The 72,089-nt window shown below is 42.8% G+C and overlaps 1 long non-coding RNA gene across 1 annotated transcript; it reads left to right on the top strand.

The window, feature by feature from the left end:
- Window positions 1–22,125: 22,125 nt before the first annotated feature.
- On the top strand, window positions 22,126–57,542 carry LOC119026452. The gene is made up of 3 exons (XR_005077159.1): window positions 22,126–22,560; window positions 56,878–56,988; window positions 57,412–57,542. It is a non-coding gene; the product is annotated as an uncharacterized LOC119026452 (long non-coding RNA).
- Window positions 57,543–72,089: the final 14,547 nt, after the last annotated feature.

The following is a 72,089-nucleotide window of genomic DNA, read 5'->3' as shown; positions in this document are numbered from 1 at the left end:
ATCATGATCATAGTTAAAATGAATCCAAGGCACAGAGACATCGTTTCCTGTCAGTGTTAATGGAAGGAAGTCATTGATATTCGAGTAGAGGAAGCTGGAGAATCCTCCAGTCCCCTCTGAAGTGGTTATGAATTCAGAGTCGGAGGAGCAATAATTATAATTGCATCTGATTGTTTGTCTCAGTTGCTTATTTGTATGACTTTGACCAAATGTCATTATCTGCCGCGACGCGTATTCACCGAAGGCTGATACTCAAGAAGAGCGAAATCTCTCTGTGCAGAAACAATTATCTTCTTTCCTCAGGAGATGAGGTCATAATAACTGTCGAGACCAGACAATTTAATCTTACTGGTGATCAACACGGCCATGCTTCAGTGTCCTCTACCTCTATTAGCATAAATGAGGCTGTAATAGAAGGTATTACCATGCAAAGAAAATCCCCAACAAAGCAGCGTTGTTAGTATATCTGGCTCTTGCTCGGTGATGTATTTTCCTCTATTAGGTGGACAAATGCAGACTATGTGAAACGTAATGAGATATTTCCACCTGACATGTTCTGTTGGTGTCAAAAACTGGCACAAAATAAAAATTGTTTTGAGCAATTTAACGTGCAGAGCAAATTGGGAGTAAGAGTCTGTGTGACCTGTCTCTGCATCGTCAGTGGTCTATCCATTATAAGCGCTTTAATGTTGTTATTTAGACCTTTAAAATGCATTTATGCTGTCTTCAGGACAATGTTGATGTTTTTATGATTCCCTACCGACGTGTTTCACTTAAAGTTTTGTACAGATGGGTGGATAAATGGACCCAAACAACTGGAAGGGTTGACTGCCGGTCATGACGAGCAGCAGGTGTACCGAACCTTTGCTGTACACTTTGGTTTGGTTTAAGGCAAGATAACGACTTGGTTTGGGGAAGACTGTGGAAAAATGAAACCCAAAAGACATCACGATGGCAACATTAAAGTCATTTTCTCAGCACTTTCAAAGCTTATTTTGCTAAATGTGGTAAAATGTTTGATTTGTCAGGAAAGGCAGGAGACTTCTTCCTCAAATTGCATTTCACCATCAGATATAACTATAACCTACAGCTTTGTGAAGGTGCAAGATCACGGATGTTCTTTCAGGGTTATTGCAGAGACGTCTTGGTTCGTGTAGTGAAACGATACCCGACATAAAAGACAACCAAATGAAATTTCCTCGCTTAATCCAAAAAAAAAAATATCTCCTGGAAAGCACAGAACACCACAGAATGAAGATATATAACTGTGTAAGAGCATCTAAGTGTAGAATTTTCCTTGAAGGGAGACACAAATACAGTTGTCACATCTGGACTTTTAACAGGCTTCTTCCACATTCGCTGCACAGCCCCCAGAGGAAAGAGCCCTCGCACAGGCCTGTGGAAGCTGCTCCGACTTGTTAACTCAGCCGGGGATAAGAGAAGAAGATTCTCTGCAACAGGCCTTCGTGTGATTCACATCTCAGAGCCACAATATATAATGTCTCGCCCCCCCCAATAAACCATCCATCACGTCAGCTGTCATCCTGTGGGAGGATGTGTGCATTTGTGGCTATAATGAGATTTAATGCGTTTAGGTTGGTGTTATTGTTGTGTGGAAGAAGAATATAGAGAGTGACGTTTTTTGTACCATCAGCTATCACGAGGCTGCATGTGTGAGGCACCGGGGGGCCTCTCTATAAGAAACCCTTTGTGTTTGGACGAGTCAGAGATCACAACACGACCTAAACCTCTCTCGAAATGTTCAGCTTTGCTTTTCATCAAAAAGAAAACCGAGTTTCTAAGTCCAGCGCCACATCTACTGTGCAGTTACACACACACACACCTGCACTCCATCATCCAATCAGCTCCTTCCTCACTCATCACCTTCACCTGTGTCCCCTTGTTGTATTTAAGTCTAAGTTTCATTCTGTTGCATACCTGTCCGGCTCTGGTTCTGTTTCCCTTTCCAGCATCAGACCTGCAGAATCTCGTCCATGCAGCGGTCCAAAGCTGCTGGGATAGCTGTGCAACCAACCAACACTCCCCGGCAGAGTTTGGGGCAGAATTTGAGTCAGCTAGCAGGGCTAACTTGCAGCTAGCATTAGCAGGAGTCACAAGCTGCTTTCAGGAAACTCTGTAAATCAGAGAGTTCAGGCAGAGCAGCTGGAGGATTCAAATATGATCCCGTTTTACCAAATTCCCAGAACATTTGTGCAGTAAAGCGTCACACATTGTGATCCCACAGCTCATCGAGGTTTCACAGCTCAGACACGAGCATTAAGGGAGCGGAGTGGCTGAGACAGAAACACAATTCTATCACACGTCACTATAACACTGAAATTTACACTTTCAGGTAAAAACTTGTGTCTTAATGCTTTCAGTTCGCTCATTTTCCTTATTTGTGTGCCAGTTTCTGAAGAGGTTGATTCCTGGCTCGTGTAAAGTTTAGCTGCAAACACAACAGACTGAAAGCTTTTGTATTTAATTATGCACAGCAGCAAGCTACAGACGGCTCTCCAACCAGCATTGCAGGTGTTTTATATCTAATAAATGTTTCATTTCTTTCATTTAGCAGGAATATATGTGTACATAGTCCATTGTGCCTGCTCTGCCACGTCTCTTATTTCACACACAGTAGCAGCTGAATTGCTTTTCTTTGGGTGAGATGTGACAGAGAAGGCTCATTTGGCATGATGTGCTGTTACCAGGCTCATCTTTATCATGTGAAGGTGGTTGGGATTACCGTGCAGATGCCTCATAATGGGGCTCCAGACTGTCGTACCATTCATCTATGTCCGGGCCAATCGGGGATCACACGCTTGTGCACAGTAAACATTCACAGAATTCATTCTGGCATTAAGAATGAGGATTATTTGACTAAATGTGGATTTATTTATTTTCTTTCTTTCTTTCCCTTTGTGTCTGTAATTGTGCTGAAGATAAAGAAGTGTAGCAGAATGGTTGTGTTGTGTGTGCAGTATTACACAGGATTGTTTGTGGATGTAAATATAACGTGCATTTCCACTCGAGCCCTGATAGAAATCTATCCAGGAATGTTTCCTTTTAATATGCTGTAAGAAAAAAAAAAAAAACAATTTCAAGAACTAATGTAGAAGATTTGCAGGTTTTTCACTGATGTAAACTTAATCTTCCCTCAACTAGTTGGTGCTTTGTTAGAGTTTATAAATGAATCACTGTATCTGCTGTAATTAAGGAAGTGCACAGGGACCGAGTGAGGCATGTATGTTTCATTTTTGTTATTGATGCACTTTAATTTGTGCGCAGCATGTGTCTGTGTGCATGCAGTAACATTCGTGCCATATGGGAATCAGTGTGGACTAGACTCTATTTCTGGTGGTTAAAGTGAAATATGCATTGAATGAAGGCTCCCCGCACCACTTTACCGCTTCAAACATGAGCACAGATTGCTTTCAGTGGCCCGCAATAAGTGGATACAACATATCCCCATAAAAAAAAAAAAAAAAAAAAAAAACGTAGAGAAAGCATATCCTGCCTTCACCCCCCAGAGCATCGGAGAGGCAAGGCGAGGATTCAAATTAATGTCCAAGCTATAAAAGGATGTATTTGTTTTTGTCTCAGAGCAATCAGTGCTTCCTGTACTCGTACAGTCCGACAAGACAAACCTCCGGATAGAACAGTGAAAAGCTCAAAGCACATATCTCATTACAGGCTTTTGTTTACGGCTTTGACTCCGCACGATACTGCGAATGGATTTTCTCTCTCTGCTTTCTTTACAATCTTTCATTGCCATTTTTTTTTTTTGTGTACTTCCTCTGATTCATGCCTCCTGTGCGCGACACATTCTGTGAATTATCTGAATTTCATGAGAGTTGTTTAACACTGAAAGGGAAAATCTGAAGTGAGCCTACAGTGCCATCTGCGGTGCCAGGACAAAGCCAATACCAGCTCAGTAATAATACTTATTAATACTGTAATGATGCGAGATAGTCCATCATTAATTGAGCTTTTATTCTTTTACATTTAATCAGTTGTCTAATATGAAATGGTGATCAAGGGAAATCATTTTCCATCATCTCGTCCGACTCATTATTAAACTGTGACCTCAGCCGGTTCTTTAATTATGACCACAGGACCTGCTGCATGACTTGCTATACGATAAGGCCTGTGAGCTGCAGGTTAGATTAGCTAGTTCTGCTGACTGCTGTTGAGACTGGAGTTATAGTTTTGTCAGTTTTTACAGAGGTGGTATCAAAAGCATCCTGACTGGAAACATAATAAATTGTTTGTGCAGCATCCAGGACAGGAAGGCTCTGCAGCAAACTACGGAGCAGCTTCAGAAGTCGTTTTTATCCACAACATCACAACTGTGCAAGCTGAGATCAAATGTATGCCCAGTTCAGTGTGGTCCGAGCATGGACGCATGAAGGTCTTCTAATGTCAGCCTGCCCTTGTCTCAGATACTTACTTCTTGCATGGCAGCCTTTGCAATCAGTGTATGAATTTGATGGTAATGGGGCACGTCTCATGAAGTGCTTTGGATGGTCGGTGCAGATCATTTACCATCTCTTTCCTGGGCCAGTCTACAGCTGTGGAAGGAAAAATATTTGTTACATGTCCAGGAAATCCTGAGGTGCCCTCAGTCTGACATCAGCTCCGATGTGATACACTCATGGGGATAAAAAAAAGATAAATTGTTACGCCCAACCCACATTTTTGTTCCTCCAACCCTACGTAACTCGAGAGAGGCTGACATTGAGGAGTTAGACTTGAAAAGGGCTCCTCAACCTCACCTTCCTGCACTGACACTGGCCCTGGCTCTTATTTTCTCTTCAAAATAAGAGCTTTACATTGCACCCCATTGGAGTTGGGAAATTGGTTCTTAGTGGAGGGCTTTTAATTTGAAAGTAGCGACTGTTAGTAGCTTGCTGCTACAACAACAATTGGACAGTGAAGACAGCTACAGAGACCGAGGAGACGCTGCAGCTCCTGGATCTCAGCACGTCATCAACACCTCTGCCCATCTCACACAATTGCCGGCACAGTGAAGTCTTGGATTTACACAGCAGTGGAGGTGGAAGTAAGTGTACCCTCCGAGGCGTCAAATTGGCGGACCAAAACAGACCCCCAATTTAACACTTTCTTTCTAAATCCACGGACCTAGCTGCAAAAAGGACGGCCACATTTGCGGCTTGCTGCCCAGGATAAAAACGGCTACTGACTGTTGGCTTTGGATGTTGAAAAACACAAACAGTTTAAGATGAAACTAATGACATTAACAGTGAAACCAGATCGCAAGACCAGAGAGAATCAATTATGTTCTTAACAGCAGGTGAGTGCATCGTCGACCAAGCGGGTGTTACAGTTATTAATCCAGAGGGAGACTCTGCAACGCCGAGGTTAATTTGGTTTCACAGCACCTGAACATGCTGACCAGCCATTCTACACAATTAAAGAGATCTTTTCACATGAGTTTTAAAAATTAATCTTTATCACAAACATTCATCATATTCTCCAGGTTCAAATCATCTGTAGTGTTTTCTATCATTACTGTTATTTCCTCATCTCGTACCTCTGCTGCATGAACAGAAACATAACACAGCTGTCATTATGAATAATGTAAAACATGCCGTATGTTACATTTAGCAGCATTTGTGCTGATAGATGTGCTTATAATGATGATATTCTTTCTTTATTGTTTATGAAAGCCAGATATCAGAGCGAGAGGGTCCCAGCTGGACAGCACAGGTGAAGGTTTTGTTTTCGTGTCCCTTTAAGTTGGTGCGAACAGCCTTCATCTCCTGATGAAATCAACATAAACACAAGTTCAGTTCAGTGAACAAGGCTGACTCAGCTATACTGACATGTACAGTGAGTGAGCACAGATTAAGTAAATGGAGAGAAAAGGTTGTCTTCTTCATGTCGCTGCCAAACATCCCAGAATTTAGACTGGGCAGGCTGACATGAGTTCTTTAAAAGCTCTATTTTTTTTTTTTCCTTCCTTCACTGAAGGGCCGGGCCAGCTTTTATAGATGTTCACACTCTGAAAACCATCCATTATAAAAAGTCCTGGATTGGTATGGACAGAGGGCCAAAACAGGAAGAACAAGCAGCGAACACTGTTACCTAAAGAAGAAAATGCTCCAGACTAAACACGTGTTATATTGATATTACATCCTGCAGACAGAACGCAACAGAATGTGAAAGCATGAACATTTTTAATCTTAAGTTTCAGACCTCTGTGTTCTGTGTTGCAGATGTAGCTACAGCAGCTAGCATGCTAATCATCGTCGGCCTGCCTTGTCTTGTAATTCCAAATTGTACCTCAGGAGATAGTGAGTCGCTGTAGTGTCCAATTTAACCTCAGTCCAACATGGGAGAATAAGGAAGTAGCCTGAGGATGAATTTTAGCCAAGAAACAGGAGACAGGCAGTGATAGAAACAGAAGCAGATAAGGAATAAGCATTAGCGTTGTCTGCTGGGACTAGCTCTTGGCTCTTGGATGAAGTTTGATGCTAAACTTGCAAACGTTTATTCTGGACTGGTAAGTAAACAGCTGGTAATGCTAACATGCTAAAAGGTAGATTGTAAAGCATAACTGGCTAAGTTAGCTATTAAATAAAAGAAACAACAATCTGAGGCATGGACTGTGTTTTCCTTGTTTCTGGGTGGACGGTTTGCCTCCAGTTTGTCTGGAATATGAGTTTGACCGATGGCCAAGTCTGACATATAGCACCTTTAACTTAGTCTGTCTGCCACTGGGTGCCAGGGGCTGTGTACAGTGGCTGTTTCAGAGCTTAGATGCTGAAAACAGCTGCCTGCTGCTGTAAATGAGGCTGCTGAGTGAAGAGAAACAGCCAAACTCAAACCACGACAAGTTAACGTGCTAATGTGCTACCAGGAGTGTCGCGGTTTACATTTTACATAGTCACTGGACCCATTGTTGATGTAAAAACAATATTTAATGCAGCTTTAAATATTCTATCTGGTTCGACAACGGTTCACCAAGCAAACAGAATAGCATCCTGCCATCAGTAGTCTTACGATGGGGTAATCTATTCAGACTGTTTATGTGCATGAAAATGTTTATTTCTGCCACGGTTGATGTGAAACAGTACACCACAGCCTCTCAAACTCACTGTGCTCACATCCCCCACGATTCAACCCCTTTCTTTCTTTTGCATCTCTCTGGAGCTTTCCACCCCGTCTCCCTTCTGTGATTGTAAATTCACTTTTTTCGGTGGGGATCACTGAATTGTTTATAGAGACAAAAGAATCCATATAATCAATCTTTAACAATGTGAGAACAGCTCTGGTTTTGTCTCCGAGACAGCGAACGTAAACTCGCTCGTTGAAGAAAAAAAAAAGAGGGAGCGTAGATGTTGGATATGGGCAGAGGCAAACTGCCAAACGCAGCACAGGCGATCACATCGGCCATGACAGGCAGTGGTAACAGATGAATGGAAATCAGAATGCTTCTGTCTGCATGGGAATGATCACAGTTGACTTTTCCTTGATGACTTGTGCAGTTCAAGAGTGTATTATTCCACTCTCTCCCCGACCGAACCACAGGCCCCGGCTGCCGGAGGAACCTTGATGTAGTTTGCCTTCACCAGAGAACAAAGACGGGCTCGGGCGAAAGGAAAACAATCGATTTAAGAGATCATTATTTTATTGTTCTTCACATGATTATGTGCATGTGTTTCTCATTTCAGAAAAGCCTCATTGTATCTGCTTTTTTTTTTTGTGTTACCTCGAAGAAATGTGTGGGTGGATCTGGAGACGAGGAGATTCAGATGGGATTAAAAAGAATGGTGGGGGGAAAAAAGGCTTGATAGTATTCTCCAGTGTTTCTTACTTAGCTGATTTTCCAGGTTTTGTTCCTGAAAGGAAAAAAAAAAAAAAGGACTAATGCTAATCTGCTGGCCAAAAGGTAAACTCCCTTCCCTCAGAGACACATCCACACTCGCCTCATCCCACCACACACTTCGTAGCCACAGCCGAACATGCTCGCCAGGAGGGCTGACATAATTGTATTAATTGTTAACATAATTATGCATTTATGTTTAATGCCTACCTTCTGGTAATTACCAAGCAGGAACCTTAAGGCCTGGATCTTGAGCCTCGTTCTCTCTCTCTCCTCTTGACTCTTTCATGAATATCATTCCCTTTGTTATTACCCCGGCTGGTTCCTCTGCTAGCTTCAAAGACTTTCATCATTTTGTCTCATTTGGTCTCTCTCTCCTCTCTCCTCTCTCTCAGGTGCACCACAGAAACGTATCATTAAGTCATCAAAGCTTAATTTGTCTGGTCTGGCTCCGTGGCACCCTAAGAAGTCCTTTTGACACACAGAATACTAAATGTATTATTTCAATTAAATGTTGAGAAGACAAAAAAAAAAAAAGAAGGAGAAGAAGAAGCAGGGATCTTCCTTAAAGCTCATATTTGCTCTGAGCTGAATCTTGCTGGTTTTACCAAAAGTGAAAAGCAATTAAAGGAACATAATACGCTCACGGATGAAAACCTCTCTAGAAATCTCGCTCGCATCTGTGCAAGTGTGTCACTGGAGTCGGGATGTGATTAGCTTAGCTTAGCATGAAGACCAGATAAGGCAGTCTGATGATGATGGAGACGTTTGTGCTGGATGTTTTGCCTCAAACTGGCATATAGTTGAGATACAGAGCAAAACATGTGTGATAAAAACACATAAACATTGATTTTGACTTCACAGGAGGTCAAAGTGGAAGTTATAAAAGTAAATATTTGATCAAAATGTTGTTTGATAACACAAACTGTGTTATAGAGCAATCTTCCAGGAGAATAACGTCCTTTTGCTTAACCAGAGGAAAAAATCTATTATTTCAAGGGCAAACAGAAATATTCCCTGAAAAAAAGAGGGGCGTTTCCATTCATCTTGCAGCAGCAGCAGCAGCAGCTGAATCAGGTGTTTCTCAGCTTGATGAGAGCTAAATATATAGAACACAAGAGTTACAGACGCTGTCGACTTACAGGAACGTAACTGATGCAAACAGAATCTCCCTGCTGAACGACTGCACCGCTCAAACATATTTCACTAAAATGAGACTTCCTTTGTGATTCTCTTAAAGAAAAGACTGAAGAATATCTTTATTTTCCAGCTGGTGAGAACATAGAAGCTGAGAGAATGTGTTGATGAATGCATATTACTGTATAGCCACCGGCTGTCCAACTTGCATATTGTACCGGGTCAGAACAGTTCTGTTTAATTAGACACTTTTCATCATCAGCAGAGCTCTCACATACAGACTTATGGCAGAATCTCTTTTGTGTATGGATCACAAGCGTCTCGCCACATATTGACTCGATCCCGTTTCTGCCCGGGAGCCATCATGAAGGCAACAATGAGGGCTCGCCGCAGCATGTTAGACATTATTACTGTTATTGATGACTCATCGATCCAACAGGCGGGCCGCAGTAATCAAGCACAACGTCTCCGGGGACGGCAAGGATCAAGGCCTAAATCACGACTCCCCTGGCAGAGAGGCTGCTGCAGGAGATAAGAGAGAGGACAGTGTTTGTGTGCAGGCATGTATCCGAGTGTGTGTGTGTGTGTGTGTGTTGGTTTTATAATTAGATCAGGACATTTTGCTGCTCTGTGTTAGCGTGTGTGTGCGTCCACGTGAACAGATTTGTTCATATGAAGGGTTTGTGATATACTGTGTGTTTCACCAGTACATTATCCCTTTGTTTTGTTTTGTTTTTTTTTACTACACCAAGAAAAATCAATTATCCCAAGGGCGGACAGGAATATTCATGTCAGCATCGTGCTGCTGCGTTGGCACATCGGACGACGTGTGTTGGGGGTGGCAGAATATTGCACATGATAGATTTTCAAACGTTATTGATTTGTGATGGCGACTTCTCCACGGATGAATGTGCTATTGATGCACTGCTGCCAGCCTTATAATGGAACAATGCTTGAAAGATGAAGACGACGGGTCAAGTCCAGGACCTGCCCTTGTACTGAGTGACTGAAGAGTGTGTGTGTGTGTGTGTGTGTGTGTGTGTGTGTGTGTGTGTGTGTGTGTGTGTGTGTTTTGCAGGCGTACAGTGCGAGGACGTAATCTCTCCAGTGAAGGGCGAGATAATCACGTTTCTCCCTCCGCGTGTCATCAGAAGTTTGTCACCTGGCAGTCACACTTCACATCTGAGATACTCATGTTACACTTCAGGTTATTAATGTATTCACTGATGGTAACACTCTGATCAGTAATCTCTCTTTGCTATGCATGTCGACAACAAAGGCCCTGGTAAAGCAAAAACGTATGGCTGTTTATCCCGGCCAGCGTTCATTAGACTAACAGCCATATCAGTGTAGCTACTGTAGAAGAAGCTTATTACAACTCATACTGATGTTTGTTGTGTCGTCGGGCTGCTGCAGTAATTACAGCAGTAAAAGCAGAAGGTTGGGCGACGACCGGATCTGCAAAATAAATGTCAGCCAAGAATGTTTCTGCTAAAGAACACGGCGAGGTAACAACTTTCAATTTGCTTAGTTTGACTTTCGATTTTGTCACAAACAACACTCGGTGAGGGTGAGAAAAACATCATGATTTGGTTTAAAATACCAGTTTCAGTCACCGCGGTCACCTCCCGTCAAAGATAGCTGGTTCAGGTGGCTGCAAAATCAGCTGGAGACGTCTGAGGGTCTCCTTAAAAATACCCGGTTGTCTGATTTAAGCGGCGAAAATCAACATATTCATATTCTGAACCGCTCAGTTATCATCCAAACTTTCCATCATCACCACCATCACTGCAACTGATTTTGGATGAATCCACTGAGTCAAGACATTCATATCTTTGGACCAAATAAACAGTTGTTATTATTGCATTTTCAGCTACAGATCATTCAGCTTCCTGTTCATTCACTTGTACACCGAGTAAAGCAGACACACACACACACACACACACACACACACACACACACACACACACACACACACCCTAGCAACCACCTGTTGCTGCCCTTTTACCAGAAGCGACCCGATCAGTTTCACTTTAAAATCCAAACTCTTACCTGATACCTCGTAAGTATTTCATAAACTCTGCTTTAATTTAACTTTCAGCATTTTGACGTAAACCAATATTTCACTCCTCTTTCATTTGATTTAAGACTTTTCCCTATTATTTCATTTCAGAGGAGCCCTGAAACTTCCTCCCACTGATTTGTTAGTTTTTGACAGACGGGATGGCTTAAAACCATAATCCAACGTATTATTACTTTAATATAAGTCTAACTATAGCTCTACGATCTTCTCGCTCCTCCACAACTATACATGTTACTTCTCGTCACCTCGATCATGAAGGTGACACCACTGTAGAGTATATCAGCTACAATATACTCTGGAATTGATTTTTTTTTATAGGAGAATATCAGAGACCCTGGACAGGAGGACTAAAAGCAAAGTAGGAGTACAGAACGATCTGCTGTTTTAGCATCACAGACAGCATCATGGATTTATCAATACGCAGCGCAGTTAGTCTGCTGATATTTCAGATCGATGGTCGGGACCATAGATCCTGTCAGTCACAGATGTTGGTCGGATGAAGGATCAATGAGGCAGACAGACGAGTCGAACATATTCCCTTTAATAACCCCTCTGACCTGCAGTCTTTCTCACACTGCCCCCCCGTCACCACCTTTCCTCCTTCCACTGCTTCAACTTTATATTTCTTTTATTCACATACCTTGAATCATGTTAACTGTATTCTAACGTTCTCATAACAGTTGCAATATTCCTGCCATTTGTTCTATTTTATGCTCAATTCATCCTCTGAACTCACTTTTCCAGCACACAATTTGGTTCACAGCTTCCCCAGCATTTGGTTTGGCTCCCAGGTATTCATCAAGCTTTGCAATTCAGCTCTCCGCCATTTATTCATTCAGGCTCTGTAATTCAGCAGCCAGCAATCTCACCTCATTTTCCAACTCTCGTTCCCCCCCCCGAAAGAAAAAGAAAATCTTTTTCTAGTTGGTTTTGCACTTTTGATGACAATACACAGAATACACGCCGGCTCCATCCTGTAGCTGTACACTCCAGTCAGAGGCGACATCACTCCTGTTAACGGCGCCGATTCTTCCTGCTTTGCATCCGGCAGCCACAACAGCTTCGAATGCACCCGCTGCATTAACCTTCCTGCCAGCCGATCGATGCCATGTCACTGTTAATCTCCATTGCACATATGTGACCTTTTACAAACTTCACTGCCCTTGTGCCCAGGTGATTAATACTGGTCGGGGTAATTGGATGTTAATTGGGGAGACTATTGACCAAAAGCCCTGAGAAAACAGTGAGGAGCGATTTGATGATCCATCTCATATTGATAAGCAGACGCGTAGGAAGAGGCAGACAATCGCCGCGTGACAGTAAACATTCATCATCGTTATGACCGGTTGTTTGTGAACGCAGAGGGTCCTGTCATCCCGGGTGAATGTCCTTCTGTGATGCGTCTTGGGAATAGAATCCATTTGTCTTTTCTTTTTTTTTTCTCAGACGGTAGACGAGCTCACAATCATTTTTTATAGATTGTGTAAGGACTGAGTGACATTTCAAATTGTTCTTCAGCGGTGTTTGTGTCAGGATTAGCTGTATCGTGTACAACAATCTATTGTCTGTATTTCAAATACTACTACTCATTGTGAACTTGGTGATCATTTAGCTCTTTTGAATCTGAGCTGCGGCACAGATTCATAATAAGGACTATGGAAACATGTCTTTCATAGATAACAATAAAGACCCTGACCTGTTTTTACTACCGTCTTGGAGGCAAAATAAATCCAGACAAATGTTTCCTGTAATGTTCAATTTTGACAGTGAAATGCACACCTCACCAAACACAATGTCTCCGGGGTGTAAATACAGAAAGTTTCTGTATAGCTAGTTAGCTGTGTTCACCATTCACAGCAGGCAAGTTTTCTTACAGCCCATTAGCAATCTTGATAGCTAAAAAAAAAAAAGAGACTAATTCTAGCTCGCTATATTTTTAAGGGGTTACTTCAAATAATGTCTTAAATACAGACTAGCACTGAGCATAACAATTTCATATTTCCTCTCAATGCACGTTGGACCCGACTGGCCCGTTAACGGTTGACCGTGCTAGCTGTAGCAACTGAATTTTCCATCTCCAAAAATGAAGACGTCTCATGTCAATATTTAAGGGTTTTTTGCTTTTTCAGCATCTCAAAAGCACACTGATGACATCAGACAGAACATTGATTTTCATATGAATCTCTGTAATTCAGCTCGCTGTCAAGCTGGAGCAAATGTGAAACTGGTGTCAGACCAATCAATGGCGCCCTGGCTCACTCCTAATAACTGTGAGCAGAATGTTTGTTTTGTATATCAATAAAATGCCCAGCAACAAGAGGCTTGGCTCCGGCGTGGACTCAGAGAGAACAGACAACAGGAACAGAGAGATGGACGTGGTCTTGGCAGAACACAACCCGGGCAGAAGATCTGTGCCGTCTCTGGTTTTGTCTTTAATCCATTGTCAGATAACTGATGAAAAAAGGGAGGGTGACAAAAAAGTAAAAAAAAAAATCAATCTGACACACATACGAGTGGGCAAGTAAGATGCTTAAACTTGACAGGAGGGATTGAAGAGGATACAAAAAAGGGGGAAACCACAATAGACAAGTGTGGAAATGCTTTGGAAACATTTTTCTTTAGTGCTTCATGAATAAACTCTGTGGAGATCAGTCAGATGAAGCTGCACTGAAGCTCAGTGCAAAAGCAAACACAGCTTGAAATAAACTCCCAAGAAACTATCGTCTGAAATAAATGATCCAGAATAAAAACCCATGTTAACACAAAGCATCAGTGCACGTAGACTGCTTTGTAATCATTTGCAACAATAATTGACCACCTCACAGCGTGATACGATCTCAGACAGTGAAAATTAAATTCAAGTTCAGAAAAAACATCCCTGTAAAAAGTTGCAGGGTTGCTAAATTATCTCAGAGCTGCTCAAGAAAACATGTTCCCGGCGATAAGGAAAATAACAACAAGGCCTGGACAGATTGTGTACATTAATCTTCAGTAATCCCGTATGTGAAGTTTTAATCTGGAACATGTAGATGAGCTCCATCATGGAGGCATGATGTTATTGCAGCTCCAGTTTAAAGCGGTCGCTATCCGAGGACCTTGTGATGTCCAACCTTGCCCTGAGCTGCTGTGGAGAATTTCCACAGACAGCTCAGGGAGGGAAAAAGTCTCACTCACATTTTCAAGATAAACAGAAATACAGTTGAGCACTTTTCTCTACTATAAACACTCGGTCACTGAATACCTAGTCGTGCATGAAGCAAGTTCTTGGCAGGAGTCGGTGCTGAGAGTCAAAACCATGAGGTCACTGGTCAGCCGTCTCACAAATCAGTCTTTGTCTTCAGTGACCTCTTTTATTGGGAAACAATATCGCTTCGAGAAGCAATAAAAAAAAAAAAAAAAAAGCCCCACCGGTGTTTTTGATGGAGAGCCGCCATCTTGTGCTCGCGGAGACAGGAAATTCAGGGTGACACGGCTCAAGTAGCACACCTGTGACGCCAGCACCACCTGCTCCACCACTGCAGGCACAAACGAGCCCCATTTACATTATACCAACACACACGAGGCACATGAACTGAAGCAGGACTCAGTTTCTCATGCCGCTCAATGAAGCGCCGGCCGTTGGAGCTGTAAGGCTAATTAGAACACGAACCTGTACATATCACTTCCATAACTGCACACCGTGCTCTTTATGTAGGGTGACATTCAAGGAGCTGCTCATTAGACTTGTTGGCCAGAATTCTGAACTTATTACTACTTAATTTCCAGTTACCTGTGGAAAAGTTAGTTATTAATGACATCAGTCCGACAGCCCAGACATATCACAGGTTAAACTCCAAAGCACTGCAGCTTATATCTGACGAAATCTGGAAAAATCAGGTTGTTGTATTCATAAAACTGCTGGGCACTGTAGTGGAATAAAAGACATCAGGTTCTCTGGTGAGTGTTTGAGGCAGCAGGACAATGTAGACGAGACTCAGACATAATAATAGTAACAATAATAATGTTGATAAAGAAACAGTGTGGCTCTATGGCACAGAGGAAGATCATATAGCCACGGATACACACAATACTTGGTCATTAGTAATAACTAACTAACTTAGATAATCAGCTTAGTGTTAAGGTACCTGGGCTTGAGTGTTTTCATGTTAAACTACTTAATACCTCTAATCCACAATCTAGCTAAAGGACATTTTATTTGTTATTCAGTTACATGACAGCTCACATTTTTTGATGATATTAGAAGGTCGATATTGACACTGACAATCAATGATGTAAACACTGAGTCCTCCTCTCCGCATCCCGCTGAAGTCCTGCGCTCCATCAGCTGGTAACACAATCTGCCCTATGACTGCAGCAGCTTGAATTTAGGTCCTGTTTCATCAATTTAATTTTCCTTTATGATAACATAATATAGCAAAATCCGATGAGCTCTCAGCCGCTGCATGTTGTCTGTCTTAAGTGTAAAAATGTTCTTACTTCTTTTGGTACAACTTTGGAAATCATCCTGAAAGCGTGCATCTGATGTGAGCGACAGACAGATATTCACCGCTGCATGTGTTGTGCTGCAGTAATTCAACATATCCACAGCCCGAGCTGAACCTGCTCACTGGAGGGAGAAAGACCGAGAGCCTCTTTGGGGACGCCGTGCTGGCCGACAAGGACGCTGCCCTCCAAACATGCATGGAGCAGGAGGGCAGATTGGGTTTTTTGGCAGAGTTACAGTGCCAGGAAAAAACAGAGGGAGATAATGAAAGATGGGAGGAAAATAAGCAGCATGGGGCAACCTGCTGTGTCAAGACAGAGCCGGGAGATTATGAGAGGAACGGGTGCATCTGTAGAGGCGTCATGTGGAGGGGAGGTTGTCGTCATGTACCTGCTGGCATGCTCAAGGTTGTGCTATTAAAAGAAGAAAAAGTGTGCAGTAATAATTTAGTTTACAGTCTGAATAAAAGTGCACTCATGAAAGTATTCAGTTTGCACAACATTAGCAATTTACAGCAACTGAATATCTGATATAACAGTACAAAGAAAACACATTTAGGTTATGCAACATTGGAATTAACGTGTTTGATCCATTCTGTTGTGGTCCAAATACATCAGATCCACGTAATTGCTGTATTTTAGGATTAATGGAAATTGGTTAATTATGTAATAAGGAGCTTATGTGTCTGACTGGAGCTAATTAAGCCTGTTGGAGTGATAAAAAAAAAACAAAAAAAAAAAAAACAACTGAATTTTGAAAATATACCACAGCAGATGATCATGATGACGACGACTGATCAGCATCAGAGACAAGCAGACGCTGTCAGACTGTAACAGCACTGATTCAAAGAAGGTGGGATAGCTGTTATCTGTAATTGAATAATATAACTTATGTGTTGGTGGTTGAGTTTGTTATCCCAGGTTTTAATCCAATCACAAGAACCTCCATCAGAACAGTCCTGCTGAAAGAAAACTGCCGTACCTTGACAGAGAAATAACTGCCATCGCCTCCCGTCTCAGCTCCTCAAGTGAAAAATAGATGACATCCCTCCCGAAGATGTAAAGGTGGTAGTAATGATAATATACCACTGGCTTTTATAACCCAGTAAGTGTTTACATTGATAGTTACTGAAATTGTTTAACCTTTGCCTGAACCGAATGATTTTTCATTTCCACAGCGATGACATGCAGCTACGCAGAAATGATTCCTTTGACCTCTTTCACATGCGCTTTTATTCTGTCAAGCTTAACTTGTCAATTGATGGCACCATTTTGATGAAGAAACAACCAAGAAAAATACCCTGGCAGGAAGTCTAAAGGCGGACTATAATTGCTGCTGTAGTGTGCTGAAAAGGCTATTCAAATGCCATTCTGCACACAGTGATTGGCTTTCCTCTCCTCCTCCCATTTGCCCTCTCTCAATGCTTTCCCTGTCATTCAAAACATGAGGAGGCCTTTTCACAAGCTTGGAATAGTTTGCATGGCAGAATAACAAGCTAATTAGAGCTCCTCCAGTGATGGATGGTTGAGAGAGGGTACGAGATGTGGGCATGAGGGCAGCGCGGCACCCCGATAGCGTCACAACCATCTGCCCCACTTTGACGGCTTAATTGGAAGAGCGATGGGGGATATTTGGGACGCAGCCTAATGACTGGGCTGACCCTGTGTGGACGGCTAATGCCATTTTGCCCCTATTTGTGACCCATATGTTTGGCACTCCGCAGCCTTTTGTTTTGGTTCTCAGGTTGTGATTGTGTTGTTGGGGTCAATAGGGGTCACTAAGTTGCCTTAAGCGGCCATCTTAGTGTCATACTCAGGATGAAGGATGAGGGCGGCTGAAAGTGGGCGCTTTTAAATAAACCACTTGAAAATAATCTGGGGATCTGTCGTACTTGTGATGCCTGGGTTAAATTAGTCAAGTGAGCGATGCTTTGTCCCGTCATGTGTCTTTCAGAAAACATTTGGATCCGACCGTGCCTCTAAGTTGCTTAATGGTTTTGCTAATACATATTTAATGAACGTTAATTGCTGCATAGATGTTGTTCACTGGAAAGGCTTTTCTAAGGAAACATGGAGGAAGTTTTTGTACCAAACAAAAGTTGAAATTGTGTATAAATAAAGAATATATAAATATATAAAGATATAAATTAACTTTTATTTGTATCACTCATTTACCCATTGACACACACTCACACACTCACACACACTGATGGCAGCGAGCTACCACACAATTCCTGACCACTGGGAACAATTTGGGGTTTGGTGTCTTGCTCAAGGACACTTTGACATGTGCAGAAGAGGAGGTGGGGATCAAAACACCAACCCTGTGATTAGAGCTGGCCCTGCTCCACCTCCGTAAGCCACAGACCAGTATCAAACCAATGCGATGCTATTTCCCAAACCTTACCTTGCCTTCTTTCTTTTTAATCATAACCAACCTGACCTGATGAGATGTCACCAATGAAAGGCTCGAGGATGAACCAAAACAGTGACGCTGCCGGCTTGAAAACCAAAAACAAGCAGCTGAAAGACATTATAAAAAGCTTGGATGACTATTCTTTGTGGGTTTGTCATCATATGACGCCTCTACAGCTCGGTCAGCTTCAAACTATGACCTTCTACCCACCCATCGAGCATCAGTTTTGCACATGAAGGGCAAGTTAGCAATAATACATATGCAGACTTTATGTTTTTTTTAGAAGTATGTGACGCTATTTTTTCCAGGACCAGTGTCGACAGATCCGATGCTGCATGTGTGAAATGTGAAAGAAAAACAAAGTGACCGGTGGAGATTCAGGAGGTTGCTTTCTTCTTTACTTCTGAACAAATGCAGTGTCCACACTTTTGCCTGTTTTTTTTTGTTTTGTTTTTTTTTCTCTAGTCCAGGATGGATCTAATTTTGCTGAGCCATAACTCTTCCCCGCCATCATTCCTCACTAAGACCTCTTAAAAGCTATTTGTCTGGCCCACTCTTCTTTGCCCATTTAGAGTATACAGGCTTGCCCTGAGAGGTGAGTTGCTGATGAGGCGAATATATTATTAAAAACGCATTAGACATCACTGCAAGGGAGATAATTTGTCCTGCAGCAAGCTCTGCATCAGATATAAGGTTACAACTGTTGGATCTATCACTGTAGGAACCAACACGGTCCGGGTGCAGTGAGTTTGTACTCACAGACGAATACCTGACTCCGGTTCTGACCTGTGTTACCCTCCCTGTCAACCTCATCCACCCAAACACAATTTTCATGCCGCTGTGGTTGAATGGCATGAGTTTGATGTGGAGCTGGACGGCGGGATGGGAAGTGAACTCCACGCTCGTGAATTTTTACTCTCTTATTCTATTACTACCTCTCTGGCCCTTTATTCGTGTGGACATTCGTGCTCGTAATGCTAGCGAGGCTCGAGCTCAGATATCATTGGCTGTGGAAACATTCCTGACTCTCGTGTGTACTTCCCCTCCCATTCCTCCAGTTAAAGGAGGAAAAAAAAAAAAGATCTTTGAGAAGAAGCAGATGTCAAACATCAGGTTTGGTTGCCATTGTATAACACATAACAAATTACTACGGATCACCATCCTATCGTTTTCAAAAGCCGCAGGATCAATAGCACGGTAACGTTAGATGCTGCTAATTCTCGACATCACTTCCCGATTGCATCACTGCTCCCTGAAGCCTTATTGCACTGACAACAGGGTCACCACATGCTCGTGGCAGTGAATGATCCAGTAACCCCCTCAGAGTGCCCTAATCCAAATTACTCTCCTGTTGACCACTGGGAGAGAAGAAAATGTAAAAAAAGAAAGAAAAAGAAAGAGTGACCCAGCAAACACAGGCTATTTCTGTCAGGTATTGTGAGTCTGATTCACTGTGTCACATTTAAAGAGGCGAGGGAGACCAGCCTGGCCTGGTCCTCATTAGTGCTTGTTTAGCTTCAGGTTAGAGTCGGACCCAGGCCTATTGTCACACTGGATCAGATGACCAGTATAAACACCTTTAATCAAAGTAGGGTGTCTGCTCAGCGCTGCTCGCAAACGCAAACTGGCAGCCCGACCCGGCCTTACAGTAACCATAGACCCGCTGTAACATTCCCTCCTAATGTAGCCGTCACACTCGCTCGCTCCGACATCTGCCGGGCAACCAACAGCACGCGGGCAGCGTATTAAAGCATCTGCATATTTTCCTTCAGTTCTTTCCCCCTCCTGTAATCCAGAGGGTTGTTGGTTATCCTCATTAAGATGGAGGTCAGTTTAAACAGGGCAGACCACCCATGGAGATCAAATTGCCTCCGCCATCCTCGATCCCTCCCTCCTCCGTCCACCATCTCATGAATTCATCACCAGACATTCGCCAAACACATCTCACATCTAACTAAGCTGCCATGTCCTGGAGATCAAACGGGGGAGTGAAACATTTGGTCCTTTGTCACAGTGCCGTTATCATGGGAGGTTGTGTTATAAAAAGATGGAAAAGGACTCGATGCAGAGGATGAAAGGCATTGTGGGGGATTGGAATAGATTAGTGCAGGAAAGCTGTTATTCAGAGTGCACTGTGGTAGTTTTGGGGTGATAAGTGAACAGAGGGCCGCGGGGGCGTGGTGCGTCTGCAAGTGGATTGATGAGTTGGCGAATTGGGTCTGCTATGGCGGCGAGGGGAGACAGAACCCTGCCATTATCTGGAAATGAGTTACACGTCCTCCCCCGCGACCCGGCCGCTGTCACATGCCCCTGACTGAATGATAAGAGCCGTCCAGATGTGCCGCCGGGGAACGTTTGCACACACGAGTGGGCACAAATATGAGATATATCGTGGAGAGGGGTTACATGGGTGATTTATTGGAATTTCATCGACATTTGTTCCTAAAAAAACGTATTTCTGGAAAAAATGAGGCTGGCTGAGAAGCTTTTATTAATGTCTGCCAGACTCCTCTGAGAAGACACCATTACACCATGTATGGATAACCAAAAACAACAACTAATCGGATATGAATTTATACATTTATTTATTTATTTTTTGTAAAAAAAAACAAAAAAAAACAAAAAAAAAAACAAAAAAACAAAACAGAAAAACTGTGAAGCTGCATTTTTCTTGTTTAGTTTTCTTGGTCATTTCATGCGTCAACATGCTCCAAAAACTCCAGTATGGGTTTATTTTGTGTTTAGACAATTTGAATGATATGATATTGTGAAAATCAGATCAGGGATTTTTAAAATTACTAACACATGAGATTCAATGTAACTGTAAATCAGTCAACAACTGTGGAGCTGCTTTGAAAACAGCTCCCAGACAAGTTTTATCACTAATACATATGTGTTTATTAGTTAAGCAGTTTCAAGTCACATCTCACCCTCATCATTTTAGCTTTTAATCACATTTAAGTCACATCCAGGATCAGCACAGATTCTGTTTTTAATGGTAAGACTGACGATGTTCAAATCAAACCCAGCAGCCGTGACGTACAGAAACACTCGCTGCAATGTGCCAAACAGACGGAAGCTTTTTGTTTTGAATGTTGTGATTGGCACATGCAGATGTTTTGACAGTTTTTTTGTTACTTGATGTAAAAGGCACTTGGTGTGATTTTGTCCTATTGTAGTTTTAATACTGAGCATGTAGACTGGAAAAAAAAACAACTGCTTTTTTTTACTTGCAAGTGACATTTTCAAGACTGAAGACGTGTCGTGTATTATTCAAAAGACTTCAAAAACAGCTCTGCTGATTACAACGTTGTTAGACTTTTGGAGAGTTTGGTAACTGGTGCAGATAATTGTGATGTTCAGTAAAAAAAAAAAAAACTAAGATGCATGTGAATGTGTATCGCTGCTGTCTCCCACCTCCTTCTCTCCCACTGGAATAATGAGTATTACCAGAATTCAGTCAGATTATGTAGAGCTCAAGAAGTTGACTAGTCTGCTGCTGAATGTACTTTTCACTGTGCTGATGGGTGTCACACATAGCTGATACCATGTTAATAGAGGTCAGTTCATATTTCATTCGATCTAACAAATAATAAAAAAAAAAACTGTCTGTCTTGTGCCAGACTTGAATCATCTTGTCCACCTTGAACAATGTTATCGTTGTGTACAGTTAGGATACTGTGGACATGTTGTGTCTGAGATGTTTCTGACTAAAATGAAAGAATCTGTTGTCTGCAACACCAATTTGTTGATTAAAGAGTGTTGTAGGAGACATTACTACCACTATATGTTCAGTCACTGTACCAACAGATCTCATTAATTCCTCCTCCTCCAATGATATTTAAACACATACTGAGTAATATTGTTGTGAAGCGACACAACTCAAACACCAAGGTCAAAAAAAGGGCAGGTTTAATTAAAGGAGACTTAGACAGAAATACCTACAGCAGCTGCTAGAAGCAGACAAACCAAACCTTGGTAAACAGCTGAGAAAAGAAGAAACACAACATGTAGGCAGACTGCTAAACAGCATCGGCCCCCATTCTTCATTGTGTGTGAGACACTTTGGGTTGTCTGACAAACAAGGGAAACTTCACAGTCTAATTAAATAATTGAATGCACCTGGGGGCATTGGAGACAGGCAGCAGGGCTGATGAGGGAACAAGCAACAGGTGTGCAGAGCAGCACAGCACTGCAGACCAGGTAAAGAACAGTGGATCTGATATATAGTGGAGACCATCCACCTTTCAAGAGGTTACCCAATGATTTCCACAGTTAATACACCAAATCTCCCAGTAACTCCATGATGTACGAACCCAACCTCCAGGAAACACATTAGTCTGGAGCCAAAGCTACAGGTGTGTGCTGGTCAGTGGAGGAGTCATCTGATCCTCCGATCTGGATTAGACTGTGTCGTTCAATCTGCGTTACTGTAGCTGCTCGAGGTGATCAGGGGCCTTTATCCGAACAGCAGAAGGAATAACCCGGGGAGTGTTGTGTTTCCCTGCTGGAGTTTTCCAGAAGATGTCACAGAGGAGCTCATGGTGATGCTGCTAACCTGACTGACGACTGATGGGCCGACTGAACAACAGAACTGTAAGTACCTATCTTAAATGTTTTAAAGCTTCCTTGTGGTTGAATTGGATTACAAACTCTGCTTTGTCTAGCTTGATTTCCTGTTTTGATCTGGTTTGTGGGGATCAATGTAAAAACCCTGAATGGACTTTTGAGTTACTGTTTTCTTTCTGGTTGTTTGGGAACTGGATTGAACTGAGCTGTTTGGGCTGTGGGTAAAACCAATCGGACTCCTTGAGTGGGTTGGACTCTGAGACTGTGGGCCTCAGATGTACACATGCACTTGCTTGGTTTGCTTGTTTTATTAGTTAAGTTTTGAAAATCATGTTGTGGTGTGGTCTTTGTGCTTTTCTGCGCTGACTGTATATTTGAATATTATGCGCTATTTGCTGAATGCTTTTGTATGGTTTGACTGAATTATCGGACTCTACTCTGACTGTCACCCAACTTTTTCTTACTTCAAAGTATCAACCTTTATCCCAAAAAGTGGCACCCCAGATTCATGGAACCAACCATGGCACGGCAGCTCTTGGATATTATCCCTCTGTACATAAGCACAATACTCTGTTTTATATATGGAAATGGCTACGGCCAAAAATGAAGCTGTGAGAAATCATTTGGAGGATTTGGAGGATTCCTGGATGGGATGCCCCCTCACTGGACACAGATATGAGGAGCTGAATGTAAAGGAAGCCAGCTGGTGCAAAAAGCACATTGTATTCTTTACTGGATATGGATTTGTTTGTTCTGTTCTGTCCCAGCCACTCATCTCACCTAACAACTGTCAGTGATTGACTGAACCACATACATCTATACCATGCCTCCTTTGTCTGAATGAACTGGCCGAAAAAGTGCAAGCTGATGGAGAAAGCATCAGTGATTCTGACTATATATACTGCCCCTTTTCAGGGGTAAGCCTGCTATTCTGGAGGCTGCAGTGCTCAAGCTGATCTTCAGAAACATCAATCCTCACATGACGACCAAGCTCCGGGGCAGAATCACTGATGCGGATGAACTGGTGGGACTGGTACAGCAACTGTAAAAAGACAACGCAAGTCAATCTCAATATGAGCTGCTGAAAATACAAGTTGTGAGGCAGAAGGAAAAAGACAAGGAGGATGGCAGTCCCCAGCACTCCCAGTTCCCCACCATGAAAGAACAATAACCCCCCTGTGGTCTACCACTGGTGACACAAAGGCAGTCATGCTTCATATTCCTGTCAATATTTCAATCAGTCGAAGAAACCCACGCCAACCTATCAATACCACCTGCAGGAATCCCACCTATAGCAGCTGAACATACCCGCCCCTCAGTTAACACTTAATCCTTACAGCACAGTCGTCATCGTGTGTCACCTTACATTGTTTCAGGCATTGACTGAGGAAATGGGAAGCAGAGTCCATAATGATCTAGATAAGGCTGAGACTGTGTAAAACTTCCAGGTACCCACCAACCTGAGGGCTCTACAGAGGTTCCTGGGCATGGCAGGGTGGTATCCATGCACAAGGCCATGTGGTAAGCCCACCTGCTCTAGTTCGCCCAAATTCTTCTCATCGTCTATACCGACAGGAAAGGATGAGTGGTCGTACTGGTCCAAAAATAAGACCAAGGAACAGACGAGGTGTTTGCATTTGCCTCCCTCACCCTGAATCCAGCTGAGAAGACCTGTGCTGCCCACGAGTTTAATGCTTGGCTGTGACGAAGGTCTGAGAGAAGTGAAAGACTCATCTGGAGGGTTTTATTTTCACCTTGCTCATGGATCATGCCTCTCATCTGAGAGGTGTTAAAACCAATCAAACCCAGCACTCGGCTCATCAGGTGGGCACTCTGGCTCCAGGAATTCACTTCCAATGTAGAATACAGTGCCAGATGCCCCAACAGTCGATCAGCCATCTTTCCTTGTGTGCGCCACCATCATGTCTTCCTCCTCAGGGTCATTCAGTGAGCCTCCCATCTTCACCGAGGCAGGCATAGCAAAGGGCTGCTGATTGTCAGGTTCTATATCAAAAGACCAGCTTACCCTTTACATTAGATCGTGTGAAGTCTGCATTGTTGTAGCCACTTTTTGAGGAGCCATGTTGTGAGCCATGACATGCTAACACTGCTGTCCTGACGGACGACTGACTGAACGGGTGTAAATAGTCCTTGTGGTTCAACTGCAGTTACAAACCTTGTCTAGTTTGATCCCTTGAGTTGTTGTTTTTTGTTGTTTGTGAACTTGATTCAACTGAACTGTTTGGGACCCAAGTCGGACCCGTTTGTTAAAATCTCACACTGTGTGACTCTCACATACACATGCACTTGGTTTGTTGTCTGGTTTTGTTGTCGTGGTTTGTTGGCTTGGTTTGCTCATTTTGAAGTGTTGAAACTTTCATTGTGGTGTGGTCTCTGTTCTCTGCAGTGTTTTTATATTTGAATGCTGGTCACTGTTCGCTGTATGCTTTTTGTGCGGCTTGACTCAAATTTTCTGCACCCTATTCTCACTTTAATGTGTCAAACCCACTACGATATAAACTGTTTTTGTCTTTTAAGAGGGCTTTGCCTTGACTTGTAGACTTGCATTCATGTTCTGTTTTTCCCTAAACTCAAAGCAAAATAATACAACCATTTTATCTCACAGTAACAGCTTCAGAGTGATTTTGATGGTGACTTGTAATGGAATGAGTGCTGTGTCTGTCTCAGCCAATCCGTCCCCCAATCATTTGTTTCTGCACTGAACTTCAGTGAGTGAGTAGGATCAGTGGGTGCAGCAGTACATCACACACAGAACCAACTGTCATCATATTTTGTGAAGAAAATGTTTTTTCCCTCTGATGTCCACAGGCTGCCCTGCCTCAGCTCTCTGCGATTTACAGAGTTTCCTGAAAGGAACATTTGACTGCTGCTAATGCTAGCTGCTAGTTGGCTCTGCTGGCTGGTTCTGCTTTGCCAGGAGGGGGAGGGTTTTTTATTTATTTCTTTTTTTTTAAAATTATTTTGTGGTCTGTGGACCAGGGTGAGAACTGCTGCTACGGACATCCTGCTTTTGATTGGGATCCAAGTCAGCCCTCTTTGACAGATGTCAAACACAGGTGTTATTGTCTTTGGTTCAAGTTTTGTTAGCTTGGTGTGTTGTAATGTTCTGAGTTGTGCACAGAATATTTTTGTGAGATATTCTTTGTGTCTCATCCCCCTTCAAATAAAGAAACATGTGCTGATACCCTAAAAAGCAAGTCTTAAACCTAAAATGTAAAGGTTTGATGGTGGAGGTCAGATCCTGTACAGTGAATATTCTTCACTTTAATAGGTGTTGCAGACATCCACCCTACACTGTTCACGTTCTCAACAGATGTAGATGGCAAATTGATATGTTTACCATCATGAATTTTAAAAACTGCACTTAATCTTTTATTTTTACTATCACAAAATCCTCATAGTGACATTTAGTTACTGGTAATAATTGCCGTTTCCCCCCCTCATAAGCTAACGGCTGTGTTTACAGCCTCGCAACCTTTGGGCTTGTTAAATTTAACAGGCTCAATTAAAAGTGTTAACAACCCAAACCACAGTATAGAAACTTTAAGGGAAGAAAACACATTTGGTTTCAAGTAGCACAGCCTCAACATGTACAATACCTCTTTTTTTTTCCCCCTCATTTTGATGGACATTGTTTCCTTCATTCTTCCATCGCTGCAGTGAAGTGCAGTCTGAGCATCAATAACAGCAAACTTTGGACAGCTCTCATGATCAATAAAGCTGCACTCTAGAGTTGGATTCCTGTAAGCAGGAAATCCCACCTCAATTATTCACGTAACGATCATTTATATTTTGTACGAAAAAAGGAAAGGGTTACCTTCTGTCAATACTGGATTTATTTATTTATTTTGAAATGTTAGTTTGACATGCACCGAAAACACAAGATACAATGGGGTCCAATGAAAATCCTTTGTGCCTGTGTTTGTTCTCCGTTACACCCTGTGGTGGCCGTCGTGTGTCTGTTGTCCAGAAACAGACACGTCATTCTGTTTCCACTGCCACAACAAACACCACTGTTTGCTTTACCAAGGTATATATAGAGGCAGGAAGTTTTTATAGCCCGCTTATTATCAGCAGAACGACTGGAGGAAAAGTGATTTACCTTCTGCTTAACATCCCCTTAAAAGCTGTGTGGGGATTTATCCTCGGCACAGGATCAGACAATTTTTAGGGTGTAAGCTTATTTTTTTTTTTGTTGTTGTTGTTGTTCAGCGATGTGGTTTCTCTGTTAACTGCTATAAAATATGTCAGTTATTTTCTCAGCTGCATCATAAACGCCTCAAACTGAAACCATTTCAGGGGTTTAAGTTGAATTAGAAGCCTCCATGTTGCCCACGAATGTGCACATTCTTTGCTTTGGGTTTAACCTTGGCCCTGGTGCTCTGGCACTGGTCAGCTCAGCATCTGGCATGCTAAATGGAATTGCCAATGTGTTGGAGCAGATATGGAACTAGTCTCTATTTGTCTGATGGCTTTGGGTTTGTGTTTGAGAAGAGAGCAACTACTACTGATAAGAGACCGGCTGGACTGTAACAGTAATGTTTTTTTGTTCCTCAACAATGGTGTTAAAGAGGCAGCAGAGTGCAATATCATATGGCTGCTGTGGATTAATGTTTAGGAAAAAAAAAAAATCAACGCAGGATATTTGCTTGCTCGCGGTATATCCTCAGTCCCCGGTCAGGAAATTAATACTGACTCAAACACATTTAACCTCTCATGGTTTGTGACTCATCACTCCATCCATCCCCGACTCCATTTGCACTGACACAGACAGCAATGAGGACATTTCTGTTTTATCAGCAAGTGTCCCCCTTTAATTGCCTCCCCGAACCCTGTGGAGCAAATTAAAAAGTTTGCTGCATTTTGCTTACTTGCATTTCACTTTGTTTCCTCGGCAGCAGATTGCTCTGATCGCTCGTCACCTCGAGACCTTGTTGTGGATAAAGAAGCATTACAGTCGGAGCGAATGTGTCTCCGTTCTGCAGCGCTACACTTCTGAACACAAAGTAAATATGATTTCCACAGGATGCTTTTCTTTTCCCCCCTATACATCCGTAGGCTACTTATTTTCCCACTGTTCCCACTTTTGGTCTCCACCATCTCCTGTGGAAAGCATCCAACCTATTTTCAGCAAAATCCTAAATGTTCACCTGCTAGTTGCCAATTCACTGAAAACATCTGCTTCTGCTGCTGTAAACAGGACAGCAAATGTTGCATGCTGAAAAATCAGAAGAATGAACACAGATGCTAAAATGCTCCGTAGAGCTGAGGGGGAATAAATTGGCCCCATGACAGTCTTATTTAGTAAAGGTTAAACTTGGTAAACCAGTTGAACAAAGTTTTGTGTTTGATTCTTTTTGGTTACCCTCAGTTTACAGAGTTAGACATCATTTACTGGTCAGAGGTTTTTTGAGAACGAGGGCAATATTGCAGAGAAAATTAATGTGTGTTTTCCAGTCACGATGGCGGTGGCATGCTGACACCACCATAGACTCTGTTGAACTCATAGTCACTGTAGCCAACTCTCTCACTCTATTTGCTGCTCCAGTAAACAAATCTTTGCAGGTTGATGTAAAACGGATCGTTACCGGCGAGTTGGGCCTGATAGTCGCCAGACACACCTGATTTAAAAACGCAGGTTAGCTGTGAAATGGAGGGAGATCTATATGGTGTCGTTTGTTAAAAATATGGTGATATCTCAAGCAACACATGACATTGATCCAACTTGAATTCATTCACAAAACTCCTATTTGTTTATGTAAAACATCAGCTTCTTTCTTTTATCTTTTTTCTTGAACACGATTATAAAAAGATAAGAACCTGCACTAATACTGAGCAGGCAGCTTCATCAGGCTCGTTCAGGTAAACACTTTTTTTATTAAATGTTTTTTTTTTTCTTTTTCTGAATACTAATCCATCAAAAGACAAAAGACAAAGTAAACTTCAAGTGAATCACAAAACATCAAGGTAAGCTATTTTCCTCCGCACTAAAATCCTGCAGCACATACGCGATACATTAGATCATGCAGGAAGTACAAGGACAAACACTGGAGGTCAAAATGACGACGTGATGTTAACGAGTTTCTCTGTGACGTTGTTTCTGTCACAGGAGTCCGACATCAGCTGTATTAGATGGAGGTAAAGACATTATACGATCCATCCCACTCAAACACTGCACACTCCACTGATGTCACTGATTCACAGCCTCTTTTATTAAAGCTAACTTGGAGATAGAAATGTTCCCCTGCTGCCTGTTAAAATGTTCGTTACTGAAATCAAGCTGCATCATTAATTCAGTGTCGTCTCATGAGACGCAATAATGTAAAACAAACCCAACGAAACAAGTTCAGTAAACCTAAGATATGGAATTAACAACTCAGATATTTTGTGATTTACATTTTCAACAGTTTTGAAGTTTTTAATACAAAGAGCTGCCAAGAAACCCGGGTCAGCTTCAGATGTTTGATATAGAATATGAGTCATATCAGCATAATAACTCAGATCTGCTGATCGTGTTGCTCTCAGAAGTTCATTCATTAAAGTCAAAAGACTTCAGGTCAGCTGAACTCAGGCTGATTAGTTCTCAAGTGTTCTCAAACTCATGACTGTAACTTGTAAATGATGAACATAGCTTGATTTAATAAATAAAGTTACTTATTTACTCCTCAGTGGTGCTGAAAGTCAGTCTGTTTAAGACACAGTAAATTGTGCATGATGATATTTCTATAATTTGATTAATTTGAGTGGCCAGGATAACTTGTATATAATAGTTTGGCTGCCAAAACAAATTTACAACACATTAGGAATGTTTCACAGTCCAGCAGACGGCACAACAACAACAACAGTGACATAAAGAAGGAGGGACGGCGCCGATTAACCCACGACCTGTTCATCACGTGTCTGAACACCATCTATTAACCGGTTTCACCATTTGCACCAAATTTCTGAAAGAGAGACAACATCTTACCAACAGGCTAATTATCTGCATGCTAAGATGAATTCCCCAGACTCCCTTTAAAAACTAAACTCTGCCTACGACAATTATTGAATCTTTTGGGCTTTTTTGTAAATTCTGCAGTTGAGTCCAACTCGTCAAATAAAACAAGTTTGGAATGAGACTCAAATCTTTTTTCTTACAATTAGCACCTCAAGATCCTTCTCTTGTGTGTGAAAACATTGTGTCCATATGTCTCTGTGATGTAAGTGTTTATTTGCACACTCAAGTAGCATGTCGAGACGCATAATGGCGTCATCTGCACGTACGTAGAGCTGTCCACTTGTGATCTGATCACTAAAGAAGCAGAAAGACAGAAATAATCCAGTTAGTCGATGGATTGAAATGAGGGACAGTGTTCACATTGAGCTGCAGCACTGCGACGGTAATGTCTCCCTTCCTTTCCTATACTTCACTTTCCTCCATTTCCTCTCATAGATCCTGCGTAACTCCGACTAACAGAAAGCACTTAGTCACATTTTCTTCAACTTTGGCCGGTAATGGCTTCTACCTACACATTTCTTGGTTGGCTCACTCACTAAGAAACCTTCAAAATCTAAAATATAATTTTTCCATTTCAGACCTGACAGTTTTCATTTCACGTTGAAATGTCAGACTGACGAGATGAAACAATCATCTGCAGTTTTACCTCAGAACTGAGCACCTAAATCTCTGCATGAGCCTCCTCTCTTGCTGTAGTTATTAATCAGTGTGGGTAGTTTTAGATTTCATACATGAGGAGAGAGGGAGAGGGTGTTTGGACGGAGGAAGGAACCAGCTGTGAATGACAGGAAGGGGCTATGCATTGGAACCGAGACGCAGGGCTCCATACGCTGGCAGCACAGAGCCTGGGAAACGCTCCCTGCACCCGACACAGTCACCCACCCAAACAAAACAATACAGCTGGGTGCTGCTGCACAATGACGGAGCCCCTCCCACAGAGGCCGAACGCTGCAAGGTACACACCGCCTGCACGAAGAGAGAGGGGGGGGGAGCAGGAGAGGAGATGACCAGCAACTCCTGCTCCCTCTACCAATCTCTGTGTGTGTTAGTGCATTTGTCATACCTCTCTCTGTCTGAGAAAATTCCTCCTGCTCTGCCTTTTCCCTCTCATTGTGACTCAACAGCGCCACCCATGGGAGGAACACGAATACTCCAAGCTCAGAGTCGGAGGCTGTGAACACGTGAGGATCACACAAACACACAGAGGGAAATATATTTTTGATCTCAGTGTGTTTGTGCTCATTCACAGCTAATTAAACATTGTCACTGATCAGAACTGTGTTTTTTTTAAAAAGGCATAATCATCTTTTATGTCTCAGTGTGTCTCTGCATTTTGAAGTGAATGCAACTTTGAATGGGGCTTTTATCTAGTAGTGATGTCTATATTGTAATAATGAAAACAGAGAAATCAGACATGATATTTATCACCGGATGATGTGTCAACAACACAAAAGCTTCAGTCACAAATGTGGGAGTTTCATAACAGCAGTCCAGATGTTTGTTTGTGCTCGGACATGTTTCAGGTGGTCAGCTGCAATAAAACACACAAACAAAGCTGGTAAACAAACAGACGATGCATCACTGAGCCAGCGGTTGCGAGCATGACTGAGACTGCTGACCACATCTGGATTAAGTGACTTTTGGGGACCTGTGGTAGAAATGAAATAGCTAATGCCTCCTCCTCCTCCTCCATCTCCCTGTGCAGTTGTTTTACATATCATGCCACATTCAAGTACACAAATTGAACAGCTCCACAGATGATTAAACACCATGTGAGCACCAAGTCATCGTAAATAACGATCGTATTTCAGGAAAACTTGTGAAGCTAACTAACCTCAAGCAATAGCTGAACTCTGAGGGCAGGAAAACAAATGATTAAAGAGACGCACTAATGGACATTTTTCAACATTTTCTGACGTGTTATAGACCGGAAAGCTGTTGAGAAAATAACTGACACCAAAAAAACTGTTGGGTGCAGCCTGAGACACAATCATACTGCTTGTAAACAAGCTGATGGTTTGACCACCTTACTGGAGGTGAACTGAAAAGTGAGCACAGCTGAAATGTCACTAAAAATCCCTCCACGAAAGACAACGAGTGTGTTGAACTACAGCAGGGACAGTAGAGACTGAACCAGAACACTGCTGCTGTAAAGATGTTTACCACTAACTGCTTCAGTTGTAATTTAACTGTCTTCATTTTCTCTCAAGACATTTTAACAAACCTGGAGATTTGTTTCCAGCCTGTTTGACTCTCCTGAGTACTCGTGCTCGTCATCCAGTTGGATTTGATTTGGCGACGGTGCTGTCAGCAGTGACTGTGGCACGTTCAGTGTAAACAAGTGCTACAAAAATAATACCAAAGTGGAAATAATCATTCTCCTTTCTCATGAAGCCATTTAATGACGGGGCCTCAGTATTAATACAGGGCCCAATCAAGGACCCTGTCATTTCAATTACAGTTGAAATTGGAATTTAAGTGTTGAATATTCAGCCCAGTGATGGTCGAGCTGCTGTGTCTGGTGCAGCCTCGCAACGATCGGCTTGTCATTTGTTTTCAAAATGTTACTGATGTTCCACAAATGTTTGGCTTTATTGTCATTTATAACATTATGAACTGATTTCTTCAAATTTAATCTGAGACCACACACCTGTCGTCATTTGCTTATTTTTATATATTCTGGTATCAAATGTGGCAGCGAGCGAGCAGCAGGATGAGCTTGATGTTTAATATTCACATGATTATAATTATTCTCCGCACTCTGACACCAATTTATTGAGATCACAAGTGAATGTAATCTGTTGGGGGAATAGTAACGCTACGTCGAACCGCCCCGCACATATTAAACAGGCTCATGCACACACAATTATCCTCCTGAGGATACATGTAGTCAGGTGAAAACAAACACGCACACACACACACACACACCCGTAAACGTGAGATCAACATGCAGCCGCCTCACACGGTGCATATTCACACCCACCTACAGACGAACACATGTACTCTAACATCTCCCACTCGTGACACGCGCAGATGTAGAAAGAAAAAAAAAATGTACATGCAAACACAATAAATACACACCATAAAGACACACGTTGTACATTCAGTGTCTATCCTACGCCCACGTTCCCTCCCACCGGTGGACACACACTCAGATACACACTCCCACATCCCCAAACTGATTCTCACACTTCCCACATACACAGTCGCATTCCCCACATTTACACCACTCACACTACCCACTCACACAGACACACATTACAACACACACGAACAAGCAAGGGGGACACAACTCTCCCATCACCAGTTCAGTTAGCATTAGAGTCGAAGCCTGACCCTCCGCAGGATTACTCAGCAGAAGGAGCGGCTGCGTTTCTTTTTTTTTCCCCCTCCCACAGCTCCATCACTGCCCTGTACTGTGAAGGGGTCTTTGTTGGCTTGTTTCCTCCTCCCTGGACAGTCTCAAGTGTAGCCCCCCCTCCCCCGGCGAGGCCTCTGAGCCCGTCCGCTCGGTGCTGCGACGTCGTCCAGACACGGAGCAGAGGCTGTCGGCCCGGCCGCCTGCCTATCATTCCCCGCAGGGTGTAAATCAGCAGAGGCCGGCGAGGTTCTACTGTGTGTCGCGGCGACGACAGATTTACGAGAGGGCAACCTCCTCGTGAACCTGGACTGCTCTTCACGTCCAAGGCCTGCTTCAAAGCCAGAACCAGAGACTGACATACTGTGTTTAGTTTTCCATAAAAGGATAAAAAAAAAAAAGAAAAACTTCAAGGAAACATTTTTAGCAAACTCAAGATGAATGAAGGACTTAATACTCTTACTAGTTGAAGCACCGCTGCATGGAGCGCCAACTATAGCACTCACTTAAAGGTCCTGTGTGTGTGTGTGTGTGTGTGTGTGTGTGTGTGTGTGTGTGTCAGGCCTGTGTGTAATGAACCACAACTAAAAAATGTGTTTTCCTTTTAATGAGGGATTGAAAAGGACTCACGTCTTGTATTTGTTAAAACTTTTTGGGCTAAAAAAGCGAACGTCTCACTTGCCAGCGAACACATTCGGAGGTCTGTTGTTTCACAAACAGCCCGCTATTGTACTTGGAATCATTTGGCAGTCGGTCAGGTTATTTTAGCTGATTTCAGTTTGGATTTTTATACTGTGTCTCTGCTGTAGTGTTGAGAAGCAACACTGTGCCAGAGACTTTCATTCCTGGTCCTGCTGGGCACTGCTTTTGATCGACGTTTGTTAAATCAGTCATCAGGGAAAAAAAAAAAAAATCATATGCATATTGGGAATTGTAGCGCTTGGATGCATTAGAAGTGGCTGAAACATGGTCTTGTTTTCACCTTATAAAGCTGTTAAATCTAACGTGTGAGAAAACATTTCAGTTTCATTTTCATACGTCATTCATCTGAAGTCCACCTGAACATTTTCCAAAAAAAATCTCTCATGCCGCTTTGTGCTCCGTTGTGTCCACAAGCTAACTTTGTTGTCTCTTTGTAACGAGGCGGTGCATCGCTGTCGCTGAAAACAGCTGCATCTGTCAACGAATCTGATGAGAACAGTGAGACTCATCTGAAACGATTAGCTAAACGATGCTAAAATGCTCCGTAGAGTTTTAGGGAAATTACAGATGCTGGTGATTTATCCCAGTCGCCAGAATAAGTACTTGTGGTCTAAGTTGCTTCAGACCACAGAACCATGAAACTATCAGTAGTGTTGCTAAAAAGATGGCTGGAAAAAATGTCCTGATGTCCTGTTAAACATCCAGTGATTTCAAAATCCTGAAAAGCAGTCGGTCTCACGCCACCATCAGCATGATGTGAAAAGAAGTAAATGTTTATGTGTATAACGTTGTAATTCTGCAGAACATACGACTTTTACTTACTGCTTAATCTTGCACTTACATCAGATCTTTGATATTAAGTACAGTTTTTCAACATTATGCCAGATTACTGTGCAGATTAACAGCAGAGGATTGTGGGAGAATGATTTTATCACCGTGCCGTCTGATGCCAGGATGTGTGCTGTGGGATTTCACTCCATCAATTGTTTCAACTAATGGATTCAATTTGCTCTGCAGTCAATGCCATAATTTGCTATCCAAACATCATGTGCAACAATATCCCACCGTCTGCTCTGCCATCCAGTTCCCATTAATTAGACTCATACTGCCTATAGAACTGTGTGTGTGTGTGTGTGTGTGTGTGTTAATACAGTTACAGTCTGAACAGGGTTTTAAAAAAAAAAAAAAAAAAGAGAAGGGGGAGAATACCAAGTGGGTTCTTTTCAAACGAGGTTATCTGCAGATAATAGGGATTACAGGGGATGTTAGAGACCGAATAATAAAACAAAAACAAACTTTCGAGACACCACAAAGAAAAATAATTAGTCTAATCCCCACATGCTTTCTGACGGCGCATCACTTGAGACCTGACAGCTACAGCAGAGAAGTAAACCCTGAGTCTACAGAAGTGCCCTAATTCATGTTTCTTTCACCTTACCGAGTGTACTTACATGGACAGGAGCACACACAGACACTCGAGGTAAGAGCGCACTTAGCCTTTTAACATGTACTTGGCCGCATTAGTATGCAAAAACATGCACTTTCTATTTGTTTCTGTCTGCTCCTCTCCGTCTGGCTCGACATGATCCTCACCGCCACGCTCATCAACCACAAACAGAGCACAGATTTACAAGCTGACGCTGCGTCTTTGGGCAGAAAAAAAGATATCATGATTAATGTGCTGCAAGTCTGAAATGAAGATTGAACACGCTGGTCTGTAATGTTCTGGTTACCTGGCTTGACCCCCAAAAGTTTGCAGAGCTTCCAGACTAGATAAGATAACCTCTGCGACGTTCCCCAAATCCCTGCAGCCGCTGTGTGACTGTGATGTAGTAGGAGCAAGTGACATGTTAACTAGGAATGTTCTCCGCCAAGGGGAAAATAGACAGTCATGTCATGACGGGGGAATTACATTACTGATAACACAAGGCTGTAAAAACAAGTGACATGTAAATTGTGTTTTTGCACAGAATCCTGTATCTCGGCAAAAAGCAAAAGCAAAAAGAAAATGAAACTTTCTGGAGAAGGACTGTTCAGGTTGGACACCAGTTTAAAGCATCAGTATTGAGATAACTTGAGGATGAGACGTAACAATCACCTACGTTTCTCCAGAGAGTAACAGATTGTTTTTAATGTGTGCATGTCGTAGGCTACTGTGAAAGACAGTTCAAGTCTGTGTTTCAGCATTTTAAGCTGACATTTTGGATGCATTTTAACATTTTTAAGTGTGACAGAACTGGCTGATATTAAGGAAAGCTTGGGGAAATTTTCCATCCATGTTTGTGGCAACAAGTTGCATGTTATTAACAAGACCTCAGGACATTTTAAGCTGTTTTTGTGGTGACCATTAAACCCGATCTACTACTTGGAACTGTACTCCCACCCTCCTGTTTCGTTCGTGCATTAATGTCTCCTCAGCCATCAACACCCTGCTGTTTGCATCCAACTGGACAGAAATCTTGACGAAACCACAGGTGAAAGGTCACAGGACCCCCCCCATGGACCAATCAGTGTGGAGCCCTGCTGACACAACAGGCCAAAGGAATCAGGGCGAAGAAAAGCTCGTCCTGGTGGGAATTACTACATTAACTCACAACAGGGCTTAAAAATGAAAACATCACTTTAGCAGTTCATCCCAGAGAGCTCCCAATTAGGCATGTCGTTTGTTGACTCATTCCTAAAGATTAAGTGGTGCCCCCCCACCTAAACAAGCAGTGTAAATGGAGTATTAACTTATGACACATGCTGCCTAATTGATCCAAATCTCATTAAAAATGTCGTCAACTGACAAGGAACTCAACAGTAGGTGGACAGCGGTGAGTTCAATTCCCCCCTCAGATCCTGGATAAAGTCAACAACCTTGCTGCGCAATTACGCCGTCTGGAGGAGCGTACGTGCAGAACAGTCGTCGCTCTGTAATGGATGATATTCCTGAAAAAAAAAAAGTGATCCAAAATTAAATGAACTGCCAGCTCAATGTCTGCAGAGACCTTCTGCCACTTGAAGAATCCGGTGCTCTTATTTTGAAGCATGTTGATTTTAAAATTTCAACCACACACTCAGACGCTACAGATGATATCCAGCGATGGAAAAAGCTGGATGTGTCGGCACAGAAGCACAAAGAGTGTCGTCAAGTCTCTGTTTTCTCATACAGACAGGATGTTATCTCCTGGAATGTAAAGAAATGAACTCTGGCCCGTCATCACAATAAACCCAACGGACTTCCCAGCAGTGCTAAGTGAGCTAGCTTGTCTTTGTACATTTGCTCACGGCCAACATGGGAGACACTGAGGTCTAAATACTTCAGGTCTTTACAAGGCTTTTCAGAGATTAAGACAGAATAAGTGGCCTTCACTTAAAGGGCTGCGGCGGTTCCTTTCTTCTGTTCCCTTACTTATAAATGCTGCATTGAAAGTAAACACGGCACTCCTCAACAAGAGCCCCGGGCTGAGGAGGTCATAACCGTAAATACGACACACAATGGCATTTAAGAGCCTTTTTAGATGCTGCACTGACGGTTTTTCTTCTGTTAAACTCAAAATTGGCGCGGCGTACTTGTTTGAGTCACACTGTTGCCTCGTAAACTCCCTGAAAACATCTGCAAAGAGCCTTTTTGTGCATTTTTAGAACACATTTGGGGAACAGATAGCCGGCGATGATACTAATCGATTTCTGAGCTGAGATATGCTTTTTTTTTTTTCTCACCACTGCACAGTGAACACAGCAGAAGTGTGAGGATATGGCTTGGAGGTAATGTGTACTCAAGTTCTCTGAACAAATCACAACAAAGCGAAGGAATAAATGCTAATTAGTTTAGGTCGAGTGCTCTCAGGGTTAATGATGCATGCTTTGGGTCTCCGTTCATTGTCAGTTCACCCCGTACACGTCAGTCAAGGCACTTGTATTTAAAAGCACACTTTCAGATTTTAATTCGAGCAGGGCAGCTGCCTTGGGCCCTGTTGGCTGTGAGATTCTCATCTGCAGCCGTGCTCCCATGTATCCTTGGGCACTTTTGGCCTTTAATTTTAATCGAACAAGAAATCGTTTTTACATTCTGGGATCATTCTTCAACCGAGGTATAAATGGTTTGATCCCTTTTTTTTGTGAAAGGTGTATGGCAGACAGCTTATCCTCTACAGTGCCCCTAAGCAATATTATGTGCGTCTGCCCTTTATCCCAAATGTAATCTCATGGTGCATAAAAGCAGAAGGTGGAGTCAATTTCTCCTTTTGAATTCAACCTCTGGATTGTTTTTGCCCTCACTTGTTATTCTTCTGAGCCAGCTGAAGGGAAAAAGTGCAAATAGTCACTTCAGTGTGAAGATATGTAGATCTCTGAGAACTGCTTCTGTTCATTTCTACCAACTTATTGTCAGAATGAACCAGTTCATAATACAATACAGGCCAAACATGCATCCTACTAAGAAGTATAATGTGTCCGGACCCTGATGTGTCCTGTTCCTCTGTGCCACAGAGCTCCATTGTTGTCCAAAATACTATTTAAAAACACCTCATTGAGTCAAACTGCTGCGCTGGGTGAGATTTCCCTTCATAACTCTGAACACGTTGTTTAATTTGTCTCAAAACCACATACACCATCCTGCTGCTGGAAACATTACCGCAGCAATTATGAATTATTCTGCTGCTAAAAATAGTCCCGTACAAATGTACTTTATACTCCTATAGACACGATGTTTGGAAAGTACTGAATCATGGGTGATCCCAGAATGCTTTGCGGGTACTGTAACCAACACGTATGTTTGGATGGAGCGGATCTGACGGTCGATGACAGAACGTTCGGTTTTCTTTTGTGATGTTTTTATTTTGCTTGCGGTGGCAAAACGTTACCAGCAGGAAGACCGGAGCCCGTCCTGTTCACAAAACAGCTGCGATGGGGTCGGAGCGTTCAGTCTCCTCACAACATTACATAATCAAACATTTCTCTGCCCCCCGGCGGTTGACGCGAGTTGGCACAAATGCTTTCAAGTGTTCCAGTAAGCTGTGACAGTGTGACAGAACCAGGACCCTGAAACCTTTTTGGATGCATTGAGCATGAAAGTTTTGGGGACTAGTGGACCTTTTTAAGGCCAGATTATTTTCTGACACATGGTTTGTGATAATGTGTGTTTTAACCATTTTTCTGTTATGTGTTTAAACGGTTTTACCAAACCCACTGAGATCCTCTGGAGGCCTGATCTGTTCAGCTGTGTGAGAGCTGATCACACCCCTCACAGTCAGACAACAGACAAAGCAGCAGCCCTCATACTGTGATCTGTGCCAGTTTGTATCCTTGATGTTGTTCGAGGAATAAAGTAGCACAAGGTGGAGGATGAATAAAACACGATGCCCTCGCTCAGTTTCAGTGACCTGTATGATCTGCAGTGATTCAAATCTCCACACCTGACGTTCAGCTTCAAGTCGTGTTCAAAGTTGGTTTTCATCCCCGACTGTGTCTTTTTCACCGGCTCTGAGAGATGCTACTGTCAGAAGCAATATGTTTATTTACCCATGTTCTGTTCACAGTTTTTATAATAAACCAGAGTCTCAAATATAAAAAAAAATCTCATTCAAAAAGCACTAAGCACTCCTGCCTGTGTGGTGCAGTCGAGGATTTTCCCCCGGGCACTGCTATTCTTCCTGCTGACAGAAATATGTGACAACTCTTCCCAGGGGTCTGTGCAGAAGTAGGGAGGAGAATTGAGGATATTGGCGGATGAGGCGATGAAGTCATGCTCCAATTTTGAGTGCAGGTGTTTACATTTCATCTGGGGTTCACAGGCTGGCATCGGCTCAGACTACCGCCTGAAAAAACATGGAGGGAAAGGCTGCTGTGGTCAGTGTACCGCCCACTGAACTGATCACTTCTTGAATGGCGCCGCTGGTTTCACTCTTTGTCGTACTTTTAAGGTGCTTCTTGGTTTTTGCAGGGGGAGACATGCCAATTACATTTTTCAAGGTTTGGCAAACAAATGACGTTCCTAGCAATTGTTTTAATGCTAACACATTAAACAAGCACAATCAACACTGGCAGACATTAAACCTGGTAGCATCAACATCAACATGCTAGCATTTCCGCTAAAGTCCAGCCTCACAGAGTGCTAGCATGGCTGTGGACGTGCAACAAAACACCCTTCTGTGAAGAAACCAGTGTGTGAACAACATGTTTTCTGAGGGCAAACGTGTTGGTAGACCTTCCAAATATTCACGTTCAAAGGGGTAAAATGCCTTGGAGCGATGCAAGACTTTGAACTGCAGGGGTAATGAGGGGATGGGGAGCAGGTGCAGGGATCAAGTGATCTGGTGAGAGTTAGTGGGAGGATATGCAGACAACGGGAATGTTATGAATTAGCAACCACATTCACAATTATTTTTGAGGCTTTTTAACTGTGTGTTGTGTGCACGAGTCAAAGTCACGTATGTGGAGCTGTGAATGGCCTTAAATTGTTCTTGGACATGATCACAAGAGGTTGAAAGATAAGATTGTAGATACTGACATTCATTTATTATGTGCAGGTTAACAAGTGTAACATGTAAAAACAGAACAAAGATAATGTTAAGTAACAATGATTTTGTTTTTAGAAATGAACTCCGTATTCAATCATTTGTATGTAGCTCGTTCGGAGGCGCTCTGATGGCCACGGGGGCTCTGAGCGGTTGTTTTAATTGGCTCATGCCTCAGGCTTGCTCGTCTTTCAGGCTCTGGTGAAGAAACAAACCAGGAGTTGTGGATAAATACAAGTTCACTGCACATCATCCAATATGTGGATATCACAGCGGTGGGCACTGAGGTTAACACCAGTGTAATACCTTCCTTTAACACTTCTGATCTAACACAGCCGCCGTGCATTATGCTTCCCTTGTCCTGTCTTCTCTTCCCCTCTGCCTCCTCACTCATCTACAAATTATGTCTATCCCCTCTAACCTAAGGATACACATCCAGCTGACTCATGCGTCTTTCTCCTTGCTGTGAAATGTAACCCTACGGTGGCTGTCTTTCATCTCGAGAGCACTCCAAAGATGCTTTATTGTAAATAATAGCGCACTGTGTGTTTGCAAGCAGATAGTTTTATCTGATTTTATGCGCGTTTAATAATGCCATGAATCACTGCTGATGCATCACTTTGACATTGAGAACACAGCGGAGGTTAACAGTAGTCTCAGTGCCATAATAAAAGTCTCATATTGCATTAAGTGCCCAGCGAAGGAAATGAAGGGGGATGCCGCGATGATACTTTAGGGACTCATCACACTAATTACATTTTGCAGGCTGACTGGAGGTTGGAGGGTTGCATCTCCAGGTGATGCCCAAAATTTTCTCCAGCTTTTAGTTTGTGCACATCTAACGTATGCAGAAACATGTTGACTCCACTTGAGCCGAAAAAGGAAAACCTGCTTCCTTAAAAGGGAAGAAACACCTTGGATGACGTCTCAGTCGAGGTCCAATCATGCATCAGAAGACCTCCAACAACAAACTGAAAATGTTATCAAGGTCATGAAATGTGCTACTTATACCCAGAGAATGAAAGGACAGATGAATAACAAGTGCTTGAAAATTAGTGAGAATTTTATGACATGTCCTGCCGCATATAGATTGTCCATCTGCCACTCTATTATACAGAAAATTAGACACTTTGCAAGTCCTAATTTATTGTTAATGCATAATTTTATGGGAGGAAGCAGTACAGGTCAGTGGATACATGCCAGGGAGATGAAGCTGCTCCCCAGCGGTGCTCCGAGCAAAGTCAGCTAACAGAGCTACAGTCAGTTACAAGTTTACTTTCAGGAAACTGTGTAAGTCAGAGTTTGGTCGGAGCAGATGATGGATATATACGTCCATCCATCTTCTTCTGCTTATCTGGGGTTGGTTCACATAGCAGCAGACTTGGCAAGGTGGCGCAGACATCTTTCTCCACAGCAGCACTTTCCCGCTCCTCCCAGGGGGATCTCAAGGCGTTCCCAGGCCCGCTATATATAATGTATATATCTCCAGTGAGATCGGAGTCTGCCCCGGGAGCTCCTCTTAGTTGGTTATGCCCAGAAAACCTCCAAAGGGAGGCGCCCCAGGCATTTTAATCAGATGCCCTGAGCCACCTCCACTGGCTCTTTTTTGAGGTGAAGGAGCAGCAGATTTACTCCGAGCTCCCTCCGGATGTCCGAGCTCCTCACCCTGCCTCTGAGGCTGAGCACAGCGGAGGAAACACATTTCCAGCACTTGTATCCGCGATCTCAATCTATCGACTGGTAAATCCATCCTCACTACGATGGGACGGCACAACGCCTGTAGTGCTGCTGAGGCTGCACCTTTACACCCCGTCACTCGTAATGACAAGACCTTGGGATACTTAAACTCTTGGGGCAGTCACATAATGTTGCTATAAAGAATTTTAACCGCCCCTTTCTAGATGGTTACACAGATCCCTTGGCAGTTAGCTACACTGCCCATTCATTTGAAACTGTTTATCTACAAACTTCCTCCAGTTTACCTGTTGCAAGAGTCCTCGCTTCCTCTAATCTCTGCAGCGATGTGTGGCGAGTGCAAAGTTAGTTAGCACAAAAAGACACGGCAAAGTTTGGGGAAACCAACCAGGTTGTAACACACTGAAACTTTCAGCTAATAATAAAGCTTTTAATGAAACGATTATATTGATACCGGCAATGACATTGGGACAATGACATCCACGCACCTCACGGCACCACCTCTGCAGCCATTTATAGCATTGGACGGCTCACTGGGAATTGATCCTTAGAGGCTGGCAGTGTCGACACGGATTCTGATAGTTGTGCAGTTAAATGATTTTTTTTTTTTTTTTCCAGCTGGCAAGGTTGTTACCACACACACACACACACACACACACACACACACACTCTCACAAAAACAGGTTTCATTTGACCCAGATTTGCTGCTCCCTGCTTGCAGCATGCATGTGTGACTCCAGGGCATGTTTGTTTTGTGGATGCGATGTGATGCCTTCAGCCTCGACCAGCGGTTCTATTACCAAATCCAAATTGTTGTGTGGTTGGTTTGTCTTGGGTCACATTGTTCTGGTCATCAAGTATCTCTAACCGCGCATCATAGGCCTTTTTTTATTTTTTATTCCGGTGCTGACTCCCAATAAAGCCTTCTGCTGCTTCATTATACCCCCGATTCCCACTAAATATTTATTGGAGCATGCCATACTAGTTCGACACAGGGTTATGAACAAATATATACACATGGCTCCATAGATATAATTATGCAGAATGGACTACCAAGGCCAGAAAATGTAATTAGCAGAGGAGAAATATGCACATTTCTTTCCTCACCTTTGATTTTCTGGCTCAGCGGAGGCTATAAAGTCATGACACACCCCCGCTGCGCTCTTATTATTATCACATGTGAGCTGCTGGCTTGAGGTCTCCATTGACATTGCACATTGAATACCATTATGGCCAAGGATAATGACAATGGGAACATCAGAGTTATAATGACCGTGTTTGATTGCACATTACTACTTCTTTTTGTCTGTAAAGCCGTGGCCCTGTTGGAGCATTTGAGACAGTATTGTTGTTTTCCTGCTTTCACATTTCGTTCACAATCGTAGGTAACAAAAGCAGTTCCACTCGCCATAAAGTGTAATTAGTCAATAATTACAGAGTGGTAATTACATCTGAGAGGAAACCCAGGGTTGACTCACAGCAGGAAGGCTTCTGAAAAGACCTCCTGCTGTCATTTCCCTGCGCAGACTGGCACGCAAATGGAAATAAACAATAGACATGCACCTACATGGTGAACACCATTACTGATTTATTCATACAAATGTGCCCCTATTATAAACATAATCACAAACACAAACATATCATCTGCATGCACACATCCTCTCTGGGGTCTGTATTAATTTATTTTCCACTCAGCTATCGCCGCTCTAAATTTCCCTGAAGAAACAAACATCATGCTGTGGCAGCGGTGGTCTGGCTAATAGTTAGTTTTTACATGAGGTTACAATAATTTCCTTGAAGACCAAATGAGATCCGCTCTGTGAGTTTTAAACTTGTGTAATGAAGCGCAGCGAGTTCTGTTTTTACATACATCCCTGCTGACGGATGGTTTCATCCTGTGCCCTCCATTATAATCAGATCGAAACGCACACAAGCTCATGTAAACTTACTGAAGACCAAACCGCAACACAGACCTGAAGACAGCCCCCCTCCCTCTCCCTGCCTTCTCATTTATCTGCAGGTATCGCTCAGTCTATCACCACCTTCCATCCGACTATACCCCGTAGGCCGGACCCTCTCACGCACCGTGTTAAACACACACATGTTATCCTCATCAGGCACGATGTGTTATAAACCAGAGTAATCTCACATCTCTGGCTGCTCTTGCACCTTTTCAATTTCCTGGTAACATAATCCTCTCTGTTTCTCCATACCTCATCATAGCCTGGGAGAAAGAGAGAGGGGAGAGGAGGGAGGGAGTGCGCAGGGAGAGAAGGGATAATAAATTGTGCCTTTTGATATAAGTTGGATTAGGGAAATGGCATTCTCATGTGTATGCCGACGGAGCCGCATTGTGCGTGAGGCTGTAATCCATCATAAAGGCGAGAAGTCAGCAGTGGATTGGTGCTAAAATCAACGTCACATGGAGCCGTTACTCTATTTCACTAAGTACCTTCAGTTATTTTTGTGACTTGGACTGTAATAGCTATGATCAAAGAATGCAAATAATCCTCTGAGCATTTGAGTTCACATTGTTTCGTGTAATGAGTCATTGTTGAACTGAATAATGTCTGCTGATTAATTTGAAAACATTTTTAAGCAGCCTTTTGAAGTTTATGTTTTTGTGCTGCATGTGTGATTACATGAGTTTTACATACGGATGGCCAGGAGTGTAAATTTCACCGACTGTTTTGGAAAAATGTTCAAAAGATTATTTAAAGTGAGACTTTGTATTTTAAAAAATATAAATAACTTGTTTTCTCTTACAAATTATAAACAATGAATGATAGACCTACTCAAACAATACACTCATATGTGCTTTGTCTACATGACTGCTAGCTCACGGTGGCTAATGCTAGCGAAGGTTAAAACACTTCAGATATCACTGTGTACTGACTCAGTTTGATTCCCTGATGACTTTTCTTTGTGTGCTACTACTAACACTACTACTACCAGCTCATCCTGTCGTGTAAAACCACACTCGATCGTATAGCTGACGATGATCTGAGGTAGAGAGTTCAAATAAAACCAAGTGAGCTGATCCCTTTAAAGGGCCAGAACTGTAATACCTGAAAGCATGAAGCTCCTTTACTACAGTTATATTAACAGGTAAAGTCTTTTTTTGCCAATAACACATTAGATAAATAAAATTCAATCATTATTAATAGTACACAGTGACCAAGACAGTTATGTTCAGGTGTAAAGTGAATGAGGACGCTAACATGTGTGTGTTTCCTCAGGACTAACAGCAGGAGTTGCCCGAGGTCGTCGCCTTTAATTACCCTGCTGAGCCGCCAGCAGGTCGTCTCACTGAGCGTCTATTGATTAGTTTGTTAAGCGGTGACACAGGTCAGAGAACGACCCAAACAGCAGCTTAGAATCAAAACTCGTCCCTGCATTCTTTCCAGCCTTTGAGGATGATTCATTTTGAGATGTTTTTGTCATGTTTCTAAATTGTGTGTTCAGTTGACTCGACATGCCTCGACGATCATCAAAACAGAACTTAAAACAAACTTATAAATCTCATTTTCATGGCGCTTCCATTTGAAATTGAACCTACAGTTTTTTTTATGATATTCTTTTTATGGTCTGTGTCTATTTTGGTAACCTTTGTCAGCGGAGATATCACAATCCTGGTTTGCAGTTGGTCATATCGCTCTTTTACAGTACAGTATATCACGTATTACGACGGAAAGCAAGATGTTTCCAGTTGGAGACAATTACACAGTATGAAAGCTTTACGCCATGGCTGCCAGCCTGGCTTAGATTCTATTACAGAGGAGCATGGGATATATTGTAAATGATTTTAAGGATGCCCTGTCTGGCCTATGGAAGGCTTTTGGAAAGGCGATCCCTGTCCCTCTCACTTATAGCACTCCCTGAATAACCACTTCAAAACGCTCGTAAACCAGCTAGCGCAGATGGATCTGGGCTCTATTGAAAACACATTGGCTCATAATATATGCCCTTTTATAATATGAAGGGTTCCCACATCAGTTTCAAGGTCAAACGCCAATAAAATCAAAGACGGCAATTTGTCAAGAGTCTGCAGCGATTCCGTGCGCGGGTCCTGACATCATCTGCAGTCCGTCCGAGACACGGGCGTCTACGCCGAGCCGGGGAATGCCGCTCGAAGCTCCGCTGTAAGTCTTGACATGCCACATGTAAATCTTATATCTTCCCATTAGAGATCGGCTTCTGATGAGGCTGCAGCTGCACATCCGGATGATCTCTTATCTGTCATCTTTGGCACGGGAACGGCTGACGAACGCACATCACGGGAACCTCCCTGGAAATAATGAATTGTTTAAGGCGGGTTAGTGGTTGAGGCAGGCATCTGCTGTCGCTGAGAATTCACAAGCACCCGACGCACGCACCGAATCCTCATTAACAAGAGTGCAGCATGAGAGTGGGCTGGTCTTGGTGGTGAAGTCGCCGCACTGAGGAGGAGTTCTTTTGGCGGTTCTGTCCCTCCAGGTGGCTCTCTCTGGCTTCCCGGGGCTCGAGCTGAATTCCCGGGCCTGCTGCCTGAAAGCCTTTGTGCGCTCCGTCAGGTGCAAAGCGGGAGCTCTCTTTTCTTCTTGACGGCTTTGACGATGCCCAGCAACTGTCATCTGTCAGCAGCATCTGTGGGAAGCAGCTTGTTTTCAATGACTGCGGATTTTTCTGGCCGTACCTGTCAGTCTGACTCATGGAGGCTCGTAACAGATGCTGTCGTACTTTTAAACTCATTAACTGCATCCCACACTGTGTTGTGGTTGTCTCTCATTTGGAGTGACATTATGGGGTTCTTGGTTAAACTGGATCCAAGTTGGAAGGAATCATTAAACGGACAGAAATGTCTGCATTGGACTATCAAATCCCGACAAATCAATGGTTTCAGTTTGGATTTTTACTTTAATGCACTATTTGACATATGAATGACTTACATTTCAATTTGAATAGCTCGCACGGCCAATATTTGCAGAACTACGACCGCCTCAAGTTAATCTACGCAATGTCAACAGCACTGCCAAGCAGAATAGAACTCAATCTCAAATATTCATCCAAGGAAATCTTCACTGATTGCAGAAGGAAAAAAAAAAAAAAATCCAAACCTCTGAAGGAGTTGGAATAGCTGCATGTTTAGCTTATGAATAAGTGGAGGCAGCTCATTCCAAATCCAGCAGAAAGGGATGATATATATACATCATAAGAATGTACGACTCCCATACCAATAACTCCTGAGTCGTGGAACAACCCCTGCAGACCTGTGTAATCCCTTTGACTAATGGCTATAGTGCAAATCTTAACTGCAGCCATCCCAGATCCAACAGCCCAGTTCCAGGACCAATTGGAAGGGGCCATTAGGGGCGTTCACATACATTTAGATGATCCCTCTGTTTGCATTACCCAGGCACAGATAATCTGTGTATACAGTGGGAAATTAGGGCAGCGCAGCCCTAGGCTCTGCAGAAAGAGACCTCCACATGTTGACTTCAAAGCGGCTGCGGCTGAGTGGAAGCAGGTGTGTCTCGTCCAGAGTTGGGCGCAGGGTGGGCCAGGCTGGATGGAGGAAGGAGGGCGGGATCCCTGCAGGCCGGTCTGTGTGTGGTGGAAAAAAAAAGGGAGCGCGTGCACGACTGTCTGTGCAACAACTCAGTCGATGAAGGGTCAGTTATGATGTGGTCATGTACAAATATTGTGTCATGCCGTGACATTGTTACAACGTACAGGAGAGTCGACCTGGCATGTTTATCCTCTGGTAGTCCTCTGGTAAATGTAATATCTGACGCTTCAGGCTGCAGTAATGTGTTTTGTAATAACCAAAATAGGGTTTAGCAACATAATTGCCGCCTCAGTTTTGTTTTCTACTGAGGGTTTTTACAACTCGGTAATACATCTGCACTGTATTGTATCCTACAGGGAAGCCATAGGAAGTAGGTCAAGGTGGATGGCAGGAGATACGAAGCACAACACTGACATAAAAGACCGGGGTTAAAGTTCAGTTATACTTTCTGCCAGGATGGACACATTGACATGAGTGAACATGACAGTGTTTGGAGTTCTTTTATGCTCAGTGCATAAAGATACCTGCATTCCTTACTTCCTCTATGAGCAGCTCCTAAAATATCTCTCCATTCTCACCGCCTGTCCTCATCTCTGTGGTTAGAAAAGGTGGGATGAGCACTGACAGGCAAGAACAAGCTGCACAGTTCCTCCAGAGAAGGAGCATCCAGCTGTTAACGACTGTAAACACGCTTTATTTTTCCTCTTTTTGTGGTACAAGGAAATATACAAGCCAAATTCAAAGAGGGGCTGAAAACACTCAAAATGAAGGCCCAGTTTGACTATGGATCTAATCCAACCCATGAGTACTGATTATTGTGTAGTGATGTATAAATGACACATGTGAAATGTCAACATGTGCATCAAGACTGGTGTGATCCCATCACAAGATGGATGCTAGTTTTTATTTTTATTGTACCACATGATCTTCATCCGAGGACTTCTCATCAGTGTCGAGATGAGAGGCTTTAAAAGTGGATGAATATTAGAATAATATTAGAAATTGTGTAGGAGCAGAATGTTTTGGTCGATAGTGACGTTGTCTAGCAGTGACACACCTACAAAAACTGAAACATGTCTTCAGAAAATTGAAGTAAGACAGTTTCACGCTGCTATAAACAATGTTTGTGTTTCTGTCATACCTATAATACCGACATTTCTACAATACTTGTCATATCAGATTCCCATTTACAAACATACATATGAGCCCGACTGATTGAGCCTAAAGATAATGCAAAGTAGCAACATAAAGATCCAACATATATGTGGTTTGCTGCAATGTAAACTGCCAACATTTGTGGTGGTGACTGAGTTTACACACATTTCATTGGTGTCACACTTTGAGTGACGTCTGATTTATTTGAGGTGCTGTGAAAATATACAACAATGACGATTATCATTTCAAAGACGAATATTTAATTCTGTATATGATATGATATAAGACCCTAAATGAGGAAAGTTGCAGCAACATTCCTGTGAAGAGAATATTAGTCATGATATTATCATGTTCCTCTGGACTGCACTAGTCCTTGTAAAAATGCAGGAAACACTGAGCTCTGTACAAATAGTTACCATGTGATGGATTAGAGAGGGAGGAGATCTAGTGTTACTCACAGCAGCCTGGTTTAAGCTGCTATAAGAAAACTAAGATGTGATGCAGTACAAAACTAAACTGGCTGATAAAATGGACTTTCTTTTGCTGTGTGTGTGTGTGAGAGAGAGGGAGAGATGTGTGCAGAGGTGTTTATGTGCGTGGCCGGACTTAAACACACCACCTGTGTTTGTGCTGTTTCCTCTGATAGTGCCGGCCTGCGTCTGCTTGTGTGTTTTCCTCGAGGTTAAACGCTTTGTTTCCTCTCTAATGGCTCCCTCGTTTGGTGCAGCGGAAGAAGAAGGGGAGACGGGGTTATTGTGTGAGCGATTTGTCACCGCCTGTCTGACTTGTGAGGTCCTCGCTGACACCATAAATACTTGATAATAGTTCATCTGGAGAAAAGCTGTTGCTCATACTCCTTCTCTCTGTGCTGACCTCATGTGGGGGCCTCGTGCTCGGTGCGACTCGGAGGGACCAGTAAATCTGTTTGTGCCACAGGTGCTGTCGGCCCGGCGTGTTGAGGCACAGCTCTCTACATCTATAACCATCATGGTGTGGACTTTATAGATCATATATTTAAAAAAAATAAAAAATAATTCCTCCAGCATTCCAAAATATTGATTCAAACAACTTATTTATGGCACTTTTTAACTAAATGAAGCCAGCACTGACAGTGTTGTTATTCTTTCCACCTCAGCCCAACAGACTAACTTTATTTGTCTTTCCACAAAGTCTTTCTTGCACACATTGATGATGCAAACACAAATGAACCCAGTCTTAAAATGTTGCATGTAGCTCTTTATAGAATCAGGTCCTTGACTGACAGATGTTTAACAGACCAGACTGCAGTTGAAGCACATTGATTGATGAACTAAAGGCTATTCACTCCCCAGTGGTTTTCATGTGTTTGCAAACAGGTGCTTTATGCATCTGCAAACACATGCAGGAAAGAGTGCACATACATAATGCAGGACACAAGTGTCCACACACATTCTCACACTGTCCCCTTTGTCAACAGAGCTGTTGGTTTCTGAAAGGTTTCTGACGACCAGGTGACCTTTTCACTCAGTGAGTGTCTCAAAGAAACTCTGTATGATCCTCATGTTGTGAACATCCACAGCTAGCACAAACAAACACACATTAAAGTCTGCAGAAAACACACAGATAAGGTTGTGTATCTGTGCTGGCCTACACTCCAGGCCTGTAGGTGGCGGTAATGCGTGTACAAGCTGGTTAGACTCAAGTAAAACTCAAACGTTAACTTGTTGTTGTTACACGTTCATCTGAACAGAAACTCTCAGTTCTGTCGTGTGTTTAGCTCCATTAGCTGGTTGCTTCGTTGGTCAAACACGCTGCAGGAGTGCTTCCAACTGAGAGCTAACAGCTAGCTAGCCCTCTTCCTGTTGACTTCTGTGTTCACTATGTGGGATTATCAGGGAAGCGTTCACTGTCAATAAGGTCACTGCATCCTTTTTGGAGCGTGATGTCATATTTTTCTCCAATCTCACACTGAGTAACAATAGTAACAGCATGAAGAGACACGCTGTGTTGTGCTGTAGTCAGTGATAGATTCACTTTGTCATTTGCCAAAGAATAGTTGTAGATCTTGTGTGACCCATATGTACATTTGTAGTTAGTTCATATAACATGTATATAAATGAATGTGTGCTATGTTTGAAATGGAAGCGTTTGTAACGGAAGTCCGACCAAATTACAAAAGTCGTGTTGTTTTAGTGATGTCGATATTTTATCAGGAGATGCTGACAATCAACCGACTCAGTTGTGTTGGTGTGAGGATGTGTACATATACATACACAAACTCCTTTTGTTCCAGACACACCCCGGAGATGATCGAAAACACATTTCCCATCATCCTCAGGCTGACAGGACGCCGATGGTCTCCAGCCCTGCTGTTCTGTGCGGAGCTCACCATGAAACAAAGGGGGGAAAAAAAGAAACTGACAATCTTTCCTTATGGCCGCATGTCATGAGCAATATCTTGAATTATGGCGTTTCCACAAACCTCAGAGCTGCAGCTATGGCAGCGAAAATATTCTGCTGCCAAAACTGTAACATTTAATTACATGAACATTAAGTGCAGAGTGCACTCTGGAGTCGTCCTCTGCCGCTAACCTCTGTTGACATGTACCATTATCACATGTCTGTGGAGACATATTGGGCTTTTTTTTCTCTTTTTTTTTTGAAGAGCAGAAAAACCACCCCTCCGTTCTCACTGCCCTCTGGCTTGTCTAATAATCAGAGCTAAAGCATCAAGAAACATGTTTTTATGGTCTGACAAAAGCTATAATGTATATCCCTGTTGTGCTCAGTGCTCACAAGGCTTTAACCCAGGGGCACTAAAGTACGGGGAAATATTTATATTCTCTTCAGCAGAGGGGCTGTAACTTACAGCAGGGAAGCTAATTTCACATGCTGAAAGTCCATTTTCAGCCTGGCCTGATCTCCCTGCTGCCTCCCTGGCAGATTTCTCATTCCCTCCTCTGCTGCAGTCAGAGTAGGGCTCCCACTCATGGGGTTATATATGCATACTTTAATCATTTTTTTCAGCTGAGCGTGACGTCCATGTCCTTTACCAACATGATTTAAACCACTGCAGCCGTTTTTTTTGTTTTGTTTTGTTTTCTGTGCTTTTCTGTTTGTATGTGTTTATGGATGTGTGTGAGTGTATAATTCTATTTGTGCATATTTCCGTCGGTCTGTGTGTTTGGGTGAGGAGCCACGAGCCCGTTCCAGACCTCTGGATCATCATTCGCATTGCACGTGATTGATTTACAGGTTGGCGCCGTGCACAAATGTGGCTGTTTGTCTGTTTGGGGAAACAACCGAGCCAACAGCTTGATAATGTTGACTAGGTTGCAATCCGTCTAAACTAACACTGAGTTCATGTCATTTGTTTTCTGGTGTGAATGGATATTATTTTAACTTAATGTTAAGAAGTGACTCAACTTGCCCATCAACATCTTTTTTAGCTGATACTGAAGCAGCAGTGGCTTACAGAAAGGAGCTGTTGACATTTTCTCTGCCGCTCTCGTTTGTACTCTGTGTTTTCTGGCCCTGGCTCATGACTTCACGTCAGCTCCACAGGCTGAGATCAGAGATGAACTTGCAGCCATAACAGACCTGCAGACTGCAGACCCGATTGACTGACTGCTTCTCCAACCCCATCGAGCACAACACCAACACTACCCAGCCTGAGACATGGATGACGAATGAGAGGTCTGGAAACAGTCTCGCGGCTGTTCACCCAAACACCCAAACAGACGGAAATATGCACAAATATAATTAAAACACCAACACTCATCCATAAACACAAACATAAACACATCTACTGGAATTCACAAGCTGAGAAAAACAACCGTATAGGTGAACTGTGAAAGCAGCTCAGTGAGACTCATATTTACGTTCCTGTTTTTTTAAGGCAGTAAAAGTCAGATGAAGCAGCGAAAAGAAGAAGTGGAGAAGAGAAGAAGTGCACTTACACAGAGAACAAAAATAAATAAAAATAACATGAAATAACAATGAAATAACATCTCAGCTAAACAAGCTGGAAATACACTGTAACGTAACCGTAGATGATACTGTACATCACCCTCTTTACACATCACAGACAAGGAGCAAGATTAACATTAACTTGCACTCATGTTTCTGTCCACCTGATGAACCGTAGTTTATTATTTACTTTTTTCTGGTTTTCATTAAGCCCCCAGGGAAATATCTGGCTCCTGACCTGAATGATGCTGAAACACTTTGTAGTTGAGGAGCTACAGAGTTGTGTGGGTTCATCTGACCCCTTCACTCATTACTCAAAGAAATCTGAGCCATTAATAATGAGAGAAATATCGATCGGTGCAGCTTAAGGTTACCATTAATGTTTCTGCTTCTCTGCTGAGGGGACGGATGCATCAGTCACAACCGGCAGTCTGATCTCCGGCTCCTTCTGTTCGTAAGACACTTAATCCCGAGTTTCTTTGAATGTATGTGTATGAGGGGAAAAAAAAAGATGCAGATCCATTTGGACAGCATCTGCCAAATCAATGGAAAATAATGCCGTCTGAACCTCTGATCACCGGCCGAAGAAATATGTAACAGCTTTCCGCCTTCATCAGTAAACCGATGAAATATTCAGGAGACAAAGGTAGGTTATCATGTCACTGCATGTCAAGTTGGAAACAAAGATGCCTTCTGGGGAAGCACACGGATGATGTGATGAGCAGAGGGAGCTCGCAGCACCAGATGGGAGGGGTTTACCACGTCTATATACCTGATTTTATTCGCCTGGCGTCACAGCACTTGCAGGAAAAAAAAAAAAAAAAGATAGACTTTTAAACACTTCTGCTCTTTAGACGTCCTGATATTTGCACAGCGCAGCACTCATCCGTCACTCCAAAGATGTGAAAAAGTAAAGAATTGCGTGCACGTAGCATTTGACCCCAGTCTGGAAGACAGATTTCTGTGGCATCTGATGGAAAAGGCTGATCTTTATAAACTCCCCTGCTACACTGTGGCATTTACTCAGCATCGACACTTGATCTTCATAATGTGTCCGTGATGAGGTCACGGCAACCTCTGGCAGACGTGCGTCTGCTGCACCGCAGACTGGAAGCAGAAAAGGCCTCCGTCGGGCTGCTTGTCACAGCACATTTGGCTCCTCCACTCAACACGCGATGCGGTGTAGCTCTGCGTTAGCGCTGCACAACACAATGCAGCCGACGCCCTCTGACACGGCCGCGTTACTTAAACACATGCGTCTGCTGTGTGTGATTATCCACGGTGGTTTTATCTGAAGTGACCTCCTCAAGCTTCCGCACTGAGAATCTCTGCTGGGATTTTCAGATACAGTAAATCAGGAGATGTTGTTTTCTCTCAGGTGAAGTGTACAGAAGACTGTTATCTAACCTTTATTTTATCAGGGGACAGAGTAAAATGGAGTTCACAGATCTTTCTATGATGATAGATAGCGAGGCCTACGGAGAGTTACAGGTTCTCTCTGTTTTGTCTCTGCTGTGGCTGATAATTTCTGACATGTCACTGGATTCTCACAGTCTCCTGGTAACCTGCTGGAACAAACTGAACGACTGCAATTTTCACCGTGCATGAGCTTTAATCGAATCCTGATCTCAGGACTCTAGTCACATGAACAGTGGAGCAAAGTCAGATTTGTTTTAACAAATGATTTCACGCAGCAGTGTCGAGGATTTCACCTCCGCAACAGCAATCAGAGACAGCACAGGTTCAAACGTGTCTGCCTGATGTGTTTGCAGTTAGGTTCAAGTCACAGATAATAATAGTAATACGAGCAGACCTCCATGTTGTAGGAGATCGTGAGACAGCTGCAGATCCAGAGACCACGGTTCAAGACAACCTCTCAACATCTGTTAGCATGAAACCACTGGAACATTTTCACTCCTTGTTTGTGGCGACTTGGTTCGGGTTGTTCTGAACCCGAACCAAGTGGTTCTTGTGCCTGGACCCAACCTGACAGATGTCAGATGTTGCACAAACATAAGAAGAAAATGTCACTGAGATGATGCATATTGTTGCCGATTACTGGAAATGCATCGTCACAGAGTTGATAGGTCATTGCACACCATCTGACAAATAACGGCATATAAAAAATAACTTATTGTCACTATATAAACTTCTGAATATTAACAGGAGGATAGAGCTGTTGGCATAAGTGTTAATAAATGCTTAAATCTGCTTACAGCCATATCATATTGTGTTAAAAATTATATATTTAGTGTTTATTAAAGATTAAAGTCACAGTTATATTTAAAATTATGAAAAAAAAGTCTTTGTTTGTGTTACATTAATCAGATATTGTGTTTCTTAGAAAAGCCATATCATTTTAGTTCTAATAGTCAGGTTTTAGTTATATATAAGCTTATTTAATGCATGTTTTGGCTCATTTACTTTTCACTTGCACTGTTTTTTTTTTTTTTTTATGGCTTCAGAGATGGAGATTATTTGCTGTAAAACACTTAATTCAGGATAAAAAAAAAAAAAAAATGTGTCTTGATAGTAATGAAAGAAGGAAGAGTTTTGTGGATGCAGAATTAAAGCCATAAAACTCACACAACACTTTATTAATCACGAGCCATAATAGCAGCAGACTTTGCCAACTCCATTAAGCCGCACTCAGTGGAACATAAATAACAGTAGACTGTGCTGCATTTACGATAGCAATGATTATTCACACAGAAAAAAGAAAAGAAAAAAAAATCCAAGAATTGAAAACGTCTCTGCAGCTTCTGACCCACATGTACTGTATTCTCCAGCTACTGAGACGAGGGTTAATTATTATACACTAATTGAACTACAACAATCCTGAGTGATTATCCAGCTCAAGTGCTGTTTGGAATGTGATCAGACTCACTCTGACAGAATACAAATGTTTCTCGTTCTCTGAGCCGTCTGCAGAGCCGTAGTCTGAGTTAGAGATGCTGTGTTCACGAGTCAAACCCGTCAGAACACGATGGCCCGATCACACCTGCTCACACCTGCTCACACCTGATCACACCTGATCACACCTGATCACACCTGCTCACACCTGATCACACCTGATCACACCTGCCCACACCTGATCACACCTGCCCACACCTGATCACACCTGCTCACACCTGATCACACCTGCTCAGGTAGACTTTCTGTGCATGTTTGAGGTCAAGTGCATGTATTCTGTGCAGGCCTATAACTGTACTTTCTCCTCCGCTATGTGCGTTTGATACATTTAGCTGCCAGATATACAGTTTGTAAATGCATGTAAATATACTATATGTATTTTACTTGTACTTTTTATACTCTTTTGCTTTTCTAATAATTGTGTCAGTCTGAGCGTCAGACCTTTCAAATCCCTGATTTTCAGGATAGGAAATGTAGTGTTATGACATGTTATCTTATGTTATTATAAATTGCTTAATTTATCTAATTCAGTGGTGGCAACCACATCCAAAATAATATACACATACACCATGTTAATAAAACGAATGATGAATTGACTGCAGTTACTTAATTCTTTATGGACTTTTTTTAGGGACTGATTGCCAGCTGGACCGGCTGCAGCGCTCACTTCCTGCAATCCACCAGTTCTGGAGCCAAGAGGAGAAAAAACACATTAACACACCGAACATGTAAAACGCCACCACTCGTCTCGTGCTCGGGTGTTTTTGTTGTTGTTTTTTTTCTGTTGCGAGGGAACAAATCCGATGTGTAGAGACTAGATGAGTTAATGTGACTGACTCGATAGGCAGATGTATTCACACAGAGTGAATCTGTGGTCTTAATTAGCCCGGTCGGCCTTTCAGTTCCCTCTCTGTGTCCTCCTCACTGCCCCTGCAGCCCGAGGTGAACAGATTGACTTCTTCACAGCCAGCAGCCATCATGTGGAGAGTGTGTGGTTAGAGCTCGGGCCTTGCTGTTCTGCTTCCTGGACGACGGGGTCTATCCTCCTGTCTGGACTGTGACGGCTAAATGACCCGTCTCCTCCTCTGCCTCTCCGGTTCTCTGTAAAGAGCCTGTTTATATCTGAGGGTCAGCGGTATCATGGAGGTCAAACAGACATGTAATAACTGATAGTGACAGAATAACAACTGTCACACATCGTGTTAACATGTCAGTCTGTTATCATGGGTGGAAAATGTTAACTTTATAAATATTAGAGCACCTCTGCTTACAGAAGGTTATCATTCATCAGTGTGGACGCTAAACATCTTCATCCTTGTGATACAGTGACTGACGTTGGTGTGGACGACCCTTCAGATTATATAACGTTGCAGATTCCCTTCGGAAATCTTCAGTGTGCATCACCTCCCACCTCCTTGTGTCTCCTCTGTTGTTGTTTCCTCACACAGCAGTCTGAGCATCTGCACATACTCTCATGCAGACTTTGTGTGTGTGTGTGTGTGTTCAGAACAGATCTGAGCTTCATCTCAAGACAGAGCAGAGCAGAAAATAGCAGGTTTATACAGCGGGAGAAATGCGAGGCGACGACAGCAGGATATACACGTGTACTACGTAACAGGTAGAAGTAAAGATTATATTTGCTTTAACATGAACTGTACACTTACAATTGTTGGACCTTCAACACTTGGAATGTTTTCAAAAGTGCAGTATGTTAATTTCCAGCTTTTTTTTTTTTTTTTTTTTTTTTTTTACAGTGAAACACTCCGTGGAGACTGTTCATGGTGTTGGCAGCATCTAAATGCTAATGCTAAATGCCGCAAGTGTCAAATAATGCTCTGATTGATAGAAAGGGCCTGATTGTGAACAGTATGACTCTGATTGCATGAGTAAACAGTCATGGGATCCCCCACCAGCAATTTCAGCTAGTCTAGCCCTGATGTGTAACTCTGTTTTTCAGCTGAAATTTCCATGTGAATAGCCCGTGATGGTGATCTATCTCGTTTCATGAGTAATACTTAACTCAATTGCTCTTGATTTGCAGAGGTTTCAACCTGAAGGTCGGTAATGACTCCACCAGGGAGACTTTCCTTGAAAAATAAGGCAGCAACGGAAGACTTGTTTTAAATATTACTCACATGTCATGATTAAAGTGTCTCACTGTGGTTCACAGCATTCATTTGGTGTTTGGTGTACATCTTCCACCAAATCACGGAGACGCAGAAGTGTCACATGGCGAGATAAGGAATAAATTAACCCGATCCCAGCTTTCCAAGCATATAACTTGGAAACTAGAGGAATAAATGTTCTATTCACAAAGTGAAATTGCCCAGTTTGCTGCCTTTTCTCTCAGAGACCTGAAGTCACCTGCAGTCTTCAAACCACAAAGGGCTTACGTACGCTCACAATGTCCCAGGGTAAAATGATGCATCATCCAATCACATCTATTGTTGCATAAAATGGTGACGATGGTGCACACGTTAGCACCTCTGGATGGCCTGCTCACATTTCACGACAGAGGGAGTTCTGTGACGGATATGAGTGAGTTTTGGAGGGAAGTTGAGAAACTATGGACACATTCCCTCCAGTGCTTTGCATGAGAAGAAACAAAAGTTGTTTAAACCTGAACTGCGGTGCTTTCCTAAACTCATATCCAAGCAGTTTTACACCAAACCAACCTGTGAGCGTAGGATGACGGTCGGTATGCAGCAGCTTCTCTCGATTCACGATCAGTATCCCCATTTTGTTCCCCAGCTGCTGGGAAAGTGACCGGGTTTATCCCTGAAGCCCAGTCAGGAGCAACTGGGCTCTAGATCAAGGTAGGACCAAATAGTGTGGTACTATACCGACAGTACTTGGTGGACTGGTGGACACAAGTCTTTGGTTTAAAGCATGTGGGGTCTTTAGATGGACATACGGTTCAGGTACCATCAACTTGCATCCAACAACCAACCAACAACATCCAAAACATCTCAGTCATCCCCTCAATTTGAGATGCTACAGCAGGACAGTCTTTCCTTTTGACCTCACCTGGCTGTTGCACCACCTTTCAACAAACCAGTAATAAGGGGCTCTTACCTTATCTACAGTACATCGGTGAACATTGCTGCACACTAGCACAATATCCTGAGGGCCAAGCTCGCACTCTGGATGTGTTTGATAATGACAGGAAGAAAAGAGACAGCTAGGTGTGTGAGAGGATTTGTTTTTGGCTCCTGTCTAGCACCTCTGCTAATCCCATGGCTCTAATGTTAGCAGAAGCTGCAGGGGAAGTGTAGCTAAGAGCCAAATGCTATTGCTAGGGTTTAAAAAAAAAAAAAAGAAAAATAAAATAAAGAGATGAGGAAGTGTGGCACTTGGGTGTTGTCTATCTTACAGTCTGCCAGACACGTCTGATCTCTGAGGTGGATGAAATATGAATATAGACCTCATTTCCATGGCGACTATGATGTGGTACCACTTGATTATCATGCTTAAAGTAAATAGAGGAGACACCCACATTCAGACCCTCTGGTTATGAGAGGATGGTACCTGAGGAGCTATTTTAGTGGTGAATGGCAGCAGGATGAGTCGTGAGCTGAGGTACACTGAACCAATAAGAGTGTTTGAACATTTATGTGCGTCTCTTGATCCTCTGTGTCATTCTGATTATATTTCTAAACACAGTGTGCAGCAGACCAATCCGCAGAATTGTCAGAGTTCACGTCTCTTTTCTTCCATTTTAACTCATTCCTTCCCCCCCCTCCGTGCTCTCTTCAATTACTAATCACAAAGAGTGCATGGATGCTTTGTGTTTTGTTGGTTGCCAGGGGAACCTCATTGTCATCTGAGTTGTTTGGTTTCCTCTCCAAAGGTCAATGACTTGTCTGACTGAATAACACTTTTCATGCAAATAATCAGCTCGAGCGAGTTCTCCCCTCATCTGGGTTTCAGTGATATTTTGCAGCGACAGGTCCTGTCACATGAAAGTGACATGCATTGAAAATTTTAAACTGTTTATGGCCACTGGCATCATTCCATATTGATGCCTGTCCTCCGTCTGGCTTGAGGCACAAAGGAACAGTGCCAGCAGAAAAGAAATGAACACATTTTTTTTTTTTTTTTTTTTTTTTTGTACTTTCCAGTTTTTGTTTGGTTATGAAGAGCTGCAAGCTGCTTCCAGGAATGTCTGACAAACTGCAGACGAGAGATTACCTCGCCTACTCACAGTGATCAATATAGATAGACGACAACCTTAGCTTCTTAGCTAGCCCTGTGTTTTGTGACTTGGATGTTCTTCATAGGAATAATTCTAGCAAACGTGCCAGCTCATGACTAGTATGTTTAGCTCCCAGGAAACAGCCACATCCTGAGATTTATAGCGCTCACTCACTCGAGTACCTTGTGACAAACTGTAGCTTGCTAGCTACTGTAGAAGTTCAGGTGTGGACTGACATGTTCTCTCTTTGGAGGCTTATCGAAAGGAAACGGTCATAGTGCTGGAAATAAATGAACAAATCTTTTGTACTGATTCTATTTCAAGTCCCGTGTCTGCACTCGACTGGTGAGTGTTTCCAGGGAATAGCCACAGCCCTGCAGTCATTAGTCAGACCCTAATCAAAACCTCCCAAATACAACCGTCGTACCAGAGATTTCAAATGATCATTTTACAGAAAATCACAATATGAGTCAAAGCGTGTGATTTCACAGTAATGTACATGTATTTAAACATATTTTTGAAAGCAAGCCAACAGAGCTACGTTGATGGAAATGTGAGTCCATAAGTCCATCAGTTAAACAACATTTTTAAAGGTTTACAAATGCAAAATTACAACTCAACTGGAAGCCTGTTTATATTTGGTTAGGTTTAGGCAAACATCACCGTCGTAGCTTCAAATAATCAAACCACTTCTGTAACTTAATTTATGAACAGACCTGCATTACGTACGTAACTACTGTAACAGTAAAATAATGTTGATAGGTTGGAATAAGTCACAGTTGCTCTCACAACAGCAGCTTCCTGGGTGAAAGTCCTGTGCTTGTTTTGACAGAAGCATTAATCCCTCCCATGTTCCTATATTGTTCTTTTTGCTACTTTGCTTGACATCCTACTTTACTGCCGTAATAATTACTGCTGCCACTGGAGTCGCTGCCTAATAAGAAACACAAATATGGATCAACAATGAGCTGCTTTCACAGTCGACCTCTGTTTTTCTGATGAAACTCTCCTGGTTACAACACAACCAATATGTATTTTTCCCCACTTACTGTAAAAACAAAGTGCAATCAAGACAATCACAGAAATAAAATGAATCACTTCCAATCCACAATTTTCTCAGTTTTTATTGGCAAACGGTGAGAATGAATTGATGTATTTCCTCTCGGTAACAGCTCTGGACTCTTGTGGCCTCAGAGTTGCGCAGCACAGACGATCAAACACCAAGAAAAACTCAAATAGCGGCGTAAACTCTGGAGGCCTGGTTCAGGTATGAGTCGGGGATTGGGTGTAAGCCAATGGCCTCCAGCGTGCAAGCATTACCCAGCTAACACTCGAATGTGTTTTGTGATGGCATATTAGTTTTAAAAACAACACGGTAAAGACCGTATCAGTGTGTTCACATAATTATGTTTATTCACGTGCGAGTGGTTACGTCCGTGTGCACCGGTCTGTTTGTCGAAGTGTGAGCCTGATCTCTGCGACTCCGTCCGTCATGTTTGTTGCATACCTTTTACAGGCAGACGATTCGAAACATCTGTGTGCGTATGGAGCCTCGACAGGGCCCCAACACACACACACACACACACACACACACACACACACATTCCTCCAGGCCACAAACACCATGTTGTCTTTGATGTGTGATGCCAACACAGTTTAACCGAGTCAGGACAAAATGGTGCAAACCTGAGAAACACTGCGGGGCGATGAACCAGCAGCAGACTCTCACTACACCCCGAACGAAATGGCTCGCTGATCCTTCTTGGAGAAAACTGTGCCTGTCACAGGGCTTCTTCATTCCAAAATGAGATAGCCATCAATTAAAAAGGAAGAGAAGAGAGAGTCTACTTGACGTTGTTGATGGGGAGTGGGTATTCTCTGTGCCAGAATACAAAATGACTTTAATTGGTATTTGAGTCACTGGAGGTGCTGGAAACAAAGGACAGTATTCCTCTTTCTGTGGAGGCTGTTTGTGACAGTTAGAGGACAGAAAACCTCAAAGAAACCCATCTCAGACACACAATCTGGATATACAGTTGATTTATTAAGTTGTCGGGGATGTATTAGCAATCAGCGGTTGATCGAATGGTTGGAAACACAAGTCTGACCGGACGCTCTGTCTGGTGTATGAGGTAAGAGATAAGATAATCCTCATATTGATCTTTCAGAGAGGAAATTTGGGTTTTACAGCAGCTCAAGGAGAGAAAAGGCAAAAATAAATGGAGAAACTGAAAGATAATACATAATAAAATGGGTGTTAAATAATAAAATAGGAGCTAAACAAACGCAGCTGTAATGCTTTTTTTCCCATAATCACAGGTTTGTGCTGCGTGTGGTTCTGGAGGGGAGCGTGGGAGCGACCTTTGTGCCAATTGGTGATTTAAAAATTAGTGTCATGCAAAATTAATTTAGCTGTAATGGAAATCTCGCTGATAAAAATGGTTGTGAGTGGTCTGACATTTTCTGGCAGTACCCAGCTTTTTTTTTTTTTTATAAAGCACAACTTAACAACTCCCCGTCCTCAACACACCATCATCAGAAATTCAGGACATGCATCCGAACCCAGACAAACCCACCCTCCCATCTTCAGTGATTCTGAAGAACCAGACACGTATGAGTCGCTAGCTTAGCGTAGCTGAGCAGATGCAGCAGAGGCAGCGGAGAGTGACAGGAAACTACCGGCTCACTCGTCGGAGGAGGAGTAGCTCAGTCAGAAAGACAGTGCCAGTAAACAAGAATGCAGAATGGATTGAGTGGATGGATTTTGAGGGATGGAGGCCTGTCAGCAACTCATCGACCTCCTACAGAGAGAGAGACAGTGGAGGCCCAGCGGTGCTGAGGTGGTTTCAGCCTCCATTTTTTTTTTTCCTCTGTGGATTACAATCGCTACAACTCTTCAGTTTACAGGACATAATTTTACCCAAATATCACTTCTGGGGCTTCAAAGATTGATGAAGAATTACTCACAAAGATTCAAAGGTTTCCTCAAACATTTTATTAAAGACCTTATTAATAATATGAGTACAGGTGAGACTATGAGACTTACTAAATGCCATAAATGGGCCCCACTTTTTCCTCTTGTCACTGTTTTGCCTCCTCTTCGGTGCAGCTCACGCATGTCTCCATCCTCCTCCATCCTCCTCCTCCTCCTCCATCCTCCTCCTCCATCCTCCTCCTCCTCCTCTTCCTCCTACAACAGCAACTGCAGAAGCTTTGAGTCAGCACTACTGTTCACCTGTTCATATTTTTGGCAACATTTCCCTCTGAATTTGCATCTTATTGATATTGTACTGTACTGTATTGTTTATACTACATTTGCACTCTCCTGTATTTTGTACCAACTGCTGCAAAAACAATATCAGTTTTTAAAAAAAATATCTTGTCCCGTCTCATGAGCCAATAAGAGATCGCCCTGACTGAACCTATAGATGGCACCTGTGGTACAGAAAACACACAGCGAGATGGTTTAAAAAAAAAAAAAAACATCCACTGAGTTAAACCATTAAATTCTAGAGGAAATAATGTTGTGAGTTAAAGGGCAAATAGCTGCTGTTATAATGAACACTCGCCTGAAGCAAGAATCAAATGTTACTATGAAAAAAAAGTGGCTGCACATAATTTACAAAAAAAAAGATGAAGTGTTTTTTTAGCTTTACTCTGTAAGTTTGGTCTCAACACGATGATTAAACACATCCATCACCCGTCACAACACAGGCTGTAGCTGTCAGACTCAAAGGTCAAAGGTCAACACAGCACATCCCAATCTAGACTAGACTGTCACAGGGAAGGAAGACACACGACAGAAACAGAAATGGAGGAAGTATTTTCTCTTTCTCCACTTGAATACTTTTGTCTCTGCGATTCTGCACCATGCCGTTATGATTCAGTCACATCGTCTGTTAGCCGCTCACTCATTTGTTCAGATGTGATCTGTCACCTGTTGGCACATAATGCAGACACACATTGTCACATTGTCATCTCCATCAGCGGAGGTGTGGAGGCGTGTTGTTCAAGTTCTTTCCTTTTGGTCCGTCGCCTGTTGTCGGTGTATTTATACATACGGGGCGTCTGCGCTGTTCATACCACCAGAACACACTGTCTCCTTTGTCCTCTCAGTTCATGAGTCCGCTCATGAAGAAATTATCCTGTATAGCTGGAGAGGAAATGAAGAGGTAACACACTGAGATGATATTACTTGTTTACCAGAAGGAAAAAAAAAAAAAAAAAGACATTGACACGTTATTGTCATATTCTGGTTGTTTTTTTTTTTTTTTGGCCTGTCTGTGTCATGTTGGTTTAAGAGGGTGTCCCGCTGTGGGAGTTTGTTATGAGGTCCCTCCTGTGGAGCAAACCATTTCAGAGTCGTCCTGCTCCACATGTCCGCTGGACTGACCCATTTATCCAGGCGGGAGGGGGGAGCAGTTCACGCAGGTTGAACTGAGACAACAAGGTGATTCTGCCCTGAGGTGAAACGTGTTTTTACAGAGTAAACTATCAGAATAAATAACAAAACTTCACTGTTTTCATTTTACATTTGACAGGATCAGTGATACTAATATCGTCCAGAACCATAAGTGTCTTCAAAGTGTTGGTTAGGTTAAGACGACTGGTGGAAGGTCCATGATGTTCAGTGTGTAAACTGGACAGACTACGCTTCGCTGCCAAAAAATAAACAAAAGAAGCACAACAGAATCGCTCCTGCTCGTCTACGTCTACCTGCTTATATGCTGCAGGGTAAAATAATGACATAACTATGTCCAGCAATGCATTACATATTAATTTTAAGTGTTTGCAAATTATTTTCTTGCAGGTCAGACCCAATTAAGCGAGTAAATATGAATCTTAAGTTTTATCTTTCGTCAGTGAGGGCATGCTGTTCATGGTTCACTCACAACCAAAAGAACCAAAGCCTCATTCATTCACATTTGTCAGCATGGTGAGAAAAAGAGATCAACCCGATCAAAAGAACCAAAACGTGTTTTTCATAAAAATGAAAATGAAGACCACGTCGCTGTCTGCCGAACAAAAGCAGAAGTTCTTTCAGCAGGAGTGTTATCGTCCTCTTGTGAGACGGACGGTCGTGGCGTGTGTCATACAAGGACGAATGCAGGAACTTGAGCAATCTGAGGCTCACTGAAACATTTTGATCATAACCAAACAAGCGCTCTGCTCTCAACGCTCAATGAATGTGGATGAAATAATATTTTCCGTGCCTTTTCATTCATTTAACATTTTCTAATTAACTGTCACTTCAGTGTCTGACAGTCCTGGACCGCGCGTCCCTGAACCCCCCATTGAACAGTTTTATTCTGCGTGGCGTTTTTGTGCACCTCTGTCATGTTAAATGACACAGACCAGAGACGGCGGACTTGGAAGACTGACACTGTCATAAATATAGCGGCTGTGATTCACTCTCGCTGAGCTGCTGGGAGCAGAAAACAGTGACAAGACAAGAAAGAAGGAGGCAGACGGCTCATGACACGGCAGCTCTGAAGCGGTCCGCAGAAAACAGGACGGCTGCATGCTGGAGATCAAAACCACTGGGATATAATTTATATTCAATTACATATTAGGGTTAGACCGACGCTCTGAATCACTTCAATGATGTGGCAGACTGATGTTGTCCGTTAATGAGCATCAGATATCAGTGAGTAACAGACGACTGAGGGCAGAGTCATGGTGTCTGTCAGTCTGTAGTGTCACATGATGGTTTCAAGACAAACTTCAGTCTGCTCAGTTTCCATGAGAACTTCAGGAGGAAAAAAAAGCCAAATACTGAGAAAGATGTACTGTGAAAGTTGGGCAGCACAGATCTGTGGTCTTGGTTTTATTTGGCGTATGATGGTTATGATTTACCAAAGACAGCAGCTCATCACGCTGGCGGCTCCTGCGACTGACCTCCAGCTTCCTGCGGGTGAAGAAGAGCTCAGTTTTGTTGCCATGCCGTGGTGAGATCTCTCTTAAAAACAGGAAGCTCGTGAACTGATGGCAGAGCTGCTCCATCACTTTGGTCCTGTTTGTAATATCTTCACCACTACTGGAAAGACAGACAGAAGTTTGGTTCAGATTACGAACCGCCAATAATCCAGCAGAGACGTTCGACCTTCAGCCTTTTCTGATCATGAAGATGTTCTGACTCTCGTTCAAAAAGGCTCCTTCAGTTTGAAAGAAGTCCTCGAGTGTGAACATGTGATGTGGCTTCTTCAGTTCTTCAGATGAGAGGAAAATGTTTTTCCTCTGGCTCCGTGTGAAATATCTCAACGTGTGGCCGTGACAGTTGGTGCATTCAAGCCGCCGTCAGGATGAATACGACTTTTGATAAAAACCAGCAGCAGGTCAGCAGGTGACTTTTCTTCTCACTGATGCGATTTAGGTGGAAGTCTTTTGATGGGAGTTGTTGACAACAAAAATGAATGCAGGAGAGTGCCAGGCTTATTCTTTTAAGATCTGATTTGTTAAAAGCCTTCATTTAATAAACTGCGATACCAGTAACAGTCTGTCTTTCATGTCTATATAACCTCGAGTGTCAGATAAAAAGCTAAAGCATCTCATTTTATCTATGCCTGAAAGTGTGAATGAACCTTCTCGCTGTCCTTTTACAAACACGGATCCTTTGAGGGGTTAACAGTGTTTGGATCGAATGTCAAATGTGAATGTGGCACTTCAGTGAATTATCATGTGGCCTTTGATAAAATGGTGTCACAGCTGACGAGGCGAAGGCACGGCGATGAACGCAAGTGTTCTCAATGAAAACTAAACCTCCCGTAAATCCTCGTGGAATGATCTCCCTCACACACCCGCACACATAAATCCTGGAGACGTTTTCTTGCCTCTGACAGCAAATTTAAGTCTGTCGGAGCAACAGAAAGGAGAGCCAATCAGTCTGACAGTGACACGAAGCCATCTTTAGAAACCAACACTGAAAATTCACCTTAAGATTCTTCAGTCTGTCTCTCAAGCCACATTTCGTGGGATTAATGAACAAATTACACATGTCCGCTCCAACTCACACAATTAGATCTGTGACTGCACATTACAGCCTCAAACTTACTTACAAATCTAACTTTTTCTTTGGTTTTGTTTTAAGTTCCATCTTGTGACAGCGCTGTGCTCGTACTCTCTTCAGGTTAAGGCACAGGAACCACTTGGTCAGGAAAAAGACCACGTATTGGCTCAAAAATTCCTGTTTTGGTCACCACACACACGGCTGGAGATGTCCCAAAAATATCCCTTTTTTATTGCCACAATCATGACTAGTATTTGTCACAAAGGTGTTGTTAAAAATACATGATTTTGCCACCACAAACGCAGCTGAAGACATCCTGAATTCCCATCAAAAATATCCAGATTTGTTCACCATGAAAATGGCTGGAGATATCTCGAGGTCTGCATCACCGTGGCTGGAAATTGTTCAAAGTTTCGCTAAAAATACCAGGTTCTGTCACGGGAAGTACGACCGGAGCTGTCCTGACTTTTTTTCTCACCAGAAACACGGCGTCACACTCGCACCTTGTTTCTTTTAACTCAGTAACCATCCCCTTCACCTCCTCACATGAAAGTTAGATCATAAAAAAACATAATGTGCATGTGATATGACACATTTGGTACAAGTCATACATACCATATTGTAAATCTAACACATGTGAACACATCAACAGTTTGCAGAAACAGTAAGTGCTGACATTTCATCCTGGCGACTGGGCTGCAGCTCAAGACTTTGAGGATGAAGACATGAAGAAATAACTTTTCAGTTCATCCTACAGCTCAGTGTCTCTCCCACGGCGAGCAAAGAAAAGACTTAATGCTAAAATAAACTCCCAACAGAAAGCTGTTGCCCTGCGAGATGACACGTGCTTGTTGTGAACCCTCTCAAGTGCGGATTCTGTCAGACATGTTTCAGAGATGTGACGGATAAAAATGATCTTGAGTCAGAAAATTGATTCCTGTCATTAGAGCGGTGCAGAGACTCGTTCTCTCCCTGCAGTGAGGGGACAAGAAAAAAAAGAGCTGAGGCTGAGAGACGGGGATCGCAGCCACGATCCATCTCTGCAGCAGGAATCACACACCAGCACTTTAACCTTTGCCTCCATCTCAGGAGTGACTGCGATCTCCATGACAACCTGAATCTGAATAGCAGGAGCTTTATTGGAAGTGACATATTAATAAATTGTAGCCTCTAGAGGAACTGTAATCACACCTCAATTATTTTTGCTTCCCACTTCCTCCACATCTCGGTGTGTTTAATATGTTAGCTTAGTCAGTGGAAATATTCCCGCGGCTGCTCCGTGGGTCAGCGTGATGAATCGTCACAGTTTGATATCAGACCTGAGTGATCGTCACGGATCCTGATGAAGAATATAGATGTTTACTCACAATCAAAGGTTTGTCTGACTTAAGAAGGCTGAAATCTGAAGAAATCTAAATGCATTTTGGCCCAACACACTGTACACTGTGGGATACTTTTACCCACAGGTTTGCTTTGAGAGAGAACATTTATGTAACATCAGTGTCTGTATGGTTGTACGGTGCAGCACGAGACATGTGAGCTAGAAAAATACATTATGCTGTGGCTGAGTGTACAGAGGACTCATCTGGAGTTACGTCTAACAGAGTTGTGTCTGCAGGGGTGTCGATGAGGAAGCATACCGGGTCAGTCGAAAGAATGAGAGAAAATGGTGGTGTAGATCGTCACTTTCGCAGCAGAAATGATGATGTGAGGGTAAATCATCTGGTGACGCAACCAGGAAATGCTCCAAAGGCTAAACCGTCACATTTAGCAACAGCTGACGCAGTTAACAAGGTCTCTCCGAAGGACTCACCTTCGTAGACCACAAAGACTGGGTCCTTAAGAGGATGCAGACCCTGAACTGAGACACAGCACTTGTGTCACATCCTCAGTAACATGAGACGATGATGACGGGCCTGCTGATCCACTCTGTGATGATTCAGAGGGTGAACACAATCAAAGTTTTGGGAAAAGATCATCATGCACTTTAGGTGGAAATAACCACGTTCAGGTAAGTGCTGTAACTCAAGTCACGTACCGTAAACAAAGTATGTAAATCCATCTTGTAATGTGAGTGATGTGCAACCACTACGACTATACTTCTGCATTAGAGGAGCGTTTCAGTAAGTGACTCCAGAGGCTCGGCGGGTTCAGACTTAAGAGAGTGGCCGCTGACCAGGCTGCTGTGTGCATCAGTATTATTGTGTTGATTCAGCACACAGACATTATTTGCTCACAACTACTAATATGTAAATCTGCAGACAACAACAAGCTTTTAATTGTAGGTGTTTTAAGGACCTTGTCATTGTTAAGGCCCGGAGTAGTTAGCTCCACTGTTCCCTTCATGTCCCTGCTCACAAAGCACCCGATCAAACCTGTTACTCTGTTTTTGACTCATAAAATCTTCTTCAAACGTGCACCTCGAAGGCAGTTCACTGAGGTATTTTTAAGCCTGGAGATAATTAAGTTGTGGATCTTGCCAAAGGGAGAACGACTGCAGCTAATCTGACAGTTTTGTTCCAACCAATTTAAGTATGAAAAGCTTTTATACCTCCGAGTTGTTTTTCATCTGGTGCTCAGGATGCACAACAAATTTAGAGCAAACTTAACTTTGAAGTATTGTCTTTAGTGTCTCAAGATCTTTAAAGCTTCAACAAATATATATCTATATGTTTATTTTTTTCATGATTGTTTTTGACGTTAACTCAATATGCTGCCATACGTTTTCTTTACGCCACCTGTTCGGTTGCATTAATGTTGAACCAACTGCGATAATAAACCGTCTGACTCACTGAGACCTCGGTCAGTATTGTTCTGACCCACTCTGAATAGTTCATGAGTAATGGTTGGGCTCTTGGCTTTTAAGAGAGAGACACATTGAATCCTGATTTCCTGACCCTGCAGTTGTTTTTGTCTCCAGAGTTCATGTTGAAACCATTGTGTTCTGCTGGTTATATTAAGTCAGAAGCACAACATCAGCTCGACTTGTTTGTGTGTCTTTCATCTGAAGTGTCCGAGGCTGAGCGAGCTGACAGAAGCTTCAGACCTCCGCAGCAGCAGCAGTTTGTTCACGGCGGTCTGACGGCCGACGGTACGATGAATAGTAACATTGTGTCCGAACAATACTTGACAAACATGGCCGTGGCATAAAAGCAGGAAGCTGGCATGGCGGGTGAAGGTAAACATCAGATACGTTTCCCCTCTGTGCTCCTGACATGGCCACATTGTTCTCTGAACAGGGACTTCTGTGCTACACTCACTTTTCCTGAATTGTACGAGTATAATAGCAATAATAACAGCAGCTTCCACATAATGGGGCCTGCTGCACAGAGACTGGTTTCCCACAGAAGGGTGAATTGTATCCTTTCCCATCTTGTGTGCTCAGCAGCCATGTTTTCACCGTATACGACAGGAAGCGACATTATTGTTGCTGTTAATTGTGATATGAAGATCAATGGACCCCTGTGGAAAAAGGCACTTGCAGTTTCATGAGCACATAAAAGCAGCATTAGTTTGGCAAAGTTATTTCTTTAAAACAACTTGATCTCTGCTTGTTTATCCTGTGAGGAGAAGAAAATGACCTGCTGCACCTGACGTGTGAGGACTGAAAGCAAATTGTTCCTTGGTGTGTAATTTCAACACTTGTAAATCATTGCATTTGCATAAATAATAACTGGAAATATGTTTTCAGGGTTGCTGATGTGTTCTCAGTTAGCAAAGGTCATGTTTTGTGGGAAACTGTGCAGTTTCTCTGATGTGGAAAATGTGCAAGATGGAATTCACCTGCATCACAAGGACAGTTGGGGAGGAGAGGAACATCTAATGAAAACATTTTAGTGACTGCAGATTCAGAGTGATGCCACCAAAAAAAAAAAAAAAAAAAAAAACTGCCTTGAAAGTTTTGCTGCACAGCTTTGAAATTCCATCCAGTAGTTGTTAAGATGTTTCAGTCTGGACGGAGGTGAAGGACTTCTAATGCTGGCACAGTAGACATTTACAGTGTTAGTTTGTTGAACATACGATACATTTAGAGGTCATGGCAGTGCTGTTGGACTTGATGTGTATGTGGTTCGGGAACTTTTAAGTTCTGGTAATGGGCTTGTTTTGTCACTCAGACTCGGCAACCTTGAGATGAACTAACGGTGCATTACTTGAGCTGCACCACTAGCATTAGCAAGTTAGCTGTGATAAAAGCAGGACGTCACTGCTCAGAGGAAGAGATTTGAATCATTAGCAGGCATGAAAGTTGCTTGTGACTGAGGGAGGAACACAGAGTGGAAATATTCAAGTCAGGAAGAGGATAAAAGCCTGTTTGACCTCATAATATCAGGATTTTTTATTATAGAAGTGATTCTTTTAGGAAAGAGGCTCTGCAGGATCTTGACCAGCTCTTCAAAGCTGAGTTTTGAGGAGGGAAAATTTAAGTAGGATCAATTCATTCTTTGATTTTTGAATATCCTAGAAAAATCTAACTTTTTCTTTGAAAGAAGCTTCTGTAGTTGAGAACTCAAAGCCAGTTGGCAGGCAAATGTAGCTACTGAAAGTGTCGAGCCTTGTTTTACAACACCGTTTCATCAAATTCCCCCTTTATCCTCTTTAAAAAATGACCTCAATGGCACCAGCCAGCGCCCCGTCTGATCAAAACACACTGGATGCCTAAAACAGAAATTACAACATGTTCTATTCTTGGCGCATGAGCAGAGACCGTCCAGAGTTAATTTACGACGAGCTGGCATGTGTGGAGGAATATGTTATCAATCCTGCTTTCGGGGGGTGAAGTCACTTCCTGCTTCTGCTTCCAGCCCATCCAGATAAGAGCGCCACTCCAAGCCCCACGGGAGTTTCCTCAGCAGGAAGTGGCAAAATGGGCAAACCCATCAGACCCCGCCAACCTGTCACATGGTCCAAAATAAGCATCCATTCAACGGCTCAGTCACAGAGGCATGTTCTGCCACTTCATTGTGGCATTTCTCTCCCACACAGCGAAGCTACCTGCTGATGCCGAGATCGCTGGAAAAGTCATCAGTGGCTTTTTGTTCCCCGGCCACCTGTGTGTGTGTGTGTGTGTGTGTGTGTGTGTGTGTGTGTGTGTGTTGTGTGCGGTCATCAGGGCTGATAGGTTATTCAGTGTGTGTAGGAAGGAAGTGTAATTGCTCTGTGTAAATCATTCGGTGCTACGATGACAGACAGGAATGCTTTTTAGGCCAGAGGTAGTGACATCAGTGCCGTCCACACCTGACGGGCCTCAGGACACAACACACACACACACACACACACACACACACACACACACACACACACACCTTCTTAAAGGGACAGTATGGTATCTGTGCTCATAAACATGTTTCATCATTCACAGGGGCCAACAATGGGTCACTTGGTCCCGTCGTTCAATCAGCAGTCGTCCAGATATCCAGACTGTTTGGATGACTTTTTTTAAACACTGGCACAGAAACTCACGCTCCCCTCAGGATGAATTTGATTGTGTCCTGACATTTTGTCTCGAGCCATCATCAAA

This window comes from Acanthopagrus latus, chromosome 9 (assembly GCF_904848185.1).
Source record: "Acanthopagrus latus isolate v.2019 chromosome 9, fAcaLat1.1, whole genome shotgun sequence".
Lineage (NCBI taxonomy): Eukaryota > Metazoa > Chordata > Actinopteri > Spariformes > Sparidae > Acanthopagrus > Acanthopagrus latus.
Note: the sequence above shows the minus strand (reverse complement) of the source record. Positions and strands in the feature narration are given on the sequence as shown.